Raw genomic sequence first — 68684 nt, 5'->3', positions numbered from 1 at the left:
AGCAACTTCTTGGAGAGGATCTGCACAACACAGTTTTCGACCACATCTCTGCACCAAGCTACAGCGCGCCGTCTCGACTGCCAAGATTGGCACTACCTAGCTTTGATGGAAATCATAAGGATTACAAGAACTTCATCTCGTCGTTTCTGCCACTGGTCAATCGTGAGCAAATATCTAATATAGACAAATTTAATCATCTCCGTAATTGTTTAAAGGGACCTGCACTGGAAGCTGTCGCAGCCTTCCCGGTCACTGGAGAAAATTATGCGAAGGCGCTGGAACGGCTGAAGGACCGGTATGACAAGCCTGCCCTAATCTTTGTCGAAACGATAGCCTCGATTTTTAAACTGCCGCCAGCTGCTGCGGCAAGTGCTCAACAGCTCCGCAGCCTAATCGACAACGCATCCGCGTTATATAGTGCCCTTTCATCGCTAGGCTCGGGCGCTCAAATTTCTGAGGCGATGCTCACTTACGTGGTCATGGAGAAGTGCGATCAGCAGACCAAAACAAAATGGAACGAATCACTGGATTATCTCACTCTGCCATCCTGGAGCCAATGCACGCAGATACTTGAGCGCCACTGCCAGTTTCTTCTGTCTGACGAGCAATCCCATGGATCGGAGCGGCCAAGACCGACTCGTCCCCCCGCAAGATCTCACAATTCGTCGTTTTCGCTGACCAACGCACCATGTGTATACTGCCTCGCACCCTCACACAAATTGCTCGGATGTGACAAGTTTAAGGACCTTAATCCAACCGCGCGATTTGATGTCGTTAAAACACACCGTCTGTGTTTAAACTGTCTGTGTAGAGGTCACCAACTGTCGAGCTGCCCATCGAGAAATCGCTGTCGCACCTGCAACAAGGCACATCATACCCTGTTGCACAACAACCATTCGCTAGATTCATCTCGCTCGCACCAACCGTATCCAGCCGCACCGCCATTGGAAGCTGCAACACACTCGCACTCGCATTATGGCCAGAAGTCTCAGGTGTTGCTTGCCACTGCTATGGTTCTCGTCAAGGATGCGTTTGGAACCTACTGGCCTGGAAGAGCTCTTCTCGACTCCTGCTCTCAAGTGAACTTCGTGACGGAAGACTTCGCACAACGGCTTCGCTTACGGAGGGAAAGACATGCAGTCCAAATTCGAAGCATCGGCCATTCGCAAACAGATATTAAATATTGCACAACTGCATCTGTCAAATCTCGCATTTCATCTTTCGCACTCTCCGCAGATCTCTGTATTATTCCACAAATCTCATACCAGCCCGATCTGGCCATCGACGTTTCGACTTGGAAGCTGCCAGAAAATACGCCGCTCGCTGATGAAAGATTCTACCAATCACGCCACGTCGATCTGCTACTGGGAACCGAAGCCTTCTTCGACGCCTTAACTGTAGGGAAAATAAGGCTGGGACCTCAAGGCCCGCTGCTGCAGAAAACTCAGTTTGGCTGGGTCGTAACCGGGCGACTGCAGCAAACCGCGCCAATAGAAGTTTCCACTTGCATGGCTTTAAACGCAAGTTCAATTGATGTCAACCTCAAACGTCTGTGGGAACTGGAAGCAGTGGACTCGCCACCTCTGCAGAAGCCGGAGCATGCTATTTGCGAGGAACAGTACGAGAAGACCACTTGTCTCGACAGCACTGGTAGGATTGTCGTCAAACTGCCATTCAAGGCTGACCCAACTCGGTTGGGAGACTCATTTGATATCGCTCGCCGTCGGTTCCTAAGCATGGAACGTCGCCTATCGAAATCTCCAGCACTTCGTCAACAATACTGCGACTTCATCCTAAACTGCACGAGCCGCACTACTACATCCCGCATCACTGCGTCCTCAAACCCAGCAGTGAGTCTACTAAGCTTAGGGTGGTGTTTGACGCCTCTTGCCGGACGTCAAATCAATTATCACTCAACGACTTGCTATGCGTTGGCCCAACACTCCAGGAGGACTTGTACCTGCAGCTTCTAAAGTTCAGGCTTCATCGTTACGCCATCACTGCGGATGTGACCAAGATGTATAGGCAAGTAAATCTCGACATTATTGATCGCAAATACCAGTACATTCTTTGGAGAGCATTTCCAGAAGACACGCTGCGCACGTATCAATTGAATACGGTAACCTACGGCACTGCAGCCGCCCCATTTTTGACAACACGTAGCCTCAACCACCTCGCTGATGTTCATCAAGCTGACTGTCCAATCGGCGCCGCTATCATAAAGTCGTCTTTCTATGTTGATGACCTACTCACGGGTGCAGACGACTTAGAGACGCTTCGCATTATCAAGGATCAAGTCACAGAAATTCTTCGTCGAGGGCATTTCCCACTCACCAAATGGCATTCCAACTACGTTGGATTCATGGAAGATCATGCATCTAAGAAGCTCAGTTCCTGTGGCGAGGGACTAGCCAGCGCTCTTGGAGTGAACTGGAACGAGCACAAGGATACACTGTTCTTCAAGTTCATACCAAGGAACCACGCAACGCGTATCACCAAAAGAAGTATTTTGTCCACCGCATCCGCCTTGTTCGACCCGCTTGGTTTGCTCTCACCGCTTGTTGTTGTCGCAAAAATACTTCTGCAAAAACTTTGGCTCGCTGGCCTGCAATGGGACGAGAGCGTTCCAGAAAACATACACACGGCCTGGAGCAAATGGCTAGAATCATTCCAAACAGTCTCAATTTTATCGATTCCCCGCTATTGCCTCCAACACAAGATGCGATCACTTCAACTTCATGGATTTTGTGACGCATCAATCAGGGCTTACGGCTGCTGCGTGTATCTACGCTCGGAAACGTCGACAGGAGATGTCGCAGTGCAGCTATTGACTGGCAAATCGAGAGTGGCTCCTGTAAAGAAAAAAATCCCTTCCAAAACTGGAATTGTGTGGAGCGCATTTGCTGGGCCAACTGTATGCGAAATTGAAGCCTCTATTAGCGGACAGAAAATTCTCGGTCTATTTCTGGACGGACTCGCAGATTGTGCTTAACTGGCTAAAACAGCACTCAGTCACACTGTCAGCATTCTTTAGAAACCGAATCTCCGAAATTCAAGAATGGACCGCAGATGGCCAGTGGAAATTTGTACCAGGTGAGAGCAATCCGGCGGACATAGTTTCGCGCGGAGCTGCTACAACTGAGCTGGCAGCATCGCTGTGGTTCACAGGTCCACAGTTCTTGACCCAACCATCGTCCCAGTGGCCAACCACTCCGCAAATCATCGATATCGATCCAACTATTGTCAAAGCAGAGCAACGAAGGAGCACATTCACCACGGCTGTGATCAGCAATCATGTTCTCCAACAGCTGACTCACATCAGCTCATACACTCGCTGCATTCGAACCATCGCATACGTCTTTCGCTTCGCCAACTTATCAAGAGGAGTCAAAATTGTCAATCCATCGCTTACATCGGAAGAACTTCGCCGCGCATTGTTCAGCATCGTCTACAATATTCAGCAACAGTCGTTCCTTGAAGATTTTCACTCGCTGCAGAAAGCTAAGCCGCTTACAAGTCACCTAAAGTATTTAACGCCTTTTCTCGACAGCTCATCAGGACATGCTCTTATAAGGGTTGGAGGACGATTACAGAACGCCGACATCCCTGAATCTGAAAGGCATCCGCTGCTACTGCCTAGCAAATCGCACTTTGCGTGGATTTATGTACGACACTTGCATCTGAGGAATTGTCACGCAGGCCCGAAAGCTCTAGTCGCGCTAATCCGTCTGGAATACTGGATCATCAACGCCAGGGACCTGGATCGTCGAGTGGTGCGTTCCTGTATCGCCTGCGTTCGGTTCAGACCCAAACTGGAGAACCAACTCATGGGATCGCTACCACTAGAACGAGTGCTACCGCAACAGCCGTTCCAAAGGTGTGGCGTCGACTTCTGCGGACCGTTTAACACATATCTTCGCATTAGAGGAAAGGGTCCAACAAAGTCCTACCTCGCCGTCTTCATTTGTTTGGCATCCAAGGCCGTCCATATAGAAGTCGTCTCGGATTTGTCAACCAAGGCATTTCTTGCAGCACTTAAACGGATGATCACCAGACGGTCAATTCCAACCGACATCTTCTGCGACAACGGAACCAATTTCGTCGGAGCTGCCAACCATCTTCAAGAACTACGAGCGTTCCTTCAAGACAAAGCCACGCAAGAAGTCATTTCGTCTTATTTGTCAACTGATTTCATAACTTTCCATTTCATCCCTCCTAGAGCTGCTCACTTTGGAGGCCTTTGGGAGGCGGCGGTAAAAAGCGCCAAGAGTCTACTCTACAGAACACTGATGAATTCAAGATTCACCTTCGAGGAGCTCTGCACCATAACCACTGAAGTCGAAGCGATTCTCAACTCGCGCCCATTGTCTCCGCTGTCTCCAGATCCCAACGACTTTGGGGCACTTACTCCGGGCCACTTCCTGGTGGGGAAATCTCTTCGTGCCCTTCCAGAACGGACTGTGTCATCAACACATGCGTCCAGCCTGGAACGATTCGACGCCGTGACCGCGAGCAAACAACAGTTTTGGCGAAGGTGGTCGCTTGAGTACCTACAGGAACTACGCTCGCGCACCAAATGGACAACACCATCGGCCAACATCATGGCTAACACCATGGTCATCATCCACGACGACAATCTGCCTCCTCAGCGATGGAAGATCGGGCGCGTCGAGACCGTTGTTCCCGGAAAGGATGGGCTAGTTCGAGTGGCCCACATTCGAACCAGCACTGGGGTGTGCTGCCGACCAGTGCATAAGCTGGCAGTATTACCCACGGATTCTCAATCTTGTTGAAAGATGATACTTTCAAGGCGGCCGGGATGTTCGGTCAAACTCACAATATTTTTCGTCTTACATACTGTTTCTCTTTGCCTATACAAATGTAAACAAAGCTCATTAACATGTATTAACCAATCTCTGTAAATTACTCTGTTAGAACATTATGTTATTTTGTCGCTGCTAATAAAAGGCAGTTGCTGATGTTAGATCTTGGAAAACGGTTGTCTTTTTCTCGCCTGAGTTTTTAGATTGCAATTAGTTTATGCACCCCCCAACCTGATATCTTATGCAGCACAAAAGACGCTTTGTGCATTAAACACCGATTTTTTAAAAACCCAAAACAGATTTTAACCAATAAAACTATATATTATATATATATATATATATATATATATATATATATATATATATATATATATATATATATATATATATATATATACATACATATATAAGTTGTATACTAATGACACAATCCCAAACCGTTCGCAAGTATGACTATTAAATTAATTTATTTAATTTACATTTACCCCTCTTATTTTTGGGTAATGGATTTTCTAGGAATTGACCTTCATGTTAGAATTTAAATTCGGCCCCAACTACAGTTTTCGCTTAGTTCCTATGTTAATTTCGTTCCCAGGGGTTATTTCTCATCAAGGATTTTTATACCCGTTACTCGTAGAGTAAAAGGGTATACTAGATTCGTTGAAAAGTATGTAACATTTAGAAGGAAGCGTATCCGATCCTATAAAGTATATATATTCTTGATCAGGATCATTAGCGAAGTCGGTTGAGCCATGTCCGTCTGTCCGTCCGTCTGTTCGTCTGTCCTTATTAACGCTGAGATCTCAGGAACTATAAAAGATACAAAGTTGAGATTTACCCTTGAGGTCCCTACTCAGCGCAATTTTTTTTCCGCATCCTGCCACGCCCACTTTAACGCACACAAATCACGGAAAACTAAAATCGCTGAAATCTCGGGAACTATTAGAGCTATATTCAGTATGCATAACCTTTGGATGCCATCGCATCTTTTAGTGGTACTAATATCCGGCCACACCCACCCATACCCCAACCAAGCTCAAAAGACGGTTTTCGCATTTTTAAGAAAACTTGATATCTCGGTAACTATAAGTGATAGAAAGTTCGGATTAAACATGTAGGTTTTTATGATGCACCAAATGCGAATTGTTTTTTTCCTATCAACCCACGCCCACCCTAACGCCCACAAAACTCAAAAAATCAAAAATTCAAAAATCTGTAGAAAAAATATAGCTAGAAAGTTAGGCGTAAGAATATGTATTTTAGAAATGCCCCTGGAACTTCCCACGAGTTTTCATCCGGCCACGTCCACTCTAACGCCCACAAACCGCGAAAAACTGTGGCGTCTATAATAATATTATGAATGCCTTCGTTTTACCTTTGTAGTATGCACTAATATTGAATACCCACTGTACCGAGTTCTTAAAGGGTACGCACTGTAACACTTTGTTGCAGTGTTAACATAATTCATGGTCCCGGTCATAAACCCCAAGTGGCCGAAATATGAACCGATCGCTATGGCTTAGGCCACTCGCAGAAAGTGCTAGCGTCGGCATAATTGTATGAACCGACCGCATGTGCATACCCCCAGCGCTCCTCACATAAGAGGGCATCTGTTTATATACTTAAGTACATAGATAGCCGTCTCTCTGCCGCCGCCTGCGAGCAGCGCAGCAACGAGACTTAGCCTTAATTAGACTTAAAAGAATATTGTAAGAACACAATCAATTCAAGCCTGGGAGCGGCACCATTGCTGCTCCCTGAAATAAAGAATAAAACCGAGTACAACAAGTCTATTTTACATTCATGGCGATCCTGCCATGTAAACATTTCATGGCGACCGTGACATTGAAATAAAACCAAGTGACCTCATTCTACCACGGATACCACGAGGCTGTCGACCGGGAGAGCTCGAATCTTCGGAATATATATATACAAATTATATCTGAGTGAGTAGAGTGTGATGGGTCGGGCTGGTATAAAAAACAAAATACAAAAAAGAATAGCGCACTTGAAGTGGCTATTATATACAAACATACCACCCCCGCCATGGGCCACAGCTGTAAAGCTGCAAAGTGAACTTGACTTTCTGAAGTCAAGTATAAAAAAGCCCAAGACACCAATCACAACTCACCCAGTTACAAAATTAATAAGCCAAAAAAATACTAAACCTCCATCACCTATGGAGGAAGGACCGCTGCCCCGCCGACTGCCCAGGGCCACTAAGCAGTGTGCACTGTAAATACACATGCACAGGAAAAAACACCTAGTGTGAGAGGCCATCCGCCCCTTACACCTCCGTGGGAGAAGTTGCCTGTGCGAAGCCAGCACCGGCACCGCCTAGCCCATAGGCCCAGGACAACAGCAGCAGATACAAAGCGTGGGAGGCACGACCCGCACCTGCGTCTTCGAGGGAGCGTCAGCATAGCCAAGCCGGCGACGACCAGCTGAGGCGGACCGGAAGGAGCATCGGAAGAAACATCGCAGCAGAGGACGCAGGATTAACCCATGCACTGCGTTGCAAAATTTTTGTGGCTAAACTAAGCACAATGCCCATGATATAATGGATTGGAATGAATTGTATAAAGAAATAAATAATATCAAAGCAAATTTTGACAAATCGTATAAGTCACTAACCCAGAACAGACCAATTCAGAAGAACACACTTAGAAAACATGTTGAGATATTAGTAGAGAACTTTAACGAAGCGCAAATACTAATACATGGTCACAGGGAGAGGTTGAATCAAGATAGTAGTACCGAATGTTCTAAACACTCCCATAGCAGTAGACACTGCACCTGACCCAGAATCAGATGAAACAAACGAATTAAAACTAGAAGAGGTATACCCCAAAATAGAAGAGGAAGATTTAAATAATCTTACTATTCCAGCGGTATACACAGATAGAGATAGTTACACAGATTCTTATACTCCTAGCGAGACAAGCAACCTTACCACAATGGCACAATCCAATATTGATTTCATAAATACGGCATCCAAGCTGATACCAGTTTTCGATGGTAAAGCGGAAAATCTAACAAGTTTTGTGGATGCGTTAGAAATAGTATAGGCAATAAAGGGCGAGCACGAACAACTCGCAGTCTCCATAATAAAAACAAAACTAATAGGAAACGAAACAACGATTTCCGAGGTGATTTCTGGCCTAAAAGGCAACGTCAAGGGCGAAACTGTAAAAGTATTGTCAGCAAAACTGATGAACCTACAGCAACGCAACAAAACTGCAAACCAATACACACAAGAGGCTGAGCAGATGACAAAAGCCTTAGAAGGAGCATACATATCAGACGGACTATCACTAGAATTGGCAAGGAATTATTCCACTTAGCATGCCGTCAACGCAATGACTAAGAACTGCGCAATTGATAAGGTAAAACTTATCATGCAGGCTGGCACCTTCAACACAATGAATAATGCCATATCCAAGTTCGTCAACAGTTGCACGGAAGCAACTGGACAACCTAATACTGTCCTTTATTTCAAAAATTATTCACAACGTGGTGGAAACCGCGGACGTCGAAACTTCAGAGGAAACTATAGTAGTCGTAATAATAATTACAACAACTACAGCAGTTCCAACTATAACAGTAATGGACGAGGCCAATATAGAGGAAACTCAAGAGGCCGTGGCAACTCGAATCGAGGCCACAATAACAATAATACAAACAATTCTGTGAGAATTGCCCAGAATAATTCGAGAAACTCTCACCCTTCAGATACTCAACAGTAAACCACAATGTTCACACCATCAATCTTAGTCTTAATATATTTGTAGACTTTACGAATACAGAAACAAACAAAAAACTTGTATTCTTAATTTAAAAGAAAATTCTGATATCCTTCGTGATATGCAGAAAGACAATAAAATAAACATTCAAGGCATGGGCCAAGAGCTAATTCAATCAAAAGGCTTAATTTCCCTCTAGATACAGAAAGATAAATATATAATTCCACACGATTTTCATATAGTAGATTTGTGTTTCGCAATACCATGTGATGGAATAATAGGCATTGATTTCATAAAGAAATTCAATTGTCAACTAGACTTCAATCATAATGAAGATTGGTTTATCCTAAGACCAAATAATTTGAATTTTCCAATTTATGTTCCTATAACATACAGTTCTGGTAATAATTCCATAATTCTACCAGCAAGATCTCAAGTGGTCAGAAAGATTCATCTATCATCAGATGAAGAATGTATACTAATACCTAATCAGGAAATTCAACATGGCATTTATGTTGCGAACACAGTCGCAACAACCAAAAATGCATTTGTCCGATTACTGAATACAACCGGTACTGACCAAATAGTAAGTATTCACAGTTTAAAATATGAACCACTTTCGAACTATGCCATAGTTCAAAACAATCCAGAAAATAGAGAAGAAACTGTCTTATCTCAATTATCCAAAAATTTTCCACCCCAGTTCAAGCAAAAATTAACTGATTTATGCACACAGTACAGTGATATATTCAGAATCGAAACCGAATCAATAACTACAAACAATTTCTACAAGCAAAAGCTAGGGTTGAAGGATGAAGAACCGGTTTACATAACAAATTATAGAAGTCCACATAGTCAAAAGGATGAAATTAACATACAGGTACAAAAACTAATAGACAATAAAATAGAAGAACCGTCTGTATCAGCCTATAACAGCCCACTGTTATTAGTTCCGAAGAAATCACTCCCCGGATCTGATACGAAAAAATGGCGATTAGTAATTGACTATCGTCAGATTAATAAAAAACTGTTGTCGGATAAACTCCCGCTACCTAGAATTGATGATATTTTGGATCAACTAGGAAGAGCGAAACATTTCTCATGTCTGGACTTAATGTCTGGCTTTCATCAAATTAAACTTGAAAAAAGTTCACGAGATATAACGTCATTTTCAGCGAGCAATGGCTCGTATCGTTTCACACGATTACCTTTCGGTTTAAAAATAGCGCCTAATTCATTTCAGAGGATGCTGACTATTGCATTCTCTGGATTAGAACCTTCACAAGCATTCCTTTATATGGATGACTCAATAGTTATAGGTTGTTCCGAAAAACATATGCTTAAAAACTTAACTGATGTTTTTGAGAAATGTGGGGAATACAACCTTAAGTTACATCCTGAAAAATGCTCATTTTTCATGCATGAAGTCACTTTTCTGAGACATAAATGCACTGATAAAGAAATCTTGCCAGATGACAAAAAATACGACGTCATCAAGAATTACCCAGTCCCTCATGATGCGGACAGCGCTAGAAGATTCGTTGCATTTTGCAATTATTATAGACGTTTCATAAAAAATTTTGCCGAATATTCTCGTCACATAACAAGATTATGTAAAAAAGATGTTAAATTCGAATGGACAATTGATTGCCAGAATGCCTTTGAACACCTTAAATCGGCATTAATAAATCCGAATTTATTACAATACCCAGATTTCAGCAAAGAGTTTTGCATAATAACGGATGCAAGTAAGCAAGCATGAGGAGCGGTTTTAGCTCAAAACCATGATGGACTTCAACTTCCAGTTGCTTATGCATCAAGATCGTTTACTAAGGGCGAAAGTAATAAAAGTACAACAGAACAAGAATTGACAGCAATTCATTGGGCAATAACTTATTTCAGACCATATGTTTATGGTAGACATTTTACTGTCAAGACTGATCATAGACCTTTAACTTACCTGTTTTCAATGATTAATCCAAGCTCTAAGCTAACGCGTATGCGACTTGAGCTGGAAGAATATAATTTCACTGAAGAATATCTGAAGCGAAAAGATAACTTTGTAGCTGATGCGTTATCAAGAATAACAATCAAAGATCTACAAAATATAACTGGAAATATCAATAAAGTCACTACAAGATATCAAAATAGACAGAAAATCCGCGCGGAAAATAAAGAAATAGAACTGCCTAAGCAAACTATTGAAAAAGCTTCTAAGCCCAACGTATACGACGTCATAAACAATGACGGAGTACGTAAAATAGTGACATTGCATGTAAAAGATATGTTATGTTTATTTAAACATGGCAGGAAAATTACTGCAAGATATGATGTTAGCGATTTATATACCAATGGAATCCTAGACTTAGGTCCATTTTTCCAAAGGCTCGAACTGCAACCCGCTATAAATAAAATCAGCCAAAATGGCACCGTGTGAAAATACCTTTGACCATACTTCAATAGATAATTTCAAAGTAATGGGCAATAAAATATTGAAAACATTAAGAGTAGCGCTACTCAACCCGGTGACCCAAATAAAAAGTCTAAAAGACAAAGAAGCTATTCTGTCTAAATTTTATGATGATCCAATTCAAGGAGGTTACACTGGCTTATCAAAAACTTTGGCCAAAGTAAGAAGACACTATTACTGGTAATTTACAGAAACACTTTAATAGCACAGATAGCGTAGAAACAATATATAATATAGATGACTATGCTAAGGAGAGTAGAACTAGAGTTATGTTAGAAGCAAATAAGAATAGAAATAAACTACTATATGATCAGAAATTAAGAGATAGAGATAACATAGTAATAACAAATAATAAGAGTAAGAAACAAACAGTTCATAAAGATAGATTAAAAATCTTTATTTCATAAATTGTACTTAGTATGGCCATGCATAGTTACACATACAAATTTTTACTAACTAAATATTATTTTCAAAATAACTTCATAATATTACGTTATTTTTCAAAAGGAGGGAGATGTAGAATGCACTAATATTGAATACCCACTGTACCGAGTTCTTAAAGGGTACGCACTGTAACACTTTGTTGCAGTGTTTACATAATTCATGGTCCCGGTCATAAACCCCAAGTGGCCGAAATATGAACCGATCGCTATGGCTTAGGCTACTCGCAGAAAGTGCTAGCGTCGGCATAATTGCATGAACGGACCGCATGTGCATACCCCTCGCGCTCCTCACATAAGAGGGCATCTGTTTATATACTTAAGTACATAGATAGCCGTCTCTCTGCCGCCGCCTGCGAGCAGCGCAGCAACGAGACTTAGCCTTAATTAGACTTAAAAGAATATTGTAACACATTCAATTCAAGCCTGGGAGCGGCACCATTGCTGCTCCCTGAAATAAAGAATAAAACCGAGTACAACAAGTCTGTTTTACATTTCATGGCGATCCTGCCATGTAAACATTTCACCTTGTATAACTTATTTCTGTTAATATCTATCGATTTACCAAAGATTTTTTAAATCGGAACATTATTTCGCTACTTATGAAGAAATTTAAGTTATAAGGCCTCACAAGGGTAGTAACGTCACCATCAGTTACTCAACATGCTTTCTCCGATAATAAGTGGCGCTTGGGGAATTTTCACTACCAAAAAGAATATTTTAAAATTGTGGAAAACGGTAACGGGTATCTTATAGTCGCGGCACTCAACTATAGCGTTTCCTCTTGTTTTCATTTTATCATTTTTGTAATTTATCTGTACATTTTCTCACAACTATTTCTAAAAAAGCTTTTATTTCTATAATAAAAGAGAGATTTTTTTTTTTTTTTAGAGATTTTGCAGTTCTGTTTAGTACCACTACCGGATGGTAAAAACAGTATTGCTGCCAGAATATAGACTTGGTGTTATCAATTTCCCTCTGAATGTTTATTATTCACAATGTGTAATCGAATGAGGTAACCAGCTGAATCAGTCATCAAAAGCGCAAGGGTGAGCCACAGCTGTTCGCTTCCAGAGCTGCCACCTTGGCAAGCGCCCCTGCTGAAGACTGCACTACCAGATGCCAAAACAACGAGCTTCTGCAAGGCCTAAACATAGAACAGAAATCCGACAAGGCGACATAGTTTTAAACATTAAAACAATGGGACGGTATGGCTGAGATAGCATGAAAGTTAAACTGGATACATATCCAAATACAGGCGTTTATAAATCAGCCAACGGCTAGCCACGTTATAGTCGCTATTTATAGTCCATCCTTTTTCAATGTCATAAAAGTCAATAAAAATTATTCCTTGCGTATCCTAAAATACAGGCGCTTTGAAGCCCAACGCAATATCTCAGCCTTACTACGCTTGTTCATATCTAAACATATGTATGTTTTTTTTGGGACAAAAAAAGATTGCATGTAGAATACAGAGCATTCCCATACCCAAATAAACGTGATTAACATGAACGATATCTGATATCTATAACTTTTCCTCGACGTTCACCTCGTTTTTCTGTATTCCCTTCAAAAAATCATTTATCAACACACGAAACTCCTTTTAATGCCTTTTTGACAATAACAAAAGGTGCTTCATAAAAAATTATTTAACAGCTGTAATTCTAGTGTCCGGCTGGGAACTTTTAATTGACCTTTATATGTATAAATATATGTACATGTACTAATTTACAATATTTAATGTACATATATATATCTACCGGTCAACATACCAATAATCGAATCATATAATTGCTTAAGAAGGTATTAAAAACTTAATGTAAAAGGCACAGCCATTTGTACCGTGTTGCATCATATGGTAATAGCATGTTTATTTAGAAAAGTAAAGTAAATTCCTTCTTGTTAACTAAATTATCAGAAAAAATAATATACACACATATGAATTTGTCTGCATTGCCAACGCCAAAATTTAGGATCGCGATGAATTTCAATTGGAGGCTTGGATAAGACTTGTAAAGGTGACCATTTGATGACCGTATGTCAAGAGTTTTATTAGGAATATTAGACATGTGACATGTACACAAAACACATTAAAACACTCACACAAGTAGAGCCACCCACAAATATAAAAAACTCGAATTAAGAACATCTTGTAAGGTATTCTTTATGTATTTTCGTTTTCAATTGGGTTTGCTTTTAATGCTCTGGTTGGTTGCTTTTGATTGATTGATCTTATGAAACATATACCACCGGTACCGTTATAGACTCAGAACATTTATATTTATTGAATGTTACAACTGAACAACTGACGAAGAATAACCTGTTAAACTGGTCACTGTCTTAGCCACTATCCGGGTCTCAGCAATCTCCTCTAACCTAATTTCGACCAGTCAAATCGAGGTGTCGTAGAAATCTCATCAACTAAAAATTGGCAAAAATCAAAATAAATTTTCTGTAAAACAGTAAAAACTCCACAAGCTCTAAGACACCGACCGATTTTTGTTTGCATTTCAATTCAAAAATCTTTAGAGATTTTTGAGACCCCCTGTATATAAAATATTGCATGTACATCTAGAGCGTAAAAGTTAATGAGAGGTTAACATAACCCCGCTAAAACATTAACATTACATTTACAAGGGGAACTAAGCCTACATTAGATACAAATAATATTTATATATATAAATATATATAGAACGCTTGCCTCCTATAAGTGTTGCAGTGGGAAAGTTTTAAATTTACAATTAGATTTGTAGAGAAGTACCTCAAATATCCCTTTTAAAAGCAATCATCCGAAATTCGAATCTTGGGGTCACAGGATATCTACCCTATAACCTTATAAAGAGCATTTTAAATATAGCGATAGCCAATTAGGTAAGACTGTAAATATTGGGATTCTGTGTAATCGCCGTGCCAAACGAAATAATTCAAAAGATTAGTTATTCGTGTGGCATGTAGCAGTTCAGTTTTTCAGTTACCTTTAAACTTAGTTTGAAATTATGGAAAAGGGCTAATAAGGGGTTCCGTTTAGAATCTAGTCCTACTGACTGTCTCGCTTTACAGTGAGCTAAACAAGTGTTAAATGGAGGATACTAAGCCTGGAGCTGTACAAGCTACAACTTAAAAGCGCTGCGGCAGTATCTCGCTTTTGATGCCTCTTAGCGCGTGTTTTTTCTTCCGGTGCGTGGACAAGTTGCACGACTGCTTAAAGGAGGCACTGCAGAGTTCGCAGTTAAACCTCCGCTCCTTGCTGTGCACGACCCGATGCAGTTCCATTCTGGACTTGTACTTGAACTTCAGACCGCATGTCTCGTAGTCGCAAACGTACCAGCGTTCTCCGTCATCCGAAGACACTGCGCTTCCGGCGCTGGCCGTCGTGCTGTTAGAGTCCTTAGGCAGCTGCTCTTGACTGGCGACCAGAATAGCGGCAGCCATTGCCGTCGAAGGAACTACAGACATGTTGAGCTGCTGCTGTTGCTGCTGGACCACATTAGGCGGCGTGTTACTGACGGTATTGGAGGTGCTGGTATTGGCGCTAACACTGACAAATCCTGATGTGGGCGGCGGAGGCGGTACAGATGCTGGAACTAGCTGCGGCAGATGGTAAATGGTCCCGGCAGCCGCTGCAGCAGCCTGCATTTCGGGTGTTAATGAGAGACTGGCGGGCTCTATCTTGATATCGACCCCGCTATTGCTTCGGGTGCGTTCCTCACCAGTAGAAACCACAGCTGCGGCAGCTGCCACTGCATTGGCATGCAGTTCGACCAGCTCCTTGGACACATCCCTCTGTTGATGCAGTTGCTCATGAACTTGCTGTTCAGCTTGGTGTTGCTGGTGCGTTTGCTGCTGTTGTGCATGCTGCTGCTGTTGTACCTGCTGTTGCACCTGCTGTACTTGAACCTGCTGCTCATGCAACTCCACCTCACGCTGTTCCTCGTCAGAATACTTGGTAGAGCAATGATACAGGGCCAGGGGCACATTAACCGCCGTCGCGCCCTGTTGTGAGCTACCACCGGGAGTGGCCACCGTCGCCGCAGCTTCCACATCCGTTAGGCAGTAGCTGGAGGTCCGACTGTGCTCCTGCTGCAAAGAGGGTAGGAATTGTGAGCGCTCTACCAATAAAATAACACACAACCTACCTTGGTAACCCCGTGCAAGAAGTTGTGCTCATCCTGTATGTGCTTCCAAAACTGATCCTGGGTCTGCAGCTCTTCTTGGCACGTGTGGCAAACAATCCAGAAGCTATCTCCCGACAAACAAAACTCGCCCAGCTTAGTGTAGATCTTATTGTTCTTGCTGAGGATGCGCGGAAAACCCATGTCGTAGTTTCGTTTCGCTCGCTCCTTGTGCTTGTATTTGTTTATGTTTATGTTTTTATGTTTTTTTTTGTTTTTGTTTTGTTATCGGCCGGATAAGGCACAGTCGATAGTGCCGATTAAGTATCGGAGTCTTTCGAAGTCGAAGATATCTTTACTATCTTATAAATACCGCCGAAATTTTTTTCAAATTTAAACTTATTTCAAACATACATTAAATAGCGAAACATTTTAAGTGTCGTATTAAATTGACTTATATTTTTCTTTTGTATAATTGTCTGTATGTTAAAAATAAATGTGTATAAGGGGGACTCTTCTCGGAAAGTTCCAAGAAAAATACCAAAAATACCCATGCTTACAGTAAATATACTTTTTTATGTGCAATCTTTCAATGTTTGTGCACCTTTTTTTTAAATTGGTATTACATTCGATATTTCGACATCATATTTGAAAATGCAATGATACAGTTTTGGTTTATATATAGAAAAATCACAAACATATTAATAATGGTAAAAATAGTAAGTAAATTACAGCCAACAAGAAATTAAAATCTCTAATTACGTTTTTGATAATAATAATATTAGGAACTACAATTTCATTATGGTGTTTTTTTTGCCAACTTCTTAAATCTGACATCTTGGCGGTTTTTAAATCTGAAATAAAATCCATAGCTGTTCTTATGCACTGTTATGATAAAATTAAAAAATATACAAATTAGGCTAAAAGGATTTTATAATATGTGTTAAATATGTGCAAAAGAATAAGCTCATAACATGGCGGAATTTGGGCCATGAGCTTCAAAACCAAGATGAAATAGTTTCAAATGATCAAATACATAAGTTAAGCCTCACTATACAGTTTTTTTTACCTCCTTTCTTAACATTTATATGGTTGGATCTCAGTTGAAGTAACTACAGTCCGGTTTGACTGTACTTAATGTACTGAGTGTGGGGAGTATCAGACTTTTACCTTGAATTAGACGATTCTGGTTTAAAGGAGTTTTTAATTACGCACCATAGCCACCGTTTTAAGAAAGCAATGCATACATATATATTACTTCTAAATAGGCCATATTTTAATAATTTTACAAAAGCATAGGTATGGCAAAAAAAACTATCGCTAGCATATACTGGATGGCGTTTGTCTGCAATCGAGAGTGAACCGATAATGCCCAACAATCGCTAATTCTATCGATTGTTAGTTCAAAGACTTTATTAAATATTATCGATAGATTAACAAAATTCATTTTAAAAAATGTATTTATTTAATAAGAAATTTTAAATTATTTATAATATATATTAATATTAACTATATTTTTTTAAATAAAACTGACTGATATAACAACAAATTTCACATGCGCTCAAATTATGTATTTTACTAGAACTGTGAGTACTAAAAAAAATTATCAATATCAAAATAGTAGCTTATTTCCTTACAAGCCCCTTACAACGTGATTTTTAAGAAAAATTCGCCTTTTCTTTTTGGTTTTGTTAGAAGTAAAAAATGTGTTCCCAAAGTAAGCTACCCGGTTGTAGTTCAATTCAAGGTTTTTAAAAAATCAAGGTATAATTTAATTTAATTCAAGTAAATCAATCTTTTTTAACAGTCCTGTATCGATATTTACCCTTATTTGCAACAGCATTGTGCTACCTGCTCTTCACACGCACACACAAAAGCGATCACGTTTAAACTGAAGAGGTGAGAAGCAAAGCATATTGGCTAAAAACGGGACCTTACAGCTGAACGGGCATGGCCGTAGCCAATTTTAATACCGTCAATAGGTCGAAGAATTTAAAAAGAATTTTAAGAAAAGACTGTTTTGACACTAAACATTTATGGAAAATAAAATATTACCTAATAAAACAAATATTATTTACGAAAAATCATAATTTTAAAGCGATAGCTATCAGAGAAGCGCCGAATTATGTTTGAAAGAATAACACAAACTACTATTTAGTATTACAGTTACATTGCAAATTTATTTTCATTAAATATGAAAAACTGATCATTGTAAAATTTCTTAACATATCATAATTTAATTCTCTCGAGGTTACCCCTTACCTACGCCCATGAATTTGAGACAAAAGTAGACGCAGATGCCAATGTAGGATTGTGTGTACCCAAATGTGTGACTGTTATTTTAATGCGCCAGGTTCGAGTTTGTTGCCCCAGCTCTCACCGTCTTCTTCGGCCTCCTCTATTGGCGTTTCCATTTTACAACCTAAGACGCCGATTTCAGTCGATTAAATTTTCATGCCAACGCAACTGGAGTCCAATTCAACTCAAAATCGCCGCGCAGCCGTAGTCGCCGCTTCAGTTGCTCGGGGATTACACCTTGCACTGCGTTAGACGTTATTACGGCTGCTGTTATTGTTGTCTGCTTTTTATTTTCGATCGGCTTTAAAAGTGAAACCGCCCTCGAAGGAGCCCACAGGTAAGCATACTTAAGAAGCGTTATATCTTTTCTCTCCCAGAACGTGAGACTTCTACAAAGTCTCTGCTAAAGTAGATACATATATATGTACATATGTACGAGTATGTCCATACTTTTGTATTTAAGCCAGTGCAATGGCCTATGTAGAAAATGTCTTAAGTCGAACACGAAATAATAGCAGTACCTCTTATAGAACGCTAATGTGTATTACATATAACATAAACATACCAATCGAATCGACAAATCACTTGAGTTTCAGTTCTAAAATTCCAAATGAATTAGTATGATCCATCTAAGAATGTGGGGAGTTATCCAACCCTTGATTATGGCCTTATCCTATATACATATGTACATACAAATGTAATTATGTATAAACTATATTTGGTCCAAGATCATAAATATGCTCTACTCGAAAACCCCATTACCGAACTATAGTCCATGAAATGATCAAGTAAGCAACTTTTTGAAATGAAATTCCTCAGGGTAAACATTCGCAGTCATATTGATCATTCTAATTGAAATTATTCAGCGTTAACACCATAAATCATATTAATGTCAAGTAAGACCAAATGTAAACAATGACGTTTGAAGGAATACAATCTGCAAGCTTATTATTATTATACCTGTTCGCCGAAGAGTAAAAGTATAATGAATTCGTTGAGAAGTGTGTAAGAGGTAGAAGTAATCTTGATCAGGGTCAAAAGCTGAGTCCGCCTCTCCGTGTGTGTGTATGAACAAGGTTTAGAAAAACTAGAAAAGAGAACGCTAACCAAGTAACATGACACAGGTTTCTTCTTGTTTTATTTTTAAAGTACTTCCACTTGCGCAGGGTAATTGCGGGGATGCGTCAGCAGTGCGGCAGAGTTTACACGTGGAATTGTGCTGGCGAACTCTATGGCGTCGAGTGTTCCCTGTGCGAGGAGCGTCCTTTGTGCGCGCTTTCCGAATTTCCGGAGCACATGTTCGTATGGCATTCCGATTGGGAGGCCCCCGAAGCTAATAGTTTCGAAGAAACCAAATCGGGTGGCGTTCCCGAGGATGAGCTTATGCAGGAGGTGCTAGCGGAGCAACGAACGAACGGCGAGGACAATGAACTTAAGCAGCAACTTGTCTCGCAATTAAATGCCGTTGCGAAGGATGCGGTAGCAAAGGCAGAGATAGTTGCAGTTATTGAAGGAGAGAAACAAACTGATAAAGATAATTTGGAAAATGTAAAGATCGGTACATCGGAAGAATCAGCGGATGCCTGGGATGCAGCAATAAAAACTTATCCTATTCCCGATTCTACTGTGCAGGTAAGTGACTTCTATAAAAAGAATAATATTGCAGAACTTGTGCAAAATCCCAATAAAGCTAAAATCTCTAATAAGGGCAGTAGCTGTTGTGGTTGATAGATGTCTCCCTTATTAAATCTCCAACCGGAGTATTCAGCAACCTCATCCATTTTGAGTAATTTCTTCTGGCAGTAGGAAATCTGATACATATTTTGTACACTATTTGACTTTTTGTAAACAGAAATTCGCAAAAAACAGTCTGATGCTGGTATAAATTAAAATTTTAATTACAAAAACATTGTCAATCATTACGAAACATTACTGACAAAGAAATAATATTAAGATCAAACCAAATTTTTGTTTAATAATATTGTAAACTTCATGGTTTTTCGCGATTTATTGGCGTTGAAATGGGGATGGCTGGCTGCTAAAGTAAAGTTTCCATCCTCAGGGATCTAAAAAATTTGTATGCAGAGAATTCTAGGGATATTAGGAAAATAATCTTTTAAAACACATATTATTAAAAACCATAATTTATTGCTCTTGCATCCTAACACTGATTTTAACATCCATTCCCAGGAGATCTCACCTGTTCCAGAGGGCCAGCGACTTACGACGAAACATGTGAACCGCCTTATCGACCTTTATCGATCTGAGCCTTGTCTTTGGAATCAGACGCATGAGGAGTTCCACAACATGGAGTTGTGTCGCCAATCCTGGAGTCGGATCACAGAAGCCTGGAGTGCCTACTGCGGTCGGAGTTTTAGCATGACGGAAGTTCGGATCAGGGTATCGACGCTGTGTCAGCGATTTATTAAGCAAAGGGAGCGTTTGGAAGCGGATGGCGAACTGGATGAAAATGCAAAGTTTGCACACTTTGATCAACTGAACTTCCTATCTGAACAGCAATCGCTGTTAAAACGGCAACGCCACTATGCCCGGGAGAACAGCCGTCTTCTGGAGTTTTACGAGCACTACCCAGTCCTGTGGCACAACGCACACAAGCGGATGCGTTGCGCAGAGACCGTACGCCAGCGACAAGACGCTCTCTTGGGTCTCCAGTTGGCGTTAAAACTCTCGGGGATTAGCCTATCGCCCGTGGTCATTCAGCGACGTTTGCAATCGCTGCGAAAACGCTATCGCCTGGAGAAGATGTGCTATCTGCAAAGCGTAGTAGAGGAAAAACAGTCGGAGTTTGTATCCGGGTTTGAGCACTACGCGGAAATGGAGTTCCTGCACAAGCACATTGACCCTTATGTGTGTGCTGTGTGCGGAAAGATCTTTGAGAATCTGGTGGGACACCAAACACATGTTCAAAATACCTGTGGAGTGATAAAAATGGAAAAAAAGGTAGATGGTTCGGAGGGAAATCAGGAACTTAAGGAACATTTGGCGGATATGTTGAATGAGGAGAAAACCCTAGTTGAAAAAGTGAGCCAACAATCGATGAATCTTTTGAAGGAAAGACTTCAGGAACCCCTTGAAAACATCAAATTTTTGAAGGACCTTGCAGAGAATAGAATAGGCTTAAGAGATGTCCAGGATTCTCGAATGCCAAATCTATCTGATGCCTGTGCCGCTGCCCAATTGGAAGATCCTTACGATCTACACACCCCCCTAAACCTAATTGAGGGCGACACCTTTGAGAGGGGACCACGTTTTCGTTTGACTCTTCAACAAGCTCAAGATCTGGTCCGACAATATCGATTCCATGCGTGCCTGTGGGATCCCAATCATCTAGACTACCATTCCCGAAGACAACGAAAACTTGCATGGAATGCCATTTCGGGGGAACTGAACCTAAATACAACTGGACAACGAATCAGCTGGCAGATTTTGCACCGAAAAATCACGGATTACACCAAGTACTATCGCAAAGAGAGGAAAAGGCAAATAAAGGAGGAGGATAAGGATTCCAAATGGAACCTGTTTGAGGAGTTTCGCTTTCTAGATGACGTATTGCCCATTAGCTCCGAAATGCAGAAAAGCCTTAATCAGCGAGATAGCAATCTCAAGATCATAACCGCTTACCAGGCATATGCGCAGCTGTGGTGCACCGATCATCCTGATTATACGAAACGGAAGCAGCGACAGCGGCAATTGGAATCCTTGTGTAGCAGACTACAGGAAGATTTCAATCTGCAGATGACGGTGGAACGCCTGAAGAGTCGCCTTATAGAATTTCGATGCCAGTATCGCCACTGCAAGGAGGCCCGAATTGCGGCCCATGAGAAATCTGAGCAGTGGATCCCAAACTATGAGTATTATGAACAGCTACGCTTCTTGGAACTTCACGTGGCGCCCTTTCAGTGCCTCAGTTGTACAGAGTCCTTTAAGAGACGTACAGATTACCTGCAGCATGAAAAGAATGTCCATGGCGACGTGGATAAATCACTGAACGGTGATTTTTACTATATGAGACGGCGTAAAGGTAGGAAATCCCTTCAGGAGAATTTGCAACAGGATCATGACCTGGCAAACATATGCCACATTTGTGGTCTCAAGTTTTCACTGAGAAACAGCCTTTTGGCCCATCTGCGACGACATTTAGGCCAGAAAACTCACGCATGCACCGAATGTCCAAAGAAGTTTTTCAGCTCCACATCCTTGCGGGTCCACCACAGGAGTCACACCAAAGAACTGCCCTACGTTTGCGAGCATTGCGCCCGAGGATTCGTTAATGCCAGCAAATTGAATCAGCATACCAAGCGACACAGGAACCAGCGGGATTTTCCCTGCAATAGATGTGACAAGGCTTTTTTTACGGCACACGAAAGGGACCGGCATTTGCGCGTCCATCTAAACATCCGTGACAAGGTGTGTCCGTACTGCTCCCGGGCCTTTGTTGTGGGCAGTGCCTACTATGCCCATCTGAACCTCCACCGCACTGAGAAGCGCTACACATGTGGAGCCTGTGGCAAGAAGTTCTCTCAATACGCCGGACTCTATAAGCACCGTAGGCGATGCCTACCAACAGAAGTATTAGAGGAATGATTCTCCCAGCTTTTAACATAAACAAAACTAAAAATTTAAGGGCACTTTTTAAGGGTTAAAATAAAAATTAGGCTTATCTTTAAAATGTATGTACGAGAAAACAATGACTCCAAAATAAACACATTTGTTACATTTTTTACTCTGTCCTGTTTTGGGTTTTATTTAAAAAGCTTTAATTTACAAAGTTGGGAATATTTACGTTTCTTTTATTGTACATTTTATTGGTTTATTGGCTGTCAGTAAATATATTTATAAATAAAAACGATTTGCTTACTTTTTGTTTATATAGCTGATAATATTAAGTGTTTTCGTCTCTTGAAACCCCTAACATATACATATACCTTTTCAAGGGTGCTAAACCGCAATCAAATTTTCCCATAAATCCTCCAGCAAAAAAAATCCTCTGCTGTTTTTTTTCGTGTATTTGTTGTAAATGCATTATTTTTTTAAAAGATGATTGGAAATCTGCCTGTTGATCTGATCTCTGAGCTGAGCTGTTCTCAATTGGACTTGGCAAAGCGCTTCAGCTGCCGTAACCGATAAATATCGTGGGTGGGTGGTACGGCAGTCTGCAGCTCGTCATCGCTGTCATCGCCACCAGGCAATAGACGCCGTCGGCGTGGTGGAATAGCTGTAACACTGTGCTGCACGCCCGTGTACGTACTTGTGTCCACAATCCAGTGCACCGACTTGGCCAAATCAAAAATCTTTGGCGACAATTCGTTGTCTCCATTCGGTTGTGGTGCAGCTAAAGAAGGAGAACATGATAGTAAATATAAATAAAGCAATTAAAATTGAAGGACCCTCACAGTCAGGCAGATTGAGCCTCATAAAGATGTCAAAAAGCAACTCCACGCTGACGAAGGGACCACGGAAGGAGTTTGGTGGCGGGAGGGTGGCGCACAACGCCGCCAAAGCTGGCGGTTGCGGAAATACACCACCAGCGAGTGGATGAGCGCCAGGATAAGCGCATGGACGTGGCTTGAATGGAATCATCTGTGAGAAATCCGGTCGTGGAAGGGGTGGCACTGCCTCGCTGTCCGCCTCAACCTCTCCGGTGTTCTGGCTTTGAACTCCACCACCCACCTTATTCAGGATGATGCCCACATTCTGCATAAATATAAATATATTTAATATATTCATTTTTTAAATTACTACATTGAGCAATCTCGTTAATGATAACTGATAACTCATACGTACTATGGCACGCTTATTCAATTTAACAATCTAAACGTCTTTAATATTGAAAAAAAACTTTTAATATTGGTAAAAAAAACTTCCAATCCGAATATTATTTATTTATAAATAATTTTATTTGATACTTTGATATCAAAAAATAAAGTTTTCATTTTTAAATTCGCCAAGCCGGCTTTCAATTGTATTGTATTTTAATTAAACATATACTTTTAAGAATAATACTCGTAAAACAGAATTTACAACCTAAGAAACCTATATACGATATTATTAGAAAAGCTATTTGTTTTAGTGGAATGCTTAGTGTTTTTCGACAATTGTATATAAAAATTGAAGAAGCGAAATTAAAAAAATTAGATTATCAAAATTTCAATTAATTTAATATATTAAATATTGTCTTCTCCAGGTTGCACTTTAGGGTTTCATTTAGTTTGAGATTTATCAAGCAATTTTTAAATATTTTAAGGAATTAATAAGCCTATTAAATAATATGTCTTCTAATCCTCAGAATTAATAGCCTTTTAGTATTATGAATGGAAACCACCAAAGACGAAACGCATTGAATTATTTAAAAGTGTAGAGAAAGGGTCGTTACCAAATGTAAATAAACAAAATAAATGCTTTATCAACAGGACAGGACAGTTCAGACAGATTCTGTCACTTACAGCACTTCTATTGTTTCCTGGGAAGAGACAACAATTGAGTTCTAGGGCGTGCTCTTCAATATGCTATCTCCATTAGTGATAATTATATAATAATAGAATTATTCTTAAGTGATAGCGAATCTTTTGGCTCTACCTTACCAATAAAAATATAATCGAATATAAAAACTAGCAAAAGCGTAAGAACTTTAATAGGTTAAAACTTTTTAAGTTTGTTTTAAGTTTTTTTTTTAATTAAGAACAAAAAAAACAACATACAGGACGATTACAAGTTTGGGTGTAATTAATAGCGGAAGGATTTAGCCTATCTAGTAGTAAGAAATTTCCCAAACTAAACAAAACTTAAAAAATATTTATGAACTATATGCATCTCGCTTAGATCAACAGATAAAAGGTATCTTACTCTTTCTATTTCGATGTGGGAGCGAAGAGTAAGTAGAGACAACACCTGCACTAAATTTTTACCATGCGAATAATAATTTGGTATAAACTTGTTTTTAATTTTCGGAGGAACTAGTTTAAGCATTTTTTTTCGAAGCATCTTAAATGAAGTACAATTAAATATTTGTTTACCCAAACAAACGTAAGTTTTTTCGTCACATAGCTTGATGTAATAAGTTTCTAACGTTTAAAATTACTTATGTTTGTTTCTAACGTTTAAGTTAACTGCTTGTCCCAGTGTGCTGGAAGCCGGAAGCTGGGATCGATCAGCTGACTGCTCTCGGACTTTGGGACGATGCGTGGGATCGCGAGAACGAGAGCGGAAAGAGGGCAGAGACAGTCGACTTCGGCAAGCGAGAGAACACGCACGTCGCTATGTAACACGGGATGCCATTTACATATGTGTATTATATATATAAATAAACGTGAGTTTTTGCATTGCCTGGGAACCCCTCTTACAATGACCCTTTGTCAGTCAAATACAAGGGGACACAACTATACAGATTATAAGTTTATAAACCAATATTAAAAAAAAATAAAGTATAAAAAAGTTTCAGTTTCAGCTACATACCTCGGCATATCCTATAGACTTAAGCTCTGTACTGGTGCAAGGGTAGAGGTCCAGGAACTTGTAGCGGTCTACCAGTTGAGCAGTCTCTTTGCCCTCATACTCTTTAAGCTTTATTCAAAAGTTTAAGGTCATACATTTTAAGATCTATCTAAAATTAAGCAGTCAAAGTACTCACGTTTTCAAATACGGCACTGCGGCGACGTTCAACCTTGACGATGCTGGAAAGATCTCCGATGTTGGATTCAAATTCCAGAAAGCGATTCCATACTTCCACGCTTTTATGCGGCGACAAACCGCCCGAGCTGAGCACGCGTTCGAATAGGACTCTCGTATTGTTATCTTCGTTCAGATGGGAAAGGTAGTCAATGTAGCACATCACGTACTCTGGACTGCCTCCAAATCTTTTTAGTCCCAACTCGAAAATGCGGAAGGCGATTTCCTTGTCTTTCGAACAATAGTACTCCATCAGAGCGGCTGCCACAAAAATGTGATAGCGCGACCGAACGTCTTCACGCGCCTTTTTGAAGATGCCACGAGCCGACTTTATGCCCTCCGCACGGCGAGCGAACTTCATGTACTGGACATAGACCTAAAGTAATTCAAATAAAAGCTTCTGTTCATACAGTTTTAAAATGTGTGGTCTTACCAGTGTGGGATCAATGTCAGCCAACTGTAAGAGCTTATTGTACATGGAGTGCACTTTCTCGTACTTCAACCGTCCCTCCTCAAAGTCTGCATAGGCAAAATAGAGCAAAGCATTCCGGTTCAGTACGCCGTTTATTGAGCGTTCTAGTATATTGGCGCACTCGTCCGCAAATATCTTTGCCGCCTGAACGTCCTGCAACGTAGGAATAAGCAATTAGAAAGGGCAGTACCCAAATCTGGGCTTAGTTCAAATGAGTAAAACGCGTGCGGCCTGGCCAAGGACAACGGGGCAAGCAGCGGAAAAGGTTCGTCACCACGTACTCCATTACCCGAGAGGCGACACTTCTAAGCGAACAAGAGACATTTTTTGATTTTGTTTTTGATCTTGACTTTTGCCCGCCATCGAGCAAAGGACAAAATCCATTCTATTTGGTTGACTATAGGAAAGCAATGAAAGGATGATGTGACTTTCAACAATAGTACGCACGCCTTTCTCGGTGAGCACGCGAGCACTGGTATCCAGGAATTGGGATGCCTGGTGCCACACAGCAGGGTGGTGGGTGAGCACCAGCAAACATTGTTCTGTGGCGAACATAACTCGACGGGTGACTAGAGCTGTGTCTTCGGTGCGCAACGGATTAGACTTTTCGTACGTGATAAAGCGCTTCCACAGCTCCACCTGCTTCACTTCCTCCTTGGTGAGCGTGGGTGGGACGGCAGGCAAATTGCGATTGAGGCCCTTTGTGTGGTATTCCAACTCCTTGGCCACGCGGCGGGCGTTCATGTAGTCTCTAGTTAAAAATGTGGAACTTCAGAAAAAATAAAAGCAGAAGTTGCATTTAAAACTGACTTGGATCTCTCCAGACTCATCTTCTCCGATATAATCGGATTGATGTTTTGTTCGAAAGCGATGTAATCCTTCCACAGCTGTTCAATGCCAACGATAGGGGTGACTACCGCTTTCTGGTAGACGCGGCGTACAGCGGTGATTTTCTGGTTTTCTGCATAGTTACCGACGGCTTCAACGCCACGCAGGAAGTAAATGTAATCCTGCCAGATGCTGAACGAGTGCAGATCCATGCCGATCTTTTCCAGCGCAAAATCATAAGCCTGAGCCATTTTTTCTCTGGAAAAATAAATTATAAGTACGCCGTGTTATAAATGTAGGTGATTTTCAGCATATTAAGTATTTATTTAAACGCAGACACTTTTTGGAATCATTGTTATGTTTTAATTGTATGTGATTTTCTTTATATTAAGTAATTATTTTAACTGTAGATATATTTCAGATTGCACTAGTTTAGTTTCTCGGGTTTTTAATTAAATGCGTGATTATGATGAAACAAAAACGTATTATTGTTCCCGTTACTCGAGAGTAAGTTAATACACATGCCTGATATGGTTCTATCAATAGATGATGTAAGTTAGTTAACTGTAACAACGGGTATTTGATAGTTGCGGCACTCTAGTAATTGTTGTAAACATTAAAACATTCATGTTGGTTTTTATCTTAAATTTAAAAATACGTAGTTGGTATGAAAAAGAGCTGGCTATAAAAGCGGTTTTACAGTGCAAAGCCTTGTGTACATAATCCGATGTACTTCTTTAACTGAATAAAATGTTGTTGTTGTTTTCGAATGGGCAGAATGGTCAGCTACTCACTTGTGTGTGCTAAGTCCTGACTTAGTTTCCTTTACGTATGTTAAATAGAGCTTCCAGAGGTCAATGTTCAGGATCTTGACTAGGCAACGTTGGAAGAGTTTCTCTACGCGTTCGTAGTACCGGCTGCGCATCTCCATCTCAATGTAAAGCTTCCAGTAACGGGCGGTCGTTGGAAAGACGTTAACCAGAGATTCATAGAGACTGCGCACCTCGTGAATGGGACGGGTTTGTGCCTCGCGAATCATTACGCTCCAAGACTCTATGTCATAGGGCCGCAACTCTACCACTTGTTGGGCCCGCACCAGGCGCTCCATGCCCCATTCCTGATTATTAGATAAACGTATACTGGTATTGTCCAGTTAAATTCCTTTTTTTACTTACTATGTCTATTTTAATGAGGTCCCTAGCCGACGACATTGTTATTGCTTCTTGTTTGCTATGTTTGTTGCTTTTCCCCGGCGACGTACCGGCGTTTTACGATCCCTCTGTTGTTATCCCTCTCGCTCTACACCTTAGACCAGAATTCTCTTTTTCTACAGGTGCAATCCTCAGTGCGGGACTCGCGTAGCAATCACCCGAGGTCACGTTTAAAAACCGCTTTAAAAAAAAAATTATTAAGAATTCTAATGCAAATGCTTCAACACCGACAACGATTGCTAAAAACTTCGATATTTTCATCGATAATCAAAATGCGGGGCGACTATTAAAATACCAAAATATACTAAGAACTTCTAGTTACCAGAAAAATACAACATATAAGCACATTGGACATTGATTGCCGAAAAATGTCCTACGTATTCTTTAATTATTTAAATGTTAAGGTTATTGAAGGTGAATTATAATGATTGATAGCTGAAAAAATGTAGTTTCAACAAAAATAATGGTCAGGGATCTAAGTTCTCATTTGATTTGCCCAGTTATCGTTTGAATGTTTACACCATTTTAATGGAAATTAGTTTTATATTTTGAACGCGGCTTTAAACGTGAATGGTCGGTATTTATGATTTCTATTAAAAATATGATATTTTTATCATTAATTATATATGCCCTGAGAGGGATATATATATATACCTCAAATATTAAAATATTAACATAGTTTAAAAATGGCCACGGTATTAGGTCCAAAATTTTAAATAATAAGGGGTTCCACAGTTCTAAGGCCGATTTTCATGTCACTCTTAGATGTCTTATCTTAATGCAATATTGAATGAAGGAATTAGTATTTTTGGTATATTTCAAGTGGCATCCTGTGGTCACATTAGCCAAGGGCCAAAAGATTTTAAAACAAACGTTAAACAATCAAGCGTGGCAATCAATTGAAACCAAACGCATTTGGTATCCTACAGGTAAAACGAAGAAAATTCGCCATAATGCTAAGATGAAGTGCAATTGAATAATGTACGAAACCAAAAAACAAGTGCAACACGGAGTTCGTCGCGCACACACATTAAAGCGTTCCATGAGATCTACACAAACGCAGGAGCAAGAGTGACCACCAGTTGTTGTTGGGGGCTCTAGCGGTATATTTAGGGTAAGCAACTACAATCGCAATCAATAAGCATTATTTTAATAATCTCTTTTCGGACTTTCTGTTTAATTAATTATTAAATGGCGAATAGCAAAAACTGTAGGTCCTGTTTTTTGTTGTTAATTGGCCATATAGCCTTTTTTTGTTGATCTGATGGTTTATTTACCGACAACACAATAGAAAAGAAAAGCGTACGTGCGCGGTTCTCTTTCTTACACCCTTTGTGTGTGTGTTTGTGATAAGGAGAAATAAGTGTGTCACACGGACGCGCTTTTGTGTTTCAAAGTGGAGCAGATACTGCGTGTATGTGTATCACTTTCACACACATAAGTACGCAGTCATCCACACATAGCTGTTGCCTCGGTTCTAATTGTGCATGGTTTAAAACTCATACTTATGTGTCATTTTACCTTTCTTTTTCCATTCTGTCCCACGACATTGCCTACTTTTAAGAGCCGCACAAGCACTTCTGGCGTCTTTCTTTTGCTTTAGTGCGATTTCTCATATGCCGCATATAAAGACGCCAATTATTTGTAGCGCCATTTATTTCTAAACGTTTGCAATAGTAGTTGACTTGTGTTTGACTGTCAGCAAAGCAAAAATCCGTTAAAACTAATTTTATATCCTTACAAATTTAAATTTCAGTCAAAAGGTTAGCTAAGTAGTGAAGAAAGCATTTTCGACCTATTTCACGTTACTCGTAGAGTAAAAGGGTATATTAGATTCGTTGAAAAGTATGTAACAGGTAGAAGGCAGCGTTTCCGACCCTATCAAGTGGATATATTCTTAATCAGAATCAATAGCGAAATCGATTAAGCCATGTCCGTCCGTCTGTCCTTACGAACGCTGAGAACTCAGAAACTATAAACAGGCAGATTCTTGAGGTCCCTACGCAGCGCAAGTTTATTTCAGCATTCTGCTGATCCATAAATCACGTAAAACTGAAACCGCTGAAATCTCTATATATGTATAATCTTGAGAAGCCAACGCATTTTATGATGGTACCATTATTTGGCCACGTCCTCTCTTACACCCATCAAGCTCGAAAGACGGTAGAAAGGCTGATATTTCGGTAACTACGTGATAGAAAGTTGGGATTAAGCATTTAGTTTCTAATGACGCCACAAATGCGTATTATTTGAACACCATCTGTCCATGCCCACTCTAGCCGCAAAAAACGCGGAAAACCAAAAATGCGAAAATCTCGGGAACTATAAAGGATAAAAAGTTAGGCTTAGGTATCCTCGTTTAGAGATGCCTCTGCAGCTTGGCGATAACTTTCATCCGTCCCCGCCCACAATACCGCACACTAACCGCGGAAAACTGTGGCAGCCATAATATTATAATGATATAATATTATGAACGCTGATATCTCAGGAACTATAACAGATACAAAGTTAAGATAAAGCATGAAGATTCTTGAGTCTTGAGGTTAAAGAGGTACTATTATCCGGCAACACCCACGCATACGCCCACCAAGCTCAAAAGACGGTTTCAAGAAAACATGATATCTCGGTAATTATAAGTGTTAGAAAATTCGGATTAAGCATGTAGGTTTTTATGATGCCCCTTATGCGTATTGTTTTTTCCGATCAAGCCACGCCCACTCTAATGCCCACAAAACCCGAAAAACCAAAAATGCGAAAATCTCGGGAACAATAAGAGCTAGAAAGTTGTGCTTAAGAATACGTATTTAAAAAATGCCACTGGAACTTGCACATAGTTTTCATCCGGCCACGCCCACAAACCGCGGAAAACTGTGGTGTCCATAATATTATAGTGTATGTTTTCGTTGACCTTGTATAACATATTTTTGTCAATATCTATCGATTTAGCAAAGATTTTTCAAATCAGAACATTATTTCGCTATTTATGAAGAAATTTAAGTTATAAGGCCTCACATGGGTAGTAACGTTTTTATGATGCCCCTTATGCGTATTGTTTTTTCCGATCAAGCCACGCCCACTCTAATGCCCACAAAACCCGAAAAACCAAAAATGCGAAAATCTCGGGAACAATAAGAGCTAGAAAGTTGTGCTTAAGAATACGTATTTAAAAAATGCCACTGGAACTTGCACATAGTTTTCATCCGGCCACGCCCACAAACCGCGGAAAACTGTGGTGTCCATAATATTATAGTGTATGTTTTCGTTGACCTTGTATAACATATTTTTGTCAATATCTATCGATTTAGCAAAGATTTTTCAAATCAGAACATTATTTCGCTATTTATGAAGAAATTTAAGTTATAAGGCCTCACATGGGTAGTAACGTCACCATCAATTACTCAACATGCTTTCTCCGACAATAGGTGGCGCTTGGGGAATTTTCACTACCAAAATGAATATTTTAAAATTGTGGAAAACGGTAACGGGTATCTCATAGTCGCGGCACTCGACTATAGCGTTTCCTCTAGATGCATTTTGGTTTTGTGGGTTTTGTGGGCGTTAGGGTGGGCGTGCCCCAAAGGGCAATGTAATAAATATGATATAAAGGTTATGAGGGTTGAGATATACATATATGGCCTTACAAATATATGGTGTTAGTAATGTAATCCATCGTCATTATGTAATATGTAATATGCAGTGAGTACTATATTCACATAGAATTGATGGTAACGTGTAATGAGTGACTGGTGTCAGAGTCGAGGTACTCGGCCGTTTAACTTCCAAAGCTTGTCTAAAGAACTTTCAATTTTTATAACCTTAAAAAAGTATTAATAAATTTAAAAATATATTATATATCACGCGGTACATATACATATTTCTGTTATACCTGGGAACCATTTGCCTTTTCTGGAATAGATAAAAAGTAAACTATCAATATGTAGGTACATCTATCAACATTATAATAACGGGCGTGGCCGTCGGGAGGGTGTCGACTACGTGCACAGAGACCCTAGGTTCTAGGCTGTAGATTGTATACCCTCTAGACCTATCCCACAACGATACTAACGTCCCACAACATTGTTTGCTCTATGTAGGTAGCATTTTATCGTTGTTTATCGTGAGGCGAAAAATGTAAATTAGATCGAGTTCGCTAGTCGTGAGAGGTGGGCACAGAAAATATACCAGTTACAATGGTTAACGACATGAATGTTACTAATTTTTCTATTGAGAGAGCCCACTTAGCCAAAGCGGCTTTGCTTGGTTGGGTGAGGTAGGGAAACGCGATAGCAAATGAACCGAAGTCTGTAGGTGGGTGTACTTGTGGAATCCTTTAATTCAAACCATCATGTTAGGTAAGATAAGCATTTTAGTTTCGATGTTGTAAATAACTAAAGAGTCAAAGAACTCCAAAAAGTCAAGCCTTTTAAATGTATTATGACAAACAAAATTCACCAGAATCGGTAAGGTTTTTATAATATTGGGTAAGCTCCAGAAAATGTCAGAAGGTAGTAGAATCTTCGATTCACCAATCTTACAATACAGTCTTTCTTAGCTTATCCTACCCCACTGTGATGTCGAACAAACGACAACAAATCGCGACCTGACGTGATAACAAATAACCACAAACTGTTGTTGCCAACAGAATTTGTATTGTTTAGTTGTTCAATAAATGTACATAATTTCAAGCACCTATCGGAGGGCAACTTAGATGTGCCATCCCTTGTTCATCATTTACCAATAAAAGTGGGCGTAAGGAGGAGCTATCAATGTCAACCAATGTAGTTCGCTTCGTTGTCTCCGACGAGCAAGTTGGTCTCGAACCGGTTGAGCGCTCTTTTGTGTCCTTTCCCGGATTCCTGAGACATGTACTCCTCCGTTGGCCTGGTCGTAGTAGGAATGCCACTGGGCAGTGGCCGTCAGTTTACTCCCCGTTTGACCATGAAAAAGAAATATAATACCAAGTGCTTTCGGCCTGAGCGCTATCGTCATGAAATGGCCAATCACTATAGGGATTATAAGTTGCAGCAGCACCTCCAACAGCAGCAGCTTGGATCTGGATATGGATCCGGATTTTCTGACCACCGCCGCCGCAGGAGGAGAGCAATGGTGGACAAATTTCGAGTATCCAGCTTATTAGCACCAGGATACATGCAATTTCGGGATGTGTGGCCAACTCATGTGCACTACTTTCCAAGGTTTGGTTACAAGTGGTTATTGTCCATAACCTGCCATATTGTTATGGCAGGAGTTTTTAACACTTTTACTTTGACGTCATCATCAGTTAGTTAAGCTGGAATTGACTTAGTTATATGTCTTAACGATTAGGGATGTTAAATGTCATTTAAATTTTAATTTTTATTATAAATAGAAGAAAACTGACGAAACTAACAGAACTATTGTGGCGAATTAAGGAATTACGACTTAAGTATGTAACAGATAGAAGGAAGCGTTTCCGACAATATAAAGTATATATATTCTTGATCAGGATCAATAGCGAGTCGATTGAGCCATGTCCGTCTGTCCGTCCGTCCGTCCGTATGAACGCTGAAATCTCAGGAACTATAGCAGATACAAAGTTGAGATTAAGCATGAAGATTCTTGGGGTCCGGGACAGCGCAAGTTTAGCATCCTGCTACGCCCACTCTAACGCCCACAAATCGCGAAAATCTAAAATCGCTGAAATCTCGGGAACTAGCTAGAAAGTATGAAATTCAGTGTGTATAAACTTTGGATGCCAGCGCAGCTTTTAGTGGTACTATTATCTGGCCACACCCACCCATACGCCCACCAAGCTCAAAAGACGGTTTTCGCATTTTCAAGAAAACCTGATATCTTGGTAACTATAAGAGATAGAAAGTTCGCATTAAACATGTAGGTTTTTATGATGCTCCAAATGCGAATTGTATAACATATTTCTGTTAATATCTATCGATTTACCAAAGATTTTTCAAAGAGGAACATTATTTCGCTACTTATGAAGAAATTTCGGTTATAGGGCCTCGCATGGGCAGTGACGTCACTATCAGTTACTCGACATGCTTTCTCCGACAATAGGTGGCGCATGGGAAATTTCCACTAAGAAAATGAATTTTTTAAAATTGTGTAAAACCGTAACGTGTATCTTATAGTCGCGGCACTCGACTATAGCGTTTCCTCTTGTTTTTTTTATACAAACCTTATATTTTGTACAAAAGAAAAGGAACGCCAACCCGTAGAAATTAAAAGATTTATTATTTATTTGCTTAAATTGAATTGTCATCTCAAGAAAACCTTAATTGAGCGAACCCATCATATACAATACCCAATTATGTTTGAGATAGCAATCTAGGTAAACCCGCCTTTTTGAGTTTTGTGTACCCAAAAAATTAAAACGCTATCTGAAGTAACAAAATAAACAGCTAAAATACGACTGCCATTTTTCCTTTAGTTATGTTTATACTCGTTTTCGTAGAGTAGGAAGCGTTTTCGACCCTATACAGTTCATACTTTCTTGATCGGAATCAATATCCAAGTAGATTTTATCTTGAGAACTGCAAGAGATGGAAACTTTGGGATTAGTTGTTTACTTGCATACTGCAAGTTTCTTAAACAGCTGGCATCGCCCCCTCGGATGCTTACAGGCTGCTCTTGTATTAATAGGTTTGACTTTAAAAATTGGTGGTAAATACCTATATCGATCCATCAATGTTGGTTTAAACTAAATAATTATTTCACGATATATATATTTAAACTTATATTAGCAGTTATTAAGCGTGCCTCTTACAATAGGTGGTGTCTACATCTGTTAGAGTAATTATTTTAAAAATGTTTTACAGGGTAACGGGTATCTTATAGTCGCAACCCCGACTGCAGTATTAATTTTTGTTTTAATTATATTACCCCAATACGGGCTGAGATCCGGCTGCGGGAATGGGCAACGAGGTGAAGGTCGCTTGTTTGTTCTCTTGTTTGTCGTTTGTGTTTGCATTTGCCATTGTAATTAATTTTTTGTTTAATTCCATTCTATTTTTTGCCCATACTGCATATGACCATCCCCTTACTAATTTGTGCATTCACTAATTACAGATCCGACGATACTACCTATGCGTCCCGAGGTCGACGGACAGTGTGCTCAGGTGAGCCACCCGACGAAACCTACAACGACGCAGTGCGTCGCATAAAAACCGCCCACAGCTGTGAGCAGCTGCGTCATCTGGTGCACCGGATTCCATGGAGAAGCACCTGCCAAACCAGCAGCAGTGATGAGGTGCCAGTGGCCCGCGCATACAAAAGCCAAACCAGCTACAGTGGACGTCTTGATTATAATCTAAATATTAATAGGTGCCCAGCGGAAAGCCCACAACAGCAACTGCCAGTGGACTTATACGGCTATTTGCAACTGGCTAGCGGTTATTACGAGAGAGGGTTGCAGGCCAACATCAAATACCTGCAATCGATTGGACAGCAGAAGCGTAACGCAACAAGGCCGGTGCCTGGTCTATTCTTGGACGTAGCACAGCGCGGAGAGAGTCCGGGTATAAAGCTGACTGGTCGACTAGTATCTCTGCTCAAGGGTTTGCGACGCAAGGCGGCCAAGGAAAAGGTGGGCGACCCGGGAATTTCGGTGAATATTAGATCGGTGAAGCGAGAGAAGCAAGAGCTGAAGGAGGAGGACTTGGACCCTTATAAGGCCCTCGTAGAGGATACAGCTGAGCGGCTGACTAGCATGTGTGATTATCATGCCCAAGGCTGTTCAATTACAGAATCGGACGGCGCAACAGGATCAGTAGCCGGAGAAGACTCAGAAGCCACATCCAAAGTCATACTCGCCACATTAACGAGCGAAGCCACATTTTCATCCTCGGACCAACGACGTGTCTATGAGATCATTGACAATCTAAGCAACCTGAGCATCAGCGACAACAGTAGCGGTAGGCAACTAGCAAAGTTAACGCTGCCCCAGATTACGCTTACCGACTGTTCCGCTCAACAGGTGGCTCTATACAACGCCAGCTTTGACATTGTCAAACTACTGATTCCCAACGAAGCCAGACCACCGAACCTTAACCTGAAAGCCACGTAGACTCAATGCATAGGAAAACAATCGACAATTGAATCGAATAGAATCAAATGAAATCGAATCGAACAAACTCAAAGCGATAACGAAATTTACAATAGAACGGAACAGATTGCAAAGGCTTGCGCACGTCAGCGGAAATAGTTTAAATGCTAAGTAAAAATATTAAAACCCGAAAACGAATAGCAAAATAACAAAATAGCATAGATAACGCTCTCGAACAATGGTTGTTGGTGCTGCCGCTGCCGACGTCGTTGAAAACATCAGCAGCAAAAGCGGGAGCGGCGACAGCTGTGGTATCGTAAGCGGTACCGCTGAGTCTCCACCATCGGTTGGCGCTATACAAGCAACAGCGGTCAATAACAATCATACTGATAAGAACACCAAAATAACAACGACTAAAAAAGAGGCACTGGAGGACAGTGAATGCCGTCTGTATAATCCAAACGAAAATAAGGAAAATTGTCAGCAGGTGTTAGAGGAAAAGAATAGCTGTCACAGCATAAGCAACATCATCAATAACAACATGACGGATGCGGCCAAAGGGATCGCTGCGACAAAAGAAAAAACGACTGGGTCGGAAGCGGCGGTCACCAAGAGCGCCGTCAGTCAGCGGAACGTGGATATCAAGATAGATAAAACCAGCAACATGGAAGCGGCAACGCAGCAACTGACAAGGAAGGTTCTTAAACTAGATCTTGGCAGCAAGAACATCGACGAGTTCTCACTTAAATCGCCAAAGTCACCAATATCCGGTTTGTATATCTGTTGATTATATGATTAAACGAAGCAATCATTCGTTTTTTTTGCTTATCGCAGCTTTAAAAATCATTAAAACCTTAATGAGGCGCTTAACAAACAAGAGATAGTCGATAGTTTTTATAGGAAAGATCAAAACTGATTAATATTAGGTTTCGCTCTTATCCTTTTTATAAACTATGGGTGACTACATTTTATTAGTCATCCTAAAGCTCATAAAAGAAAGGTCGTGATTACTTAAAATTCATTATAATTGTGCTTTACCCCAAAAAAATAAATCACTTTAAATTATAACAAGGAGAAACGCTATGGTCGTGTGCCGCGACTTTAAGATACCCGTTTTACACAATTTTAAAATATAAATTTGGCTAGTGGAAATTTATAAAGCGCCACCTATTGTCAGAGAAAGCATGTTGAATAACTGATTGTGACGTCACAGTCCATGTGAGGCCTTATAACCTACATTTCTGCATAAATAGCAAAATAGTGTTCCGATTTGAAAAATCGGTGCTAAATCGATAGATATTGACAAAAATTATGGACGCCACAGTTTTTCGCGGTTTGAAAACCCGTGCCTTAAATTTGTACGTATTCTTAAGCACAACTTTCTAGCTCTTATATTTCCTGAGTTTTTTTTTTTTTTTTTTTGGTTTTCCGGATATTGTGGGTGTTATGGTGGGCGTGGCTAGAAAAAAAATATAGATTCGCATTTTGGGCATTTTAAAAACCTACATACTTTTCTATCACTTATAGTTACCGAGATATCAGCTTTTATACAAAATGCGAAAACCGTCTTTCGAGCTTGTTGGGCGTATGAGTAGGTGTGGTCGTATAATGGTACCACCATAAGATGCGCTGGCACCTCAAGATTATACATACTGAATTTCATTCTTTGATTTCTAGCATTAATAGTTCGTGAGATTTCAGCAATTTTGGTTTTTCGTGATTTGTGGGCGTTAGAGTTGGCGTGGCAGGATGCTAAAAAAAAATTGCGCTGCGTATGGACCTCAAGAATCTTCATGCTTGATCTCAGCGTTCACACGGATGGACAGATGGACATGGCTTAATCGACTTCGCTATTGATACTGGTCAAGAATATTATAGGGTCGGAAACGCTTCCTTCTACCTGTTACATACTTTTCAACGAGTCTAGTATACCCTCTTAATCTACGAGTAACGGGTATAAAAACGTTGTTTGCTTGAAAGCCCGCAATTTACCCTACAGCTTAAAATTAACTGGCCTGAAAATAACAGTAATGATTTTAAGTAACTCTCTAACTCTTAATTTTATAAATCTTGAATAAATAAAAATCTCAAGCAGTTACTGTAAAGTAAAATGGTCGCATTACATTTTGAAGACTTATTAAGTTTCTTTTGTCAGTAAATCAATGTTAACATATTTATAACAAGAAGAATAGCCATAGTGTAGAGCTGTGACCATCAGATACCAGTTACTCTCTTAAGGGACTTTTGCTAACTGACGGTGAAAACAGTGAGGTGAAAACCTTAATATTATGGACTCTAAAGATTTCCGCAGCATCTCTAGAATATTCATGTCTAACTAAATTCTATCACTTATAGAGATCTGAGATCTCAGCGTTCTTTTAGACATACGCAAACGTTTTTCGCGGCTTATGGGCGGAAGAGTGGGCGTAGCCGGCCGCTTGAGCTACGGTGGAATCTCTAGAATATGCATGCTAAATAGCAATTTTTTATTACCTATAGTTCCCAAGATCGAACCATTCATAAAGACTGACGGGCATGGCTATATTAAGTCAATTGGCTATTGGTCCTGATTACGAATGTATTTACCGTATTAGGCCGTAAAAGCTTCCTTCTACCTTTTACAAACAAATACAAAATGTGTCAACAAATACATCATATCACTTCACTGTACGAATGATGTGTGAAGAAGCTAATTAGAAATTCAGATTGAAGGACTACGGTTATTGATGTCACTGCCAGTTTAAAAATTGCCTAAACAAGATAGTCGTAATTGCGCATGACATTCTTATTTTTAAAATGGCTAAGGCACCTTACAGTCGCAGAACTTTTTTTATGGTGCGCCTGCAGTATGACCACCAGGTCGATTCCCCTCGGAGAACTATTCTTATCGCATTTTGATTATTATACTTGACTGATTGTAGGTCGAATTCTGACCAGGGCTTACGGCCCTGAATAAAAATGTGTTTTCTTTATTGTTTGTGTATTCCCAGCACGTTTGCCGCATCAGACTTCGATCACGTCATCGGTGGACGTAGAAGACAGGAAGACTTTACGAGAGGCCTTATACCAGGGTATATTCCATCGTCATCGTCGCACTATCTTTGCAGTGGGCAGCTTCTTGCGAATGCTGCGCAGCCGAAACTCTCAATACAACACCATACGCAGCTCGTCGGACGGAGAGGATATTGATGAGGTTAGATAAGACCTAAATATGATCTCCCCCTGTATGATCCCACGCCCATTCCGAACATCTCCATCAGCAGCGGCCCAAACATCACCAGCAGGAGCTGGAACAGTCGCAAAAAGATATCCAGCCGGGTGGCCAAGAAGTAACAACCACATCCACGTCATCACCATCCGACCAGCAGTGACAATCGGATTCGCTTTAGATGGCCCTGCCGCTTAGCTCATTCTACATCCGTGTATTTAGAACTGCTTTTTAATTGTTAAGCATCATGCGGGCATACTACCAGCCACCCGTTGTGTTAGCATATAATGATCGTGAGTCGTAACTCCAACTATTGTTGACGGACTGTGACCTGACCTGGAGCCATAACCAACATCTGCAGAAAATTTCACATAGACGTTGTGCCGTAGATCCGCTGTTTCAGCTAGAACATTTTTTAGATAGATTGCCTTATCACTTAAGCTAAACTGAACTAATACCTAGTAAGAGCCAACCCATGCAGAGCTAGAAACTTTAACTACTGTACAAGCTATGTATCAAAACAATCTAATTGCATTTAACTTTAATTTTTCGAAGCCCAGTAGTTTATATTTGATATTAATCAATTACACCAGTCCGCCTCCTCTATGTCCGTATGCTTGCATACTAATTAAGCTCTCCGCAGTTATTCATGTTAGACCATGACTGTTAAAAGTTCATTGCGATATCTTTTTTTTTATTATTTTTTTGTCATTTAAATAGAGCAAAAACAAAATGTTATCTTTAGATTAGCTTTATAATTTGATTAATTGTTGTACCTAATATTTCATTAAAAGTAGTGCAATTTATTACTCAAAACGAAAATACTTCACTCATTTGAACTCATTTCTGAAGTTAAAATATCCCGTATTTACTGGATTTAGGTGTAAAGTGTTAATGATTTTGATATAAAAAGATTTATACATTTCACATATTATATATTATACCTATTAGTCTTAGCGTAAAAGGAAAGTGGCGCTTATATACTTAATGTTTACTAATCGCCTGTTCGCATATGGGCATTAGTGCATTGATTTACCAACAAATAACTTTATTAAAATTAGAGATTGAGTTTTCCTTTAAAATTAACATAGAACCTGGTATGTCATATTTGTGGCACTTGGCTATATCGTTTCTTTTTGGTAATGAAAATACAAATGTTGGCAATAAGTATTTTCATCAACGTTAATGTTTAATTTCTATCATTAGTCAAAATTTCCATTTAATTTTTTTTTTTATTTGAATTGAGACAGAAGTAAAACCGACCGTAAATTACGTTAAAAAAAAGCTAGAGGTAAAATTAAAGTTTCTGGGATCGGCCTTTAATAAAAATCAAAGTGCTGAATAGCCAAATAGTCGAGATAATCTTTATTCTTAAGTTTATTTCATTTCTAAACATGTCATTGAAAATTCTTTGGCATTAGTTTTTCATTGCAAAGGGAACAAAACTTATAAAGCTGCACGTAAAAAAGTGTTTTTAATCAATGGCTATATATTGATATACTATATAGCGCCTAAGCCTAATATATGTATTCAGCTACTAAATACGATATTTAAAACATATATACTGATGACAAGTTTAAGGCCTATTGTACACCATACATACACTATTGTTATTGTCGCCATAAATAACTTATATGACATTCATTTTGATTTGTGATCCCATACCTAGAAAGACACATCTATTCAATAGTATAAATATATATATATATATTTCAGCGATTTTTTTGATTTAGTACAGATAGAGGTAAATCTTATTGTATAGTTAGTGGTTTAAGATGGCATTTTGTACAGGACAAGGACGTTTGAAATCAATTTATGACAAAGACAGACGTTCTGTAGTTTACCTCCAATGACATCCCACTTACTCTCCACACGATTAGCTCCACGATTTGATGTCGATTGGAAGAACAATAAAAATTAGAGAATCTGCTAAGTACTGCTCGGCGTTCGTTTTATTAATCACAAGATCTACAAGGCTACTATTTGATCTCACTCCTTTCAGTTCCTCAAGCGGCGCGGTTCAAAGGCCCTGCGATTTCCGCATCTCTTCGATCGCTGATGCTGATTATACTACGAGCTAAATGTCGTTAAGTTGTAGGTCTGTTAGCCGAGTCTCAGCCAAAATATGGAGAAGTTAAAGGCTGGCGGTATCCAGGGGTGTGGTAAGGTTAAACGCGCCGGCCAACCGCCACCATATCGGGGTAGAAAATCCTGGGGTTTTGTGGATATGAACATATTACTAATGTGGATAGCACAGATACTTTCCGCAGACCGCAGATAAATTTAAAAAGTAAATTCTGATTGCATTCTGTGGACAATTAAATTAAATTTTATTTATCAAATATGTTGTTGAACCCGATTTCAAGCTTTGAAAAGTATGTTTTTTTTAAATTTTATTTCTGTTAAGAAATTAAACCCAGCCATAACATCCGTACGATAAATATTAATTCGAATTTTTAGACCTTAGCACAGGTCAACAGGAGTTTTGAAATACAATTAATTATGAAAAGTTAAGTTTTTCTACGAATATATTCAGCGTACTTAAATTGGCTGACCATTCTAACGGATAAAATAGTGATTAACTTAAGTTTAAAATAATACTGACCAATAATAGAATTAATTCACCATAATTAAGTGTCATTTTCAGGATGTGTAACCATCAAATATGTCTATGTATGGCTTTCAGATAGGTTTTAAAATAAACAACATTTAATCTTTATTAAATTCTGTGTTTCTAACCAACATAGCAATCAATAGCTTAGTTGACTTACCTGGGAAGGCGAAGAAGCCACCACATAAGTTCCTTCATCGACAGATTTGTGGATCGTGGCCCTCAGATCAGACACTTCTCTCAGGTTCTGGGGGGTGACCATCACCTTCCCTTGCTGGATGGGTTGAAAACGGGTTTCCATTAAGTGCTTAGGTGTCACAATTTGACGTCGCCGCTTTATATCTGATTCCGCAGAAGCGAAAAAGAAAAGCCACAAGATCGCCAACTGCCATCTCATCGTGACAGCCAATAATTGAAAACTGAAACGCTGTAGACCTAGTCGCCATAGATTACCCTAGTAAGCACTTCTCGTCTGACCTCATATTTCTTTACAGAAACAAGACAAAAACTTTGAGGGGGAATTTATTTTTGTGTTGGCAATGACTTAAAAACCATTGCTTCTTAATTTTTTTTTTTTACATATCTTTAGTCGCCCAAGGTTTGGGGCTTGAATTTGAAGCTTAAAAAATTAAACAGACAATCAAACTGACACGAATGCTATTCAGGGATTGTGCACTTCAGCTGGCACATCTTGCGGTTCATCTTTGATATGTACATCGTCGTCCTCCTGGTCTTCTTTGCTGTTTTCGTGCAACAGCACATATTCGCGCGAACTAAAGCCGAACTTAATCACGTCCTTCTCTATAAGCTCGTAGTATTTCCTGCCATCGATCTTCTTGTTGTTGAGAAATGTGCCATTGGCCGACTCCAGATCGATGAGGTACAAACGAACTCTTTTTCCGTTACTACCATCCTCCCGCTCGAAGGGCACTAGTCGATACTGCAGGGCGGCATGTTGTTTGGAGCAACTGGGATGATCTACTGCTAGGTCAACCACCTTACGATCTCGTCCAACCAGGAAGCAGCTCTGTCGATGAATATGCAGTGTAGGCAAAGCCGTTTCGCCCTTGAACGGGTACAATCGCCAGCGCCGCTTCGGTTTGCGGGCCTCTGGTGGCTCTGAGTATTTGACCACAACGCCGTTCACCTTGTTTGTGTCCTCGGTAAGAGCGCCACTTAGCCCAAAGTTGGGCTTTTCTATATCCACAGGCTCCTCGCCCTCGATTTTAGTTTTTTCGTTACCTTGCTTGCCCCATTCGTATTGCTCGTCTTCTTTCCTGTTGCGGTTATCCCGGCGCTGAGGTCTATGGCGTCCTTGGCCAAATGCACGATGGGAGCGATCGCGTGGACTTTGACTGCGTCTGGGAATGAAAGAAAATAAAGTTTAGTAATGATATAACCAACTTGGTATTTACATATATTTTAAGACCTACCGAACTGGCCTTCTTTCTGGCGATCTCCGCTGTCGTTCCCGCTCGCGATCCTTGCGTTCGTTGCTGCGAAAACTCTGCTGCGGTCCTGGGGATCGTGTCCGCTGCTCCTTACTGCGATCCCAGTCACGTCCGCTGCGATGCATGTGATTGTTACGTTCACGGTCTCGATCCCGCTCCCTGTCTCTGTCCCGCTCGCCACGATCCCTGGAGCGACTCCGGCTGTGTCTGCGATGCCTTGCGCTGCTGCGGTGGGAGCTGCTACGTTCTGGACTGTCCCACTTAGAGCGCTGTTCCTGTACGTCATCAGAGGGCTTGGATGTGTGTCTGGAGCGTTTCTCCTGTGGATCCGGGGATTTCCTGCCGACCTTTGGCATCTTTCTGCCAGGAGAGCGGCTAATTCGATTATTTTTCTTGTTTTCGGGGGAGGATTCCGATGAACTGGAAGAAGAGCTTGTATCCTTTCGCTTGGTTTTCTTCGATCTGGATGAGATGCTTTCGCTTGCTTTGGTTACCCCTTCATCACCGGAGGAATGCAGTTCCTGATCTCGATCCCGACTTCGTATTTTGCCCATTTCAGCTGGTGCGCTAACTTTTAAAATGCAATGAACTATTTTTACGAAAAACAAATTAAAACATGGCTCTCTTTTTTTTATACTATCAGCTGTTTGAATGAATGTGACCAAAGTAAGAAAATACCGCAATGAAAACATAAAATGAGCGCTCTTACAAAACTGCATCGATGCCTCAATATCGATTCCATATGTATGCAATATGTAAGTTATTTTATGGATATTCTTATATTCAATAATTGGCATACTTACATCAGTGGGACCATAAGACAACTTTTGAAAATTATGGTTACTTAAGGAAAGAATTTCTCTTCTACTTTTCTGTTTTCCCTCTCTATTATGTAGTACTCCCATGAAAGCAAGCCTATTATAAACTCCACTAAATTCCACCGTTCCGTTTTTTTTCCTAACGTAATGTTGCTATTTTGACGAACTTTTATTACGATATTTTTTTGACAGGCATGCCTTATTTGTTTCGCGTTAGGAAATCAACAATGAGTTTCTTTTATTTGGCCGCACCTGGTCACACAGCGGAAAAGCTGTGCAAAAATCGAGCGAAATTTAAGGGGCCATGCCATGATAATTGTAGTGTAATCCTCCGGACCGCCATGCTGTTGTGCGGCTTGCAGCAGCGTTCGTAATTAGCAGCTGTTGCAGTCGCCAATCGCACAACGAAGTGCAAGAAAAAGCCGTGTTCGTTGAATCTGCACCTGGATAGCTACGATGACACCTTTTGATGACTTTGTCTATCTGATTAATCATGTGCTGCTGGGTGAGGAGCCGGTAAGTGAGCTTCATACCGCCGATCCTCATCAATCACAAGACATTGACACCTTGTACCTTGTATACCTTGTGCAGACCATTGAGGACTTCATATTGCTGGTGGGCACTTTGGTGGCATTTATAGCTTTCATCTTGTGGTGCTGCTTTCCCATACAACCAAAGGTAATTTCGTAAGGCAATCTGTAGATGTAGTAAACGCTAGACATGTTTTTCCTCGGCAGGAACCTGGTCCCCATCGCCCATTCACGTGCAAAATCATCCAGAATCCCATCAATGCCTTCGACGCCTCTACCAGCACCGACGAAGCACCCAATCCGATAGGTGGCTCCGGAACTGGAAGTTCCACGTCCAACATGCAGTACAATGGCAGCGGAAGCTACAGCAAGAATGGCACCGTAGCAATGCACAATTACTACGTTAAGAATGGACACCATTGCTGCACCTAATCAAAAATGGTCATTCCGACAAGATACTGTCCATGTCGAAGAGACAGGATGGTTTGTTATACACATGCCGACTTTAGTTACCATTTGCAAAGCACTCCTATCCGTATGCGGAAATATGTCGCTTGAGGTTTATGCCAATTGGTTCGGCAGGTTGTTAGGGGGCAGCTAAAAGCTGCAAGCACATTTGAATTGTAATTGCTCAGACTGATTTGTTTATGGAATACGAGAAAGCGGTGAAGGAGAAGGTCGGGCAGGATTAAGTTCGCACACAGATACGCAGCAGCCCCTGACAAGTTTCAAAAACTTAATATCTATAGATGTTGTGTGCATTTGTTGACTTACCAAATGTATTATGCGTATTTGTGGAAAGAAAACTGGATATGATACCAGGCAATTAAACTTAAGTTTTTATTTGTGTAAGCGATCCCCAAGAAAATAGATACTTGCCGCCACATTGTGTGCAAACAAAAATCGGAAGCCCTTAAAAAACTATCAATTATATGCAGTCCGGGTGAAAGATAAAGAAACCCCTATATATATAAATATATTTATTTATATATATAAACATTTATCTATAAGATGAATTATGTACACACCAAGATATACACTATTTTCTCTCGTATTTTTTATTCCTGCATATTATAGTGTATTTGATCTCATTTAATGATATTATTTGTGATGTAACTTCAAGATTCCAATACTTTTCCAATGGCTTGTAAATCCTTCTGAAAAGCATATGAAACTAAAACGTAACGACAAACTGCTATCCCTATTCGTTTAATATTTTTTCGGCTTTCAGGATCCAATCAGCTTATCATTGCGCCCTCGAGCAGACACATGTATCATAGATAATACAAAATGAAAGGCAGATTCAGTAACATTTACCTTAGGGTATATTTATAAATTAATAACAATGGTATCAAGGGTATTAGATAACGTTAACAAAAAGTTCTTACAGCGCTAGACATACATGAAAACGCGTAATATCAACGGAAGGTTTTTGTGTGTGGTTTGCGAATTTTTTGCTTTACTCTTAAGCGTCCTTGGGCAGGATGGGGGAATATCGAGGTCACTTCTAGATATATGTACATGTATATCGTTCTCTTAATAGCTAGTATCGCGTTCTGGGCTTTGGTAACGGTTCAAACATTTGTGGATATAACTAGGCTACGAGATATACACATAATCATAAAGACAACATATACAACGTGAAATAAATAGAAATCGCTTATGGAAGCTTCGTAAACCTAAAGACAGTCTTAGGCAATAATCAAAGCGTAAATTACGGTAACAAAAATGAAGGGTATGTACTACTAAATAGTGCTCGATAATTACAAAGTACAGGTACATTTGTAATTATCAATTCAATTATTCAAACTCTAGTAGATTTGTCCAAAAATAGTTCGAATAGTTCAGTTCCTGTAAGTGGGTTGCGGTGCTAATAATCTATTAGTGCCAGCACCAAAAGGATTGTCTAGCGGTGGTTTTTCCCGCATATCTGGGCTTCGAGATCCAGGTCCATCACTAGCTACTACAGTCTCTGGGGAAAAACACATTCATCTCGATAAGGATCTGCAGAACGATGAACACTCCGTAGATAGTAAAGAGGGCCACGCCCACCCGCTTGGTAAGTCGATATCCGCTGAAGCTGAGGACAACAAACAGCGCCACCGTGGAGACAATTAAGATCAGGATGTTGTACTCAATGCCCTGGGTGCCCACTTGCTGTGGCTCCCCGGTGCTGTAGTTGATGCAGTTCTTGATGAACCACGGTACTCCCAGAGAGAGCAAGATGGCCAACGAATTGGCGCCCAAGGAATTCGAAACGCCTATGCCGTTTTCACCTGAAAGTAAAATAGTTTGCAATATTTAATTAAAAGAAAAACAGATATAGCAATCTAGTAAAATGCCGAATTAGGATTATATGAGTTGTATCATGGGTTGGGGATGCGTTTACTAATAATTAATAGTTCCTATATATATTTTTAGAAGTACTAAACACAAGAAGTAGACACTTCTTACAGTTAAGAAATATAGAAATATAGTTAAGAAATGAGAGAAAGACATATTAGGCATGATAGTTCGAGAACGCGGAAACTAAAGAACACTTACCATTTCTTAACGAAATAAGACTGGAGACAGCTTCCGGCATGGTGGACCCAGCGGCCAAGAAGGTAAGACCCATCACAATCGTTGGCACGTGAATTGCCACACCGAAGGCAGTCAGCATCCAGACAATTAAATAGGCGTTTCCGCCGATGCATAGGATGCACATGATGAAGGATAATGGATACAGGCGACGGTGTTTGATTGGGTGTGGGATCAGCAGGGATAGTGTAAACTTTATGGGAAAAACAAAGATCCACCAAAACTTCATCCATCCGGAGGCATCATGTGGGTAGGCGTATATGCTTTTGGGCATATCATCATCCTCATCGTCCTCGCCATTCCCTGGAAATTGACAATTATAATATAGATAGAAAATTATTGTTTACTAAAAATCGTACAATGTTTGGAGTGCGTGAGGTTGGCGGTAGAGGACATCGACGAAGTGTTTTCCGGAAAATTTACCACAAAAAGGCCGTCGCCAGACAGTGGATCTTTTTTGAGCGGCAGCTGGGCCTTGGCACTGTTCTCTGGGGGCTCCGTTAGGTCTGAGTTATACAAATTAAAGTATTAATAACCATATACTATATTCCCAATACGACAAACATACCATATCGTGTTGAGAAGCAGCAGTTCATTCGATCTTCGATAAACACCCGGATGGCCGGCATGAACTTATTGTTGTTAAACGTGATCAGGTAGTAGAGCACTAGGAATCCCATCATAATGCAGGACTCTGTGAAACTAATGCTTCCGCCCCAGGCTAAGACCAGCAGGATGATTGTGTTGAAGATGTAGATGAAGCAATCCCGGGCTATTGGCCACCAGTCCAGCTGCACCGGCTGCCAAATAATTAGATAATAATAATTAGCCAGAGAACGTCAAGGGTGTCTTTTTTCGGCACCCAAATCACGATCAGCAAGAGCACACATCCGAGTGCACAGACCGCTTTGTGTGTTTTGAGTGTTTGCGTTTTTGTCACCCACTCAATTCTATGTACATGATTCTAATGCACAGTCACCCAAAACACTCATAGCAAATTAAGGGCAAATTAAATTATTCGGTCAACCCTCAATGACCTGCTCATGCAATACAGCTGAAGACACCCGAAACACTCACTCAGTTAGCTGGGTAACGGGTACATCATAGTCCTTCTCCTTAAGTTACCACTTACCTTATCAATGGCCAGCGCGGCTAATCCGGCAACGCCCAGTGTGTTAAACATCAACGAACCGATGATCGTCCCTAGGCCCATATCTGACTCCAGAATCAGCGTACTGATCGTGTTCGTGAAAAACTCGGGCATGGAGGTGGCTGTGGCCATGAAAGTGGCTGCTGCTACATCCTTCGAGAGGTGCAAGTCCTCGCAGATGCACTCCACCGTAGGTAGGAAGTAGTCGTTGCAGATGATGGCCAGCAAGATAAAGAAGTAAATCGCGGCAAATACGTGCAGGACCACCCATCCCTGGCGGAGTTGTTCCACTGAAGATTGGAGGAAATGTATAAGAATTCATCACCAGACAACATACGAGTTTATAAATATGATCTTAAAACGATGAATATCTAGAATATATCAAAATCAAATGAGGTCAAGTATCAGGCCTGTATAATTTGGTTAATATAATAGTTATAGACATTTAACCTCCTTCTATTTAGAAGTAGTTTTCCAATCCTAAGCAAATAAATTGTCTCCAACTGAGGTAGACTTAGCATAAACGTTTCAGTTTCTAGATCCGATTATTTCACTCTACCAACTTCCTCTATTAACTGATTTAATACTTTTAAAGTTATACAAAAAAAAAACATATTTCTTTATAGTGGGTCACAAACGCGTTTCACCCACTCAAAAGGGGCTTCCGCATACTTTACAGATCCAATCTAGTACACCTGGCAACGGGCAGCGGATTAGATAGGGATACTCAATCGATTCCAGTCATTCCCTAAATTTAGACTCGGAAAATGGCATTGTGTTGGTAAAAGCGGTGAAATCTTATCGTGGTTCCTAATAAAATCTAGACCCGTTTCTCGGAGAAATCGCCATCTGAGCTGTAAGTGCTATTTGCTATTGCTAGCGATAAGAAAGCGTTCCACAAGTGCTCAGTCTCGTGTCCATTAGCCGTAACTCCGGTGATACACCATAAAGAGATGTGTACTATACTCGTATATGATGACGGCTCTGGGAACGGAGTTTTCGTGTGGCCTGATTTATTGGACATTGAATTGCTCGTTATTATTCCCACTGATAAGGCCGAAGCAGGAAAGACATTGGGCGAAGACATCGGACATAGTCCACGGACAAGTTCAAGCTCAGTCCGGAATCACCCTTGGATAACGGCTATCTACCCACGAACCGGAACTAACTTACCCGTAAACAGGTCTGCGAACTCATCCATCGGAGATCCCTCATCCTCACCAGGGCAGGTGGCGCGCGGCAGGATATCCACCAAAAGCTGCTCGTCAAAGTACCGCAGCGAGACCTCAAGAAAACTGCTCCCGTTAGCTAATGCTGCTGGAAAGACAACCCAAGAGGAGGTAATTAATCAAATGTTCATTAGGATCTCGAGAGGGGTATATGCAGTATTAGCCCATAGAGAGTATGGAATGGCGTTGAGGCTTTATTGTACTTTTTGAAAAGAATCCCAAACAGTTGCAGTAAAGAGGTCATATTATATTGTTACTTACATACATACATATGTATGAAACGTAAGCTTAAGGTCACTCTAAATTAGAAAGATCTTTGCCATATGATACATTTTAAGAAGGTGCCCTTATATGTATATACATTATATATATACTCGTACATATATTCATTTTTAGACACTATATTTGACATTTTAGTTTGTTACTATAGATAATTGTTTTGTTTGTTATTTTGTTAAGATAAGTAGAAAAACAATATATCATCAGTTCTTATTTTGTAAATTTTTCACTAATAGAGTAATGTGATAATTTATTTGAAATACTCGGCTGTATCATGACTTTAGTTCGTACCTCGATTGAAAATAATTAGATGGTACTTCTCTATGCAAAACCACTATGAAGTTTTCTTAATTTCCCTATTGTTTTTTCGATCGCATATTTGCAACCTTAAAAGAAGGTTAAATACCTACCTATTTGATGAAAATTTTTTAAAAAGAAAAATTAAACGATTCCGATCCTACAACGTAAATATGTAGATACATGTATTCTTAATAAGGATCAATCGCCTATTCGATTTGGGCATGTCTGTTCCGTTTGGATCGATTCGGAGATGTTTATTGACTCCGTTCCAAAGTGTAACTAAAGCTGATAAACTTAGTGGAGAATTATTCTTTTACAGTATCATTTTCGTGGTGATTAACTCCATCATCTTTTGTTGCAAACTAAATACTTACAGTGGATCCAAGCTTATTTCGTGCAAGAAAAAATCGAAGTTTATATTTGATACTGCTACTAAACCAGCAGAGATATCAAAAATATTTATTTAACTAAACTGCGAATTACTCCAAACTAATAATTTTATGGGTCAACTTGCCAATATTATGGTTATACTTAAATATATGTTTGAAAAAAAAAATGGAAAATGGCATTTTAGTATCTAGCTTTCCGTGGAAGTGGAATCATCTAACGCTTTTTATGATAGCTTTTATTGGATTGTTGCTCACTGCTAGTTCCCGGCATTATGATTTCATTATAATTTCTGCAGTTCGCACGAAACGCACGTGAAGAACAAAAACATTCCATTCTTATTCGTGGTCAGATAATCAATTATACAGCCGTTAGGGCAATTAAGTTGGATGCCACTGCTCGATTTTGATTGGCAAATTTATACAACATTGTTGATTGTTTCTTCGGATTTGTTATTTTGTTTGGCTGGAAAACACTACCATTGGTGGGCCGAAATAAATGCTATTTGGCTGATGACTTGTTTATGTTTGTCTGGCTTTCAGTGATTGTTTTATGATTCCCGGACGGGGGGTTTCTATATCTTGAGGAAGGGCGAGCTCTGCGCCTGAGTCTAGACTCTAGAGCCTTATCTAGTTTACACCCACCGGCCAGTAAATGAATTACCAATGTCAGTCATTATTTTCTGTTTTATTTTCACTGGGTTTTATTACTATTTTGGTGCCGTTTTGTTGATCAAGTCCCAGACACAGTGGGCGAAGCCTCTTGACCTGATTTTCCAGATGAACTCGTTGCTCCAGCAACCCTTGGTTCACTTTTATCCATCGGCCATTGTTTCGGAGTTGTATTTCTCGTATTTTTTATTGCGTGCCAAGAATTGTGGCACCTGCATAGCAGCAACATCGCGCGACATAAGCTTCATAATTGTTTAATTGTTTTCCACCTGCAATCTTTAGGTGGAAAATGAAAACACGACAGACAATCGCGGCGGGAAAAAAGCAAATAACGTAAGCAAACATTGGGCGATCTTACATACTCCCTGCACTCAAGCCCAGTGGGTTAAATTCACATCCACAACCACAAGCGTATATGGCGCGTCCCGTCGAGAAGAAAGGTCTTGGCCGACTAATAAGCTAGCTTGGCACTGCATCTGAATGCATTTAACCATAGTCGCAGTCGTAGAACGTGTCTACGAGTATTACGGACCAAAGCCCAAGCCTGAACCGATCCGATCCGAGCTCAGCAGACAAACAAGTTTATTGAACTTGTTGGCAGTTGCTAGTTCGGAGCTTAAACACTTAAAGAATCATGTATGCTTTTAGTAATTAAAAATTAAAAAAATTACAATCAACAAAATACATCGAATTGGCATTTAGACTTAAAAAATATGATTTTCTCGGGACAGTTCGAAACCAAAAAAATCCCCTAAAGATTCGTGGAAAACGTTTCTTTGAGTGCAGCACAACGCTTAAGAAATGCATTGGAAAACCCAATCTCGAGTCGAGTCGAAAGCCCAGTCAAAGTCGAGGCTTGCGGAAATGGGGGAAATTTGTGCGCTGACGGCCGAAAGCACTCGTTCAGGGCTAAATCAGCAACAATGGGAAGGCCCAGACCTCAGGGCCCGCCCATCGATTCGATAAAATGCGGCACACCAAGCAGCCAAGGCTTTCCGCCTGTTTTGTAATCAATAATCGATGTGTTTTTTTCTTTGTTCCAATTACCTTAAAACGAGGGCCGAAAAAATATGTAGGCTTAAAACAGCAGTGCATTCTAATGGCGGTACAAATGAAAACTCGAATCAATGCGAAAAGTGCTGTCAAATTGTCTGGCAAATGCGATGTTTTGGTTTGCCGTCAGTTGTCCGATGGCAATGAAATAATTGTTAAGCAGCACTATCCAACAAAACTTGGGTCATAAAGTGAGTACAAAATGAGACATATCGACGAATCTGATATAATTCAATGAGATTATTTCTGAAAATATATTATTGGAGAATAAACAAAACTGCATTGATAAATTTCCCCAATATATGTACCTTTCGGTAATACCATTGAAAATAGGTACTTAAACATAGAAACTTAAATCGGTTTTAAAACAGGTCACAAAATATTTGTATAGTAATTTTATTGGATCATAATTAGCGACTGTCAGATACTCGTTACTTTGTTTAACTAATCCGTTAACATTGAAATAAATATGTTAGGGATAGAGTACGTAATTTATTACACAGCCATATATTAGCAGAACCTGAAAGTAAGGATAATATTCTTATATCTCCTCAGCAAGCGGAGGGCCTTATAAGCTAAATTTTTTATTAAATTTTAAAATAATTATCTAATTTGAAAAGTTTTGGGGTGTCCATGGTATTGGAATATTTAAAGTTTAAAACAAAGTTTTTTCATTAATACCCCCACACACACCACATAATTTCTTGGTTTATGGGCATTCGAGTGGGCGTGGTCGTATGTTAAATTACACTTGCTCTGTATAGGTATCTCCATAATCTACGTGCTTAGACCTAAAGTTATTGCGCTTATTATATTACATTAGGGACTTACAGACAGGCATGGCTATATCAACTCGGCTACTGATCCGAACCACAAATATATATTTCCTAAATCTGCCTGTTGTGTTCTCTTTCGCTATGAGAGTGACTAGTATAACTAGCATTTAGAAAAGTCAATTTTGGCCATGTGGATGGTTTTTCAGTTGGCATTTAATTACGTATAAACTTCCTACGGTAAAGATCCATCTAATTGTGATTTCTTTTGAATAAAGCGCTAGAATCGGTGAAATGAAACTAATTAAATATTATTATATAAAGATGGACGATGTTAAACTAGCTACAAAAACGCAAAAAGCGGCATTTTCTTTTAAATATAACTATTAATTATTATTATTAGTATTATTAAACAGTAAATTAAGCAACAAAAGAGCACTTGTCTACTATGCTTAATATTAACGTACTCTTGTTGCAGTACAAAACAAGTTTAGAATATATTCCCATTGATGCATTGTACATGGAATATTTGTATAGTGTTAAAACAGTGATTACTAAATTTGATGTAAAATGTTTTGCTTGCACAATTAATTAAGATTGGGTGACTTAATAAGATTGTTTAATAATAAATGATATGAATAAAACTCACCCTGATATATCTTCTGTTTTAAGAGGGATCATATGAGTATTAAGCGAATGACCATGACATGAAAAGGAAGTGGAAAAATACATGAACAGGAGGCTTATGGAAAAAGGTTACGCCAAAAACATATCAACAATTTGAAAAAGTTTAAACTCTAAAGGTATTTTATTAGAACGATTAAAATAGTATGTTATAGTTTAGTTACCTATCATTGATCTGAAAAAGGTAATCACCTCTTTGCTATGAATCTCAAAATGGGGATGATCTCTTATGTTTCTTAAAACCAAAGAAGCTTAAAGGTTTTCGATCCGTGTTGCATGGTGTTGTCTTACGTTGACAGAGGAACTTGTTTGCGGCGGCAATATGAACAAACACAAAATAAAAAAAACAAAAAAAAACAATACCGAGTACCTGTACACATACAAGTGAATATAAATAAATAGATAGTAATGCTCGAACTCAAGATAGACAACAAGAAAAAGGGGCTGTCGGAAAACGACTGTAATTACTAGCCCCTGTGGACAATTATGGCTCGGCGAAAAGTCCCCCTGGCTGGCTGGCACTTCCCAAATTCGATCGGTGATTTTGGTGCAGCAAACGCCCAACGTCCAACGTCATGGGACCTACATATTTCTTTTCATAGTTCTAGCGAAAATCTCGACTCGGAATAACCAAACACTAAGTAAGCATATTAATCACATCGAATGTGGGTATCGTATTTATAGATCTCTGTGGCTCTGGGTTTTGGGATGAGATTTACATTTCCGAGGAATTTGGGAATCACATGCACATGCCCTACCGTGCTACCGTTTATCGATCGATTACAAATTTAACCCCTTCTTTCCCCACCTCCGATCACCATTATGCAAGCCGATTATGGCTAATGATAGTGCTCACATTAAGATCAAGATCATGAATTGGCAAATTCGTTAGTGCCAAGTCGGTAATAATGGTTAGAGAACATGCCATTGTACTTGAATGTTGGCGTTTGCCTGAACTCAAATGAATTACAATATTCAGACAATGGAAATGTGTAGCTGACTTCTTGAAGGTACTATATTAATTAAAATAAGCTCGAATATTTGCTTTATAATTTGCAAAGGAAGGCCTGTTACGCTTTGAATTTTTAATAGCCTCCGTTAAATGAAAAGGCCATTTCGTTTCAGGTAAAATGGGCTAGCCATTGGCCAAAAGGATCCTGCCGCTAATCATTTTCCTATGACTAAGAAGGACAGATATAAATACCTACAGATTCAGATTTTGAAGAAATTTATTTATTTATTGATCTACTACTACTACTACTATCTACTACTCTCAATAAGTTTAAAACTAAGAGCTAATATAGGGCCAGGAGCAATAGTAGCTAAGGCCTTCTGCTCGCGGCTAAGTTTAGTTTGATGGAATTAGAAATGTATTACTACGAATATAAACAAAAAATGTAAAAACAACAAGTAGTTCCACAAGTCAGTAGGTAAGAAGATATGTTTCAAAAAATTCATATCATGAATAAAAAGTGAATAGCATTAAGTATTCCTACGTCAATATCAGTATTATCAATAAATCAAAACCAAATCCGTTGCTTTTTGAATCTGCAGTGAAACATTGCTAATGGGAAAATTTTCGATCAGATTAAATTGAGTGAATAAATCAAAGCTCCTTTGATAAGTGAAAAACAAGTGTGTTCGTAATAGTATCAGACCATAAAATGTAATCAAGAAATCTTAAAGGAAATTGACTTGTGGCGATAATGAACTCAGTACAATTTAAATGACCGCAAAACTAGATAGTGCCCGTCCACGATTCGGCTTTAATGGCATCAGGCCGTTTAAATAAATATAGATGTTTATTCGGAATTTCAGCCCAGAGAGCCGTCAAGAGAATCGACAGACTTCGGGCGCAAATCATGGGCAAATCACTTCACTTCACTCCGGGCACTCCGATAAGGGAGTCGACAACCAGTGCAAGCCACCACCCACTGAATGAATGTAATTGCCAAGGAAGCCCACATTTGCCATCGGGGGATAAGTGCCACTTGACTGATCGATCGATCGATCCATTCATCCAACGGATGAGTTCGCACTAAATCGCATTTGGGACGACAGGAAGTCTAGATAAGCGCGTGGCTAATGGTTAGTTTAGGGTCAACAGCCGTGGGACCAGAGGAGAGCCGGAAACTATTTGGCAAACATTTCCCAGTTAAAGGCAAACATTTTAAGCCCATACTTAACTAGCTGTAAAGTTATCAAGCTAATCTGGAGTGTCAACGAAAGCTATATGGCATAGTTAGTATATACATATATATATGGTATGTAGATACTACAGAAATTCAATCAACTAGCTTCGTGCTAGTTTTTGTACCTTTCCCCAAGCTGTGATATCTTTAAGTTATTCTTTCCAAATCATATGCCAACTCACTTTGTTTTCATTGTGCGATTTTCTGAACCAAAATGTAAAATTGTTTTGATTCTTGCACTATTTCGCCTAATTAACTTTTCTTAAAACAATATTTTTTATACCCGTTACTCGTAGAGTAAAAGGGTATACTAGATTCGTTGAAAAGTATATAACAGATAGAAGGGAGCGTTTCCGACCCCATAAAGTATATATATTCTTAATCAGGATCAATAGCGAAGTCGATTGGGCCATGTCCGTCTGTCCGTCCGTCTGTCCGTCCGTCCGTCCGTCCGTATAAACGCTGAGATCTCAGGAACTATAGCAGATACAAAGTTGAGATTAAGCATGAAGATTCTTGAGCTCCCGGGACAGCGCAGGTTTATTTCAGCATCCTGCCACGCCCACTCTATCGCGAAAAACTAAAATCGCTAAAATCTAGGGAACTATTGGAGCTAGAAAAATGAAATTCAGTATGTATAAACTTTGGATGCCAGCGCATCTATTACTGGTACTATTATCTGGCCACACTCACCCTTTCGCCCACCAAGCTCAAAGGACGGTTTTCGCATTTTCAAGAAAACCTGATATCTTGGTAACTATAAGATGATGCCTATGATGCCCCAAATGCGAATTGTTTTTTTCCATCTAGCCACGCCCATCCTAACGCCCACCAAACCCTAATAACCAAAAATTTCGCTACTTATGAAGAAATTTAAGTTATAAGGCCTCACATGGGCAGTGACGTCACTACCAGTTACTCAACATGCTTTCTCCGACAATAGGTGGCGCGTTGTGAATTTTCACTACCAAAATGAATATTTTAAAATTGTGTAAAACCGTAACGGGTATCTTATAGTCGCGGCACTCGACTATAGCGTTTCCTCTTGTTTTAAATTGTAAAAAGAAACAAAGCTACTTCGAATTTTCTAATCATTTTCTGGTCGTCCGTTATACATATGGAGATTACCGCTCTGTAAACTTCCGACAGAACTGTTTAAACGCTCTGCACGCCTATCAAATCTTGCCGAAATGCGTAGAACTAGGTCAGTAAATTTGACATATGCCATCGGAAGGTTATTAAAAGTAATTTCCAAATTTTGAGAATGTTAAATCTTTTCCCTAATAATAAAAATGACTTTGAGCCTTACGTTACGTTACGCAAAAAAGGGTTTCATATTTCTACAATAATTTTACTTCACTTTTTGATTTCGTTTTTAGGATTAGGATTTCTCCGAAATCCATTCTCAGTTTTCAATCTCACCTGAGGCCTCAGTATCTGTCAAAAGGCTTCCACATAATATCACGAATAGGCCCAACAAAAGGGCCGTTTTAACCATTTCGGATTCGTAGAGCTTATAAAAGCGAAAACAAACGGCGGAACGTAAAAAATAAAAAACAATTTCAGATAATACACGTTCTGGTGGCACTTTAACCGATTTTATATATTTTTTATAGTGGAAGCGGGAATAAACACGGCGTATACGCAACGGAGCCCTCGAATTCGTTTCGTTTGAATTTTCGGTTTCGGTGATCTTCGATTTTTCGAACTTCCGTTCTCTGTGGTTTTCTCGGTTCACCCTTCGCCGGCCAACTCCAGCTAACCGCTTGGCTAGAATTGTATCGCACAACTAATTAAGTGAGGCCCGCTCGCGCTCGTCTTAATAATAAACAGCGACGTCGACGCCGGCAGCGGCGGCAGCAGAGTCGGCGTCGACAGAAGCGATAGAGTAGAGGCAGTGGCAGAAGCAGCGGCGAGGCATTGTATTGACGGTTTTATAAAGATATCTCTCTAGTACGTCTTGTCATGTGAAATCAGTCGGTGCATGCCGTCGGCTTATGGCCAGTTTTATACCTTCTCCTCTGCTGCTCTTCCTTAACTACCCTTGCCCTTCCATCCCTGATTAGTATTCGCGTTGTACTTACGGCTAATAAACAAATTGAGACGGAGTTTTTAGCCAGAATCTCGAGTGCCGAATGGGTTGGGAATGTAAGGGGAACACCCGCGGGTACCCTGAAATTATGTTTTCCGGAAATGCCTAATTCAAAAAGAAACGAGAGAGAGAGCCTCTTATTTTTAGATAACAGTTTCGCTGGTAACCGATCTAAAAATATTTATGCTAAAAGAATTTGACGCCGAGTTCAATTTTAATGTCGCACGCTGCTGAAATAACCGTGCGGTAGGCTGCCATCTGTAGAATATGCATGCTCTAGAATATATATCACAATACTATATATATGTTATGGTTCCCAAGATCCTACCGTTCATATAGACCGACATGCAGATGGACATGGCAAAATCGAATCGAGTTATTGATGTTATGTCCCAAAACCCCAAAGACACGTTTGAAACCCTTAAACACTTAATGTATTCTAAATCTCCAGGTTTTTTTTTTTTTTGATATAACAATACATTTATTAAACGTCAATCAGCCAACTTAATGGCTATAATACGTTGAGTACTACAAATAACAAATAACATAAATACATAACAGGAAGGAAATTAACTAATTTTTATAACTAGATAACTAGAGATCAATGCTAAATGCTAATGCTAAATTACTGCTTTAGGACTCGAGAAATTTGGCGTCCTCTTGTCCAGAGATCGGCTGGATGCCTTCGCTTTAGACGTCTTCTAATAGTAGCGTAAACCAGCGAGGAGGCTAGGTGGTTTGTGGAAACCGCTTCTCGGCCTTATGGCTAAGATCAAAGTGTAGTATCTGTTCTTATCAGCTTAACATCTGATAGTTCCCCCATTAGAGGACAACAAATCTCCAGGAAATCCATTTTTTAGGTTCAAAAAACAGTTTTCGGAATCGAGTTAGGTCGTCAATAAATCGGAATTGACAGTTTTTAATGTTCAAGGAGAGCAGGTAAAGCGTTGAAATCATGCTTTAGGACTATCATACCTTTTTTAAGTATTAGCTAATTTAGCTATGCGAATGTAATTTAATTTATTTACTACTTATCTGGGAATGTTACAAATATGTCAGGCTGCTTATGCTAAAGCTTGCAAAAGTTTTAAGAGCTTCGAATAAATGCTTTGTTTTTCTTACCAAATTCCACTTCTTACCTAATTAATTTAACTATTTATAAAAAATACGGACAAAAAATAAGTTGAATATATCATTTTTCTAAATTAACAAATGAAAACAAAAAGAACAAGAGACTGTTTATTGTAAACAAAATTTCTTTGGTTTTCCATTTCTTTAAATATTAGGCTTAGGTGCAGGTGTATGGAAGGGCTGTCCAAATCTACGTACGCATAAAGTCATTACCAGTATTAGTGCTGATAAGACGGGAAATAACATGTTCCGACATTTTATCAATCTATTGCCAGCAGTCATTATCCAATAACAAACACATGAGAATGATCCCTTTTTGGTGCAAAAACTTATGGAATATCAGTCGAACTAAAGAAATAAAATCTCCGAAAAGTATCAAATAAAAGCTTTAAAGTAATACGAAAAACTTCACAAAATGAAAATACTTACAGTGTGTAAAATTATAAATATCTGTGTAAATTAACAAATTATTATGCCACTTCCAACTGAAACCAATAAACCAAAGTTAAATAATAAATTTTTCAATTACACCTGTTGATACTTCGTAAAAACGCAACTTGTAATTCTAAATTTTTAGCTCTTTTGTAACGCACTAATTTTTGTAGTGTAATGTCATTTCATTTACCTTTATTAATGAAAAGCGGATGCTCGATAACTTTAGAGCCGTTTGGGTATCATAAATAAAATAAATTCTCCTCTGTCGTTCACTAATTAGTGGGAAATAATCAATTAGGAGATTCACCTCGTAGAACAACATTAAGGTTAAAAAAATATTGCACCTACTTGAATATTAACCATTCAATCTGAACTTAACTTTCTGCCCGAACTACCGCTAATCATTATTTGTAATTTTGTTATCTATGTATGTATTAGCTAAGGTCATGTTTACAAATGCCGTAATCGCAGAGTTATATCTCACCAATTTTATGATGGCCTGCTGTTACCATATCCCTTTAATTTTCCTTCTGATTTGCAATGGCGCTTATTTAGGTTATTAAATAGTGAAAACTAAAAACTGAAATTGATAAAAAAAATTTCATTTTCGCAAATAAGGATTTGTTTTACAAAACAAACAAAGTGGAAATGAACTGCAATGTTGATCAGATAAAACAATATTATACATTTGCTGCTCTTTCAGTCAATAGGAAGAATTGTATTGGAAATGCAATGACAAGGAGTGCCTGGTGCCTTATCTTAGTGGTCCTAACATAATAAAATTGCTCTAATGACTAGAGACTAGGTGTAATGTTCGACCCCAACACTTCGCTCACTCAAATGGATTAAAAAATGAATATCTAGCAGTTATTTCTATATTTTAAATATAATTGAAGTCGGGTGACTGGGTAGGCCAGTACGTCCGTAAAGTCCTCTTTATTATTAAGGAACCTTTTTTGGCAAGGTTCGTCATGTGTTTGGGATCGCTATCCTGCATAAATTCCCACCTTTTGGAAATTTCCTCTTCCGAATGAGAATTTTTTGAAAGTGCTCCCTTTCTGCTATATTTCTGCTGTCACACACCTTTTCAAACGCCCCTGTTTTTATACCCGTTACTCGTAGAGTAATAAGGTATACAAGATTCGTTGAAAAGTATGTAACAGATAGAAGGAAGCGTGGATTAAGGATGTAGGTTTTTATGATGCCCCTTATGCGAGTTGTTTTTTCCGATCAAGCCACGCCCATTCTAACGCCCACAAAACCCGAAAAACCAAAAATGGGAATATCTCGGGAACTATAAGAGCTAGAAAGTCGTGCTTAAGAAAGGCCACAAACCGCGGAAAACTGTGGCGTCCAATATTATAGTGTACGTTTTCGTTGACCTTGTATAACATATTTTTGTCAACATCTATTGATTTAACAGAGATTTTTCAAATCGGATTATTATTTCGCTATTTATGAAGAAATGTATGTTATAAGGCCTCACATTGACAGTGACGTTACCATCAGTTAGTTAACATGCTTTTTTGACAAAAATGCTTGCTTTTTTTGTGAATTTCCTCTAGAAAAATGAATATTTTAAAATTGTGTGAACCAGTAACGGGAATCTTACAGTCGTTTTAAAGCGTTTTATTCATGAAAGATCGCACCCCAAAGGAAAAAGACTTAATTTTGAAATATCAACATATGAATCAATAATAATGTTACACTCCAAACCATCTCCACTCCACTGCAAGTACTGACTCTCTGATCTGATAGGCATATTTCTTTTTTGGGCGTGGTTCTAGAACTCTTCCATCAAGACCAAAAAGAAGACCAATAGGTCTTTCCTTATTAAAGTAAACTGGTTCTCGAGTGGTACTCATTTCAACTTGAAGAGTATTGTTTTCCTTTCTATTTTAAAAGATTTTCATGACCGTAATCTTTAAGTTTCTTGCAAATAAAATCAGTAATATAATATAATCAAGTTCATATTATTCAGTAAAAATTATGATTACATTAATTTCGATGTGAAATATATTGTTTTATTTATTTTTATTTATTTCTACATACTAAAATAACTAATATTGTACCTACTACATATTTTCAAATCTCAGCCTGCCAATAGTACTTTATATTTTAGGATTCCTACGTTACCTCCGAGGTAGGTCAAGGAACCCAAAAGTATTGCAATGTAAAACTATCACCAAGCCATGAGAGGCAAGAGGTTTGCAATTAATCATAACCTATTAGTCGAATATACCCCCTTAAATGGATTAGTAAACGTTGCTTAATATTACAAAATATAAAGATTAAAGACATTGTATCAAGTGACTTTCAAGGTTTGATAATAATAACAAGTTCATTCATAAAAGAAATCGGAATAACTTTTGTTCATCTAGAAAGATATCACTCTTCAGTTCTAACCGATTTATTTCTAGATAGAGGAGGACGAGTCCGCCTGGTCCGGGATATGTGTCTTCCTACATTAAGACAAATTCAATCTCTTAGCGTGCATCATCAGCTTTATCATCTCACGGGTAGCTTTCCGAAGAACTATTAGACTTTTGTGCAACTCCTCATCCGTTAGTGCATTCATTATTAAACACTGCTGGCCCAGATCAGAACTGACTCTGTAGCTGACATTGATTCTGCCATTAAACATTTATTGCTAATTTTCTCTTTAACAACATTTAATAAATAATAAATTATTTTTACTTTATTTATCATTCATTACCTAAGAAACTACACGTCACATATTTTTTGGTCACATGACGTTTTTAGCATTTAACGAGAACCACAGGAGTTAGCTTGCCAGATTTATTTTCGTATAATAACCTTTTTTATTAGGGGTTCGCTTAACATTTTTATGATCACTGCAATGTTGTCCCATGACATTGAATGATAGGTCCTGCTAGCCGAGACGAGTTTACGATTCGGGGTATGAATTTAATATTAATCTGATAATGGTTATTTCAATTATGTAATGCGAAGTAATGCAATGAATTGGGCGATATATATAGTAAGAAATGGTTAAGATAGCGTTTTTCTATCTGTTGCTTTTTAAGGAATCAGATTGGTAAAGAAATTAAGATCCTGTTTTTTAAATTTGTTAGAAATATATTGAAATTAACTCGAGAGATTATTCTCTCATTGTTTATAAACTTACTCAATCTCAAGTTTATTTTATCTAGACACTCAGCAGCAGAACTTCCTTTGTACGGTGTAAATTAGAAACGTTTTTCTTTTCAAAACCTAGATGCAGCTAGCGACTAAACGGGTAATTCATAGTTTCTTTTGGAATAAAAAATCATTATTTATTTGATAAATTTGTTATGGGTTTTATTGATTAGATATTTTTGACCTTAGTTCAGGTATGACGTATTTTGTTCCATTTAAACCTGGTATTTTGTTTTCATAGATTAATTCGTCAACGAAAGATTGTAAACAAGAACTAAGAAATCATATTTATAAGCATTCTTCGACAAAGAAAGTGGTAACGGGCTCTTATCACCACTGATTTCAGCCACCTTCCCGGGACTTTTTGTGATGGTCTTTTTTGTTGGTGGTCATGACGTCCGATATATTTATAAATGTATATTTTAACGTCATGGATTCCGGACAAACAGTGGCGTAGCACCTGCTAAAGGCTCTAAGATTATATATGTTCGGTTTATCTGTAAGTGAGTATATCAATCAAATGGCGATAAGTCAATTCGGGCAGCTGCTCGACCTTAACGTACCTGAAACACGAGTTTTGGACAATTTAATGTTAACTTGTTGACTATATATACGAGTATATGTATATATATAGTCAATAGATTTATATTCTATATGGGTTGGGTAATGTAGGCGAATATTTTCAGGGCTTCTCTGGATCGCTCTCATTGTAGTTGGGAAATTAAACATAAACTAAGAGCTGTGCCTGCTAAAACTTTAATAAATTATGATCGTTAACTTTTTGCTGAAAAAAAGAATATTACATCCCATTTCCTAGAATCCGCAATTTGATATAACTGTTTGGCAAAAACAATAAAATAAAGTCAAAAAGTATACTATATTGCTTGTAATGTATGTAATAGGTAGAAGAAAGCGAATCCATGACCAGGACCAATAGTGCCCACCAGAAATATGTCTTTATGCATGGTCGACCCTTAACAATATACAGTGACATCTGTTGGTAAAATATATATATTAGGTCGTCAAAAAAGTCTTGCGGCATTTTTATTGAATTTTCAATTGTTCATAAAATTGGTTACAATAATGCGATGCAAGTCAAATATGCACCGATTTTTTCGATGACGCGTTCCCAACGAGATGCCAACTTCATAATGCCCCTCTCATATTAGGTTGTCAAAAAAGTCTTATGGTATTTTCGCTAGTTGGCGCTGAAAGCGCGTAGTTCTTGTATTATTCGCCGCATACTATACATTTTTGGAAAGCTCATTTCACGCGCTAACACGTGTTTGATTTTTGTCTTTTCTTTTAAGTCGTTCGTGAGTTATAGCGTCGCAATCATGGAGCAAAATAAAGAGAAAATACTACTACGTTAAGGCAAAAATGCATTTCAAGCCGCCAATAAAATTTGTGCAGTTTATGGACCCGATACAGTTTCCATTTCCACCGCACAACGATAGTGACAGCACTCATACAGAAGAGGCCATCTTTGATCAACAGAGGCCGAATTGTCTTCCACCAGGACAACGCCTGGCCACACACATCTTTAGTGACGCGCCAGAAGCTCCGGGAGCTCGGATGGGAGGTTCTTTTGCATCCACCGTATAGTCCGGATCGTGCACCAGGTGATTACCACCTGTTTCTGTCCATGGCGAACGCGTTTGGTAGTCTGAAGTTGGCCACAAGAGAGTCCTGTGAAAATTGGCTCTCCGAGTTTTTTGCCAATAGGTAAGCGAGCTTCTATGAGAGGGGCATTATGAAGTTGGCATCTCGTTGGGAACGCGTCATCGAACAAAACGGCGCATATTTGACTTGAATCGCATTATTATTATATATTATGAACAATTGAAATTTGATAATAATACCGCAATACTTTTTGACAACCTAATATACTCGTATATGTATTTATTTGAGAGTCTTAATAGTCATGACGGTAGTTAATATCGTTCTATCTTCTATTAAGTTGGTCAACAATACATAGAAAAGCGCCGATTTTGATATCAATTAAACAGTTCCTGATTGCTTTGAGGCAGAAATTGATTTTGTTAAATAAACTTAGCAGTATTTATAGGTTCAACAAGGGGGCTATAAGGAGAAATTGGAAATACATTGCCCTTTTTATAATCATTGCTGCATCCGCAGATTGCGATTTATCTGAAGGACGGTTTGCAATTCTTATTGGATCGTCCCGAATATGATTTTTCGATCTGATATAATGCTCATCATGATTGAAATTTTTGTTCTGCGTATTTCCAGTTATCTCGGCGAGATAATGACCAACCATTTAATATACCTTTTTCTTAAGAACACTGGTTCTAATCGCATTACTTTAGTAAACTTACTTTATAACTTTAATTTTAATGAATTTCCGCGCACTTACAACTTATTTATCCTACAGTAAATTTATATTCTTTGCTTGTCTCAAAAATTATGTTTAATTATTATGAGCAAAATAACAGCTCAGTCGCTTTTTTTATGTCGTGTCTGCTTAATATAAATATGAGCATATGTATATTAATAATTAATAATTAATTTCAAGACAATTTCGACTTTGAAAACTTTATACTCTCTAGAAGTTAATACCATTGCATTTCTATTCCATTAGGTATTTAGCGGATTACTAATATAAGTCACTTTGCTTGCAGATTTGGTAAGACTATTCTCGTGTGTTTATTCCAAGGCTGCTCAACACCTACGCTTTGTAAATGCTCGCTGAATATGGGCTTGCTCTCCCATTAGCTTTAAGCGCTCGCGCAGCAATTCCACTAAAAAAATTTTCTTTCTCTACGCGCACAGCTGCAAACCACCACAACAACGTCCCTAAATAAGTGCACCCTTTTTTGTATTTGTGTTAGTAAAGAGTAGGACGAATTTCAAAAATCAAGTTCAATTTTTACGTACAAATCACTAAAATGTTGATGCATACTTTTCGGCGAAAATAATCCTCAGGGACTAATTAAAGTTGTTCTTTTTGTTGCCTAAAACATTCGAAAGATTAATCGTTCAAAAAGGAACTTATTATTTTTAATAAAGATGAAGAAAAATAAAAAAAAATAATAAAAGTAAGTTTTATATTGAACGTAAGAATGCAATATAAGAAAAATTCTTCATGTTTTACTAGAATTTAGCTTAGCTTGATGTCAATCAATCTGGCCTGAACCTAATGTATTCATTTTACTTTCCATTTTAAGCAGAGGTAAACAAAGCCAAGTACACGAGTCAATCTACCCATAATATATATATTAAGGTCTCACTTCATTGGCGACTTGGTCTGAAAAACTTATCAACTGTCAAGCACTGAGTAATTTTTTATTTAGTAAATCGCTAAAAAGTTTTCTTAAGTATTGGTTTCTTATTAAGCCAATTCGCGTTTCATAAATTAGCCTTAAGACCTGGGCATTACTACATGTTATTTTATAGTCTTTAATTAGTAACAGCATTAATCAATGTAGATTTGTAAAAATTGGTAGATATATGGTAAAATATGCTCTGAAAATCGTTTTTTTTTATACATGTATATTTCAACATTGGAAAGTGCAAGCGATCCTCGTAATCCAAAAGAGCCGTGGAATGCTTGCTACAAGCACCATTATCTTCCATACTATATACTCGTAAATATCTCTTCAGGCATTCGGCCTTAAGTGAGGACAGAAATTAAAAAAGCCTTATCAATCATATAAAGATCAAATACAGAGGTGAATTTTCAATGATAGCGTAAAACTCAAGTATCTGCCTACGATTGATGTCATAACAGGTCTCATTGACGTCATCAAGTGCCAAGTTGTCCAGCGATCGTCGAAATAGATTTAGCAACTGTCCTCGGGTTAATTACTTCTTTGTGATCGTAGAACATATCGATTTCGAGAACAACGTTCTTCTTAAGATATCTTCACGTGGCAATATGTCAAAGAGAAAGTAAAGCTCTAATTAGAAAGTCATCTTAAATCGTACAAGTTATCACTTAGGTAGAGAAGAGGCCATGAAACGGAATATAACAATTCGATTCAAACCTTTACACTATTATTTTTATACCCGTTACTCGTAGAGTAAAAGGGTATACTAGATTCGTTGAAAAGTATGTAACAGATAGAAGGAAGCGTTTCCGACCCTATAAAGTATATATATTCTTGATCAGGATCAATAGCGAAGTCGATTGAGTCATGTCCGTCTGTCTGTCCGTCCGTCCGTCCGTATGAACGCTGAGATCTCAGGAACTATAGCAGATACAAAGTTGAGATTAACCATGAAGGTTCTTGAGGTCCCGGGACAGCGCAAGTTTATTTCAGCCTGCCACGCCCACTCTAACGCCCACAAATCGCGAAAAACTAAAATCGCTGAAATCTCGGGAACTATTGGAGCTAGAAAGTTGAAATTCAGAAAGTATAATCTTTAGATACCAGCGCATCTTTAGATGCATCAACGCATTTCTACTATCCGGCCACACCCACCCATACGCCCACAAGCCTCAAAAAACGGTTTTCGGATTTTCTAGAAAAGCTGATATTTCAGTAACTATAAGAGATAGAAAGTTCGGATTAAGCATGTAGGTTTTTATGATGCTCTCAATGCGAATTGTTTTTTTCCAATCAAGCCACGCCCACTCTAACGCCTACAAAACCCGAAAAACCAAAAATACAAAAAACCAAAAATACTGGAAAACTATAAGAGCTACAAAATTTTGCTTAGGAACACATATTTAAGAGATGCCTCTGCAACTTGCACGAAGTTGCATCCGGCCACGCCCACTCTAACACCCACAAACCGCGGAAAACTGTGGCGTCTAGAATATTATTATGAATGCCTTCGTTTGACCTTGCATTATCGATTTACCAAAGATTTTTCAAATCGGAACATTATTTCGCTATTTATAAAGAAATTAAGGTTATAAGGGCTCACATGATGTCACTATCAGTTACTCAACATACTTCCTCTGACAATAGGTGGCGCCTTGTGAATTTCCACTAGCAAAATAATATTTTAAAATTTTGTAAAACAGTAACGGGTATCTTATAGTCGCGGCACTCGACTATAGCGTTTCCTCTTGTTTACATTTAAATAGAATTGGAGTATGCATGTTTAATCCCAACTTTCTAGCTGTTAATTCCAAATGATAGCAGGAATCTCAGAAGATTTTTAACCGAAACAAAACCATAAAGCACAGTGACCTTAGCAAAAAATCGGGCGAAACTTCTCGTTGAAACAAGCAAAAGCCTATTAACAGCCTGGATTTTATACACCTCAATTTTAGAGAAAAACTCGACTCGGAAAAATATTTTATTTAAATTTTTTTCTTCAATCAAAAACTGTTATTGTCTACAACTTTTGTACTAACACTTTTATTTCGAAGTAATACTGTAAAAATTGTATTTCAAGATCATCAGCACCTATCGATATAGTAGAAATAGAGAAGTTCTAAGTTCTTTCCCAGAAGAGCCCACCTGCAAAAGATGCAAGACCCAGAGACCATCAATGAAATTAAGAGTGAAGATGTCCAGGCGAATGATTCCTTGGGTAGTGACAAATACTACTAAGGTCCCAGTGGCCGAGGTCTGCCGGCTGATCTTAGTTTACAGAGAACCAGTCCACTTAAGCGAGTTGATAGCCAATTTCGAGGTAAGTATTAAGTCCTAAGTAGCTCCTTCTCAACTTCATTAATGCATGTTATCACAGAACAACATGAAAGATAACGTTAGATATCTCATGTCGAGGACTGTACACCTTGCAGTTCGTGCTCCCAAAGGAAAAGACGAAACCTGCTCCAGGCAAAGCATTCCAAACTGCTTTCCCAGATGTATAAAGCTCAGTCGACTCTGCAGTCTTTGGAGATGGC

General features: G+C 39.2%; 10 protein-coding genes and 1 pseudogene across 25 annotated transcripts in view; 6 read left to right on the top strand and 5 right to left on the bottom strand.

The window, feature by feature from the left end:
• Nucleotides 1-13624: 13624 nt before the first annotated feature.
• On the bottom strand, nt 13625-17460 carry LOC108102415 (AT-rich binding protein). Of its 2 annotated transcripts, none has more exons than XM_017207381.2 (3): nt 17414-17460; nt 15613-16442; nt 13625-15556 (listed from the first exon to the last, which is right to left on the bottom strand). In XM_017207381.2, exons 2-3 carry the CDS (start codon nt 15790-15792, stop codon nt 14594-14596), a joined length of 1143 nt encoding a protein of 380 aa, XP_017062870.1. In that variant the 5' UTR covers nt 15793-16442; nt 17414-17460; the 3' UTR covers nt 13625-14593. The 2 variants fall into 2 exon arrangements, with proteins under 2 accessions (XP_017062870.1, XP_017062871.1); XM_017207382.2 differs by having other exon boundaries at nt 13625-15553.
• A 688-nt stretch (nt 17461-18148) lies between these two features.
• Nucleotides 18149-22630, top strand: LOC108102413. 2 transcript variants are annotated; one of them, XM_017207378.1, is made up of 3 exons: nt 18149-18223; nt 19036-19518; nt 20077-22630. In XM_017207378.1, exons 2-3 carry the CDS (start codon nt 19066-19068, stop codon nt 22489-22491), a joined length of 2868 nt encoding a protein of 955 aa, XP_017062867.1. In that variant the 5' UTR covers nt 18149-18223; nt 19036-19065; the 3' UTR covers nt 22492-22630. The 2 variants fall into 2 exon arrangements, with proteins under 2 accessions (XP_017062867.1, XP_017062868.1); XM_017207379.1 differs by having other exon boundaries at nt 18151-18223; nt 19053-19518.
• A 268-nt stretch (nt 22631-22898) lies between these two features.
• LOC108102414 (protein suppressor of forked) lies at nt 22899-28324 on the bottom strand. Its single transcript, XM_017207380.2, has 9 exons — nt 28048-28324; nt 27667-27989; nt 26855-27130; nt 26492-26795; nt 26006-26197; nt 25535-25948; nt 25360-25467; nt 23301-23601; nt 22899-23239 (listed from the first exon to the last, which is right to left on the bottom strand). Exons 1-9 carry the CDS (start codon nt 28081-28083, stop codon nt 22992-22994), a joined length of 2202 nt encoding a protein of 733 aa, XP_017062869.1. The 5' UTR covers nt 28084-28324; the 3' UTR covers nt 22899-22991.
• Nucleotides 28325-28908: 584 nt separating this feature from the next.
• On the top strand, nt 28909-36148 carry LOC108102404. 4 transcript variants are annotated; one of them, XR_001772168.2, is made up of 3 exons: nt 28917-29012; nt 29085-29197; nt 35149-35256. XR_001772168.2 is itself a non-coding variant. In XM_017207360.2 (2 exons), exons 1-2 carry the CDS (start codon nt 32947-32949, stop codon nt 36143-36145), a joined length of 1329 nt encoding a protein of 442 aa, XP_017062849.1. In that variant the 3' UTR covers nt 36146-36148. The 4 variants fall into 4 exon arrangements, 1 of the variants encoding a protein (XP_017062849.1); XR_001772167.1 differs by having other exon boundaries at nt 28909-29197; XR_001772169.1 differs by lacking the exon at nt 29085-29197 and having other exon boundaries at nt 28909-29012; nt 35149-35225.
• A 203-nt stretch (nt 36149-36351) lies between these two features.
• Nucleotides 36352-42056, top strand: LOC108102407. Of its 4 annotated transcripts, none has more exons than XM_017207366.2 (3): nt 36352-36894; nt 39115-39317; nt 41335-42056. In XM_017207366.2, exons 1-3 carry the CDS (start codon nt 36363-36365, stop codon nt 41389-41391), a joined length of 792 nt encoding a protein of 263 aa, XP_017062855.1. In that variant the 5' UTR covers nt 36352-36362; the 3' UTR covers nt 41392-42056. The 4 variants fall into 4 exon arrangements, with proteins under 4 accessions (XP_017062855.1, XP_017062854.1, XP_017062853.1 ...); XM_017207365.2 differs by lacking the exon at nt 41335-42056 and adding an exon at nt 39388-41268; XM_017207364.2 differs by lacking the exon at nt 41335-42056 and adding an exon at nt 39385-41268.
• On the bottom strand, nt 41267-42340 carry LOC108102408. Of its 2 annotated transcripts, none has more exons than XM_017207368.2 (2): nt 42104-42340; nt 41267-41543 (listed from the first exon to the last, which is right to left on the bottom strand). In XM_017207368.2, the coding sequence occupies exons 1-2, from the start codon at nt 42338-42340 to the stop codon at nt 41436-41438; spliced, it is 345 nt and encodes a 114-aa protein (XP_017062857.1). In that variant the 3' UTR covers nt 41267-41435. The 2 variants fall into 2 exon arrangements, with proteins under 2 accessions (XP_017062857.1, XP_017062858.1); XM_017207369.2 differs by having other exon boundaries at nt 41536-41640.
• A 109-nt stretch (nt 42341-42449) lies between these two features.
• LOC108102406 (FHA domain-containing protein DDL) lies at nt 42450-44303 on the bottom strand. Of its 2 annotated transcripts, XM_017207362.2 has the most exons (3): nt 44198-44303; nt 43377-43983; nt 42450-43304 (listed from the first exon to the last, which is right to left on the bottom strand). In XM_017207362.2, exons 2-3 carry the CDS (start codon nt 43946-43948, stop codon nt 42605-42607), a joined length of 1272 nt encoding a protein of 423 aa, XP_017062851.1. In that variant the 5' UTR covers nt 43949-43983; nt 44198-44303; the 3' UTR covers nt 42450-42604. The 2 variants fall into 2 exon arrangements, with proteins under 2 accessions (XP_017062851.1, XP_017062850.1); XM_017207361.2 differs by lacking the exon at nt 44198-44303 and having other exon boundaries at nt 43377-44060.
• Nucleotides 44304-44462: 159 nt separating this feature from the next.
• Nucleotides 44463-45940, top strand: LOC108102418. Its single transcript, XM_017207390.1, has 3 exons — nt 44463-44728; nt 44804-44890; nt 44950-45940. Exons 1-3 carry the CDS (start codon nt 44669-44671, stop codon nt 45172-45174), a joined length of 372 nt encoding a protein of 123 aa, XP_017062879.1. The 5' UTR covers nt 44463-44668; the 3' UTR covers nt 45175-45940.
• Nucleotides 45941-46049: 109 nt separating this feature from the next.
• Nucleotides 46050-57815, bottom strand: LOC108102416 (sodium/potassium/calcium exchanger 4). Of its 6 annotated transcripts, none has more exons than XM_017207386.2 (8): nt 51697-51781; nt 51331-51614; nt 49646-49789; nt 48455-48762; nt 47891-48122; nt 47682-47828; nt 47287-47625; nt 46050-47018 (listed from the first exon to the last, which is right to left on the bottom strand). In XM_017207386.2, the coding sequence occupies exons 2-8, from the start codon at nt 51341-51343 to the stop codon at nt 46699-46701; spliced, it is 1503 nt and encodes a 500-aa protein (XP_017062875.1). In that variant the 5' UTR covers nt 51344-51614; nt 51697-51781; the 3' UTR covers nt 46050-46698. The 6 variants fall into 6 exon arrangements, with proteins under 6 accessions (XP_017062875.1, XP_017062877.1, XP_017062876.1 ...); XM_017207388.2 differs by having other exon boundaries at nt 51331-51607; nt 51697-51778; XM_017207387.2 differs by having other exon boundaries at nt 51701-51778.
• A 1063-nt stretch (nt 57816-58878) lies between these two features.
• On the top strand, nt 58879-58986 carry LOC121529852 (annotated as a pseudogene).
• Nucleotides 58987-68215: 9229 nt separating this feature from the next.
• LOC108102388 overlaps nt 68216-68684 on the top strand; it is a 757-nt gene continuing 288 nt past the window's right edge. The window contains exons 1-2 of the mRNA XM_017207330.1: nt 68216-68467; nt 68525-68645. Coding sequence (XP_017062819.1) covers nt 68324-68467; nt 68525-68645 — 265 coding nt within the window. The 5' untranslated portion in view covers nt 68216-68323. The remainder of the gene's footprint in view (nt 68468-68524; nt 68646-68684) is intronic.

The sequence above is a fragment of the Drosophila eugracilis genome, unplaced genomic scaffold (genome assembly GCF_018153835.1).
Source record: "Drosophila eugracilis isolate 14026-0451.02 unplaced genomic scaffold, ASM1815383v1 contig_1963, whole genome shotgun sequence".
Classification (NCBI taxonomy): Eukaryota; Metazoa; Arthropoda; class Insecta; order Diptera; family Drosophilidae; genus Drosophila; species Drosophila eugracilis.
Note: the sequence above shows the minus strand (reverse complement) of the source record. Positions and strands in the feature narration are given on the sequence as shown.

Bases quoted from the DNA above. Each gene is read 5' to 3' on its own strand.
- LOC108102415 (XM_017207381.2), bottom strand. From the start codon at position 15,792: ATGGGTTTTCCGCGCATCCTCAGCAAGAACAATAAGATCTACACTAAG. The intron at 15,557-15,612 runs GTAGGTTGTGTG...CCCTCTTTGCAG, and splicing joins TCTTGCACGGGGTTACCAAG to CAGGAGCACAGTCGGACCTC.
- LOC108102413 (XM_017207378.1), top strand. From the start codon at position 19,066: ATGCGTCAGCAGTGCGGCAGAGTTTACACGTGGAATTGTGCTGGCGAA. The intron at 19,519-20,076 runs GTAAGTGACTTC...ATCCATTCCCAG, and splicing joins TTCCCGATTCTACTGTGCAG to GAGATCTCACCTGTTCCAGA.
- LOC108102414 (XM_017207380.2), bottom strand. From the start codon at position 28,083: ATGTCGTCGGCTAGGGACCTCATTAAAATAGACATA. The intron at 26,796-26,854 runs GTCAGTTTTAAA...ATTTTTAACTAG, and splicing joins ATGAGTCTGGAGAGATCCAA to AGACTACATGAACGCCCGCC. The intron at 25,949-26,005 runs GTAAGACCACAC...GAATTACTTTAG, and splicing joins CTGACATTGATCCCACACTG to GTCTATGTCCAGTACATGAA.
- LOC108102404 (XM_017207360.2), top strand. From the start codon at position 32,947: ATGTACTCCTCCGTTGGCCTGGTCGTAGTAGGAATGCCACTGGGCAGT. The intron at 33,279-35,148 runs GTTTGGTTACAA...CACTAATTACAG, and splicing joins CATGTGCACTACTTTCCAAG to ATCCGACGATACTACCTATG.
- LOC108102407 (XM_017207364.2), top strand. From the start codon at position 36,363: ATGGTTGTTGGTGCTGCCGCTGCCGACGTCGTTGAAAACATCAGCAGC. The intron at 36,895-39,114 runs GTTTGTATATCT...GTGTATTCCCAG, and splicing joins GCCAAAGTCACCAATATCCG to CACGTTTGCCGCATCAGACT. The intron at 39,318-39,384 runs GTTAGATAAGAC...CATCTCCATCAG, and splicing joins ACGGAGAGGATATTGATGAG to CAGCGGCCCAAACATCACCA.
- LOC108102408 (XM_017207368.2), bottom strand. From the start codon at position 42,340: ATGAGATGGCAGTTGGCGATCTTGTGGCTTTTCTTTTTCGCTTCTGCG. The intron at 41,544-42,103 runs GTAAGTCAACTA...ACAAAACCCCAG, and splicing joins TGGCTTCTTCGCCTTCCCAG to GATTTTCTACCCCGATATGG.
- LOC108102406 (XM_017207362.2), bottom strand. From the start codon at position 43,948: ATGGGCAAAATACGAAGTCGGGATCGAGATCAGGAACTGCATTCCTCC. The intron at 43,305-43,376 runs GTAGGTCTTAAA...TTTCATTCCCAG, and splicing joins CCAGAAAGAAGGCCAGTTCG to ACGCAGTCAAAGTCCACGCG.
- LOC108102418 (XM_017207390.1), top strand. From the start codon at position 44,669: ATGACACCTTTTGATGACTTTGTCTATCTGATTAATCATGTGCTGCTG. The intron at 44,729-44,803 runs GTAAGTGAGCTT...TACCTTGTGCAG, and splicing joins TGCTGCTGGGTGAGGAGCCG to ACCATTGAGGACTTCATATT. The intron at 44,891-44,949 runs GTAATTTCGTAA...TTTCCTCGGCAG, and splicing joins GCTTTCCCATACAACCAAAG to GAACCTGGTCCCCATCGCCC.
- LOC108102416 (XM_017207383.2), bottom strand. From the start codon at position 57,538: ATGGTTAAAACGGCCCTTTTGTTGGGCCTATTCGTGATATTATGTGGA. The intron at 48,123-48,454 runs GTAAGTGGTAAC...ATTATTTGGCAG, and splicing joins CCGCGCTGGCCATTGATAAG to CCGGTGCAGCTGGACTGGTG. The intron at 47,829-47,890 runs GTATGTTTGTCG...TGTATAACTCAG, and splicing joins CTGCTTCTCAACACGATATG to ACCTAACGGAGCCCCCAGAG.